Raw genomic sequence first — 70,541 nt, forward strand, 5'->3', positions numbered from 1 at the left:
TAGCGGACCCTGGAGGAGGCCTTCACTAGCTTCTAGTCTGAGAGGCTGATGCCTGTCTTGAGCTGCAGGAGTAAATGTTGACAGATGGTTTCTGTACCGTTTCATATAAATATTTTGCAATATAATTTGAACTGACCATCCACCTTCCTCCAGAAGTTTTTCAAGACTACCAGCTGCCTGCTTCAGCCAGAGTTTAATTTTGCAGTTCCTTTCAAGCCCTTTCATGATACACTCTGGAATTCAGGATCTGTCTCTTTGAATGTGTTTTTTCCAACTTCCTGTTCTAATGGAAGCCTGGTTGTTCCCTAACAGCAGTGCTTCCTCTGCAGTCCCTCAATTGCTAGTTTTTTCTCCCCCAACCCATTTACCTCTTTGTATGGCCATTTCTTCTCTATTCCATCAAAACCCCAGCTATCTTGAAATGTACATCACTAAACTACTGTGTATTGCCCATCCCTGTTCTTGTCATCTGCCAGCTTCCTATGCATTCACATTTATTCACTTTAGTTTTCAGTACCCTGAATATTCCTGAGGAATATGAAGAGGCAAGTATTTTTTAGTCACAGATACCCTGGTTCTTGAGAATTGCTTTGGTGTGGACTAGAAATATATATGTCTCTTTTTAGTTGTGAGAAAAGGTGTGAAATTAAAATCTTATGTAGCCTTGATTAAAGAGAAATATGAAAGACAAAGAATCATGCATAGAGAGGAAAGTGTCTCCCTAGACTTAGAGATATTTTTCATTGATGGTGTGTACTATGTTAGGTCTTACTAGGAACTGAGAAGAAAATTGAAACCAAAAAGAGCTTTAAATAGCTGAGTAATTCCATTGAATATGAATCCCATAAGACTATATTTCATTTCAGCTCTGTATCCTGAGAGACAGACTTGCTTTTTGATTTTCTCCCATTCAATATAAATAAAATAGTATGCTCATATTGTTAGATTGTGTTTAGAAACTAGACTGTCTATAGTTACCTCTGATGTTATAAAACTGGAGTCATAAAACTGTTTTTGCAGAAGATAGTTATAATTCCTCCAATAAATATCTGTTGTTATTTACTTGTTATAAATATCACTGAATTTTTTTCCCTTTGCTTCCTTCCTTTATTGAGAGTGGGAAGAAAACTGTCCAGTTTGCTTTTCTTTTAAGTAGCTGTTTTTAGAAAGAATGATTCTATTGTTTGAGATTCAAACACAACATGAAGCTTGTTATTTTCACACTCATAATAGAGTTGTCCCTCGGTAACTGCAGGGGATTGGTTCCAGGAGCCCCACCCCTATACCAAACTCAAAGGATGCTCAAGTCCCTTATATAAGATGGCACACTATTGCATACAAGCTATGTACATCCTCCTGTATACTTTAAATCATCTTTAGATTACTTATAATGCCTAATATGATGTAAGTGCTATGTAAATAGTTGTAAATACAATGTAAATGATATCTAAATAGTTGCCAGTGTGACAAATTCAAGTTTTGCTTTTTGGAACTTTTTGGAATTTTTTTTGTTTTTAATATTTTTTAACTGTGGTTGGTTAAACACATGGACGCAGAACCCAGAGATACGGAAGGCCAACTCTACATAAACCAGAGCTCTAACCATTAGAAAGTGTCCTTCTGTTATTTCCTTAGAGAACTTGAACAGCCACTTATTGTCCCACCCCCCTCTCTGGCCTCATCTGTGTTTCAAACCTATACTATTATGTGGACGTCATTTGGCTGAATAAAACCAGCATGTTCCCTGAAGTCCATTTCTGCTCCAGAAGGCAGGTTGGTGAGGGGTCAAAAAGGATACGGCAGATTCCTTTCTGGGCAACATAGATACAGGACTTGACTAGGTCACACTCTTTCCACCGACCATTTCAAATTCACGTGGCACAATTTGACATATAAGGGTTGTAGATGCGAAAAAACTATAACCAGTCTCTAAGTCCAGTGAAGTCCAAATCTGGGAATCACAAGAAGTAATATAAGTAATTTCCCAGGCCCAGCAAATCAGCATTTCTGGGACAGGGCATAGGAATCTATATAAAGCAAAACTTTGCAGTGGGGATTTAAGAAAACTCTCCATTAGGAGCCTTGACTCTTTACATGACTATTTGTGGGATGATTGTCCATTTTCCCTCAGAAAAGTCTATAGTCACAAAATTATTGAGACATACCAAAGTTAGTATAATCGTAACAAATTAGCAACCAGTTTACCGAGTGAAAGAAAATGCGGTCACATTTGCAGTGTTGGTTTAACAACAGAGTTGAACAGAGATTCATGTTTTAAAAATTTATAATAGAACAATATGGCAAACAAGATAATCAAAGCCCTTTGGCTATGAAACAACCTAGAAATGCTGGATAAAACTTGAACATCCTTTTACAGGGCTTTCAAGAAAGTGAAATAAATCCTCATAGCCTAGAATGAAGAGGAAGTGGAAGTCAGAAAGATAAGTGGGTGATAAGGCCTTGGGTGCCATGCAGCAGTTTGGAGATCTTGGTCACCAAGGGACTTAGATTTTATCAGCCACAAGGGCAGGATTTGAGTCCTTGGGTTTACAAAGAGGTGGAAAATTGGAACCTAGATTAACAAGAAACCTAGATCTTTACAGGGCTACACCCTCAGTGAAAGCATACATTAGAAAAAAAAGTCAGGAGCAGAGGGAAGACATTAAGGAAGCTTGTGGGGCTTGTCCTGGGCTTTAAATGTAAAATAAAAGTCTCCCTAATAATTTATAGCCATGGATCAATCCTCATGGTATTTTAGGGTTCAAATTTGGTAAACACCAGACCAAGAAAGTAATATAAAATTAGGTATTTACATATCCAAGTACACCTGGAACAGTTATTTAAAAATTAACAATTAAAAAAGTTGAGTTATCTAATTGTTTTAAGTTGAACTTTTTGGGAAGTAAACTCTGGGACAGGATAATATGCAGCAAATTTATTGGAGAGTGTTATTGGGATTAACATCTGTAGAGAGAGGGATGAAAGCAGGATTAGCAGTGGGAGAAGATAGCTGTGTTGCAGTCACAGAGTTACCTGTGTTCCGTTTACTTCAGACTTCAGACTCAGACTGGGATGGCCTTTCAAGATTGCCCAAACTTGAAGTGAGAGGTTTGGGCCGTTAGAGCCCTTCACTGACACAAGTATTGATTGGCACAATATATGAGGAAACATATATATATAACCAAATCACTGCTGTACACCTGAAGCTGACACAACATTTAAAATCAACTATACTTGAATAAAAAAAATTATTTTAATCAAAGTGAGCAGAAGAAATAAAGTAATAGGGTCAGAGTGGAAAACTAGAAAACAGAAAATAAAAATAATAGAAAAAAATTAATGAAACCAAAAGTGGTTCTTTTAGAAAAATCAATAAAATTGATAAACCTCTAGCAAGACTGATCAGGCTAAAAGAAGAGAAGACACAAAATACCAATGTCAGGAATGAAAGAGAAGACACCAATTAGATGAGATTCTACACTACTTAAAGGGATAATTATTATGATGGTTAATTTTATGTTGAATTTGACTGGGCTAAGGGTTGCCCAGAAAGCTGGCAAAACATTATTTCTGGGTGTGTCTGTGAGGTTGTTTTCAGAAGAGATTAGCATTTTAATCTGCAAATCTGGGAGTTAGAAAGGGCTCTGACAGTTTGGTTGACTGGCTGAAACATGGACCAAAAGATGGCCTGTTGTGAATGAATCAGAAATGCCCGCCTTGCCTTGGTTTAATGTACAGGGTGGAATTCAAAGGTTTAGGGAGATTGGATTATTAAAGTGGATTTGTCATTCAAGACCTACTCACCCACACTGGGAGGGTCCAGAAGACAAAACTTTCATCAATACTATGAGAAATAAATTGGCAAAGGGAGTGCTAGCATTCTTGAAGAGCTCCATGATCTCTCTTCTCTGTATGCCTGACTCAGAATTTAGTGTCTAGAAATAATCCCTTCAACGATGTAGTACTAATTCCATTATTTTCCAATACCTGAAAGAGAAGTATTTGCATAATCTCTTGGACTGGGGAGGGCCTCAGTTACATTTTGTTCTGCTGCCCAGACACCTAGCCACTGCTAAGGATGGAAGATTCTAGATTGTCTTAAAAGTATGCTTTTGGGCCTCTCCAAATTAGAGGTGTAAGAGCATCAATCAACATCATAGATAGATATTTGAGAAGAGGCTGGAGGGAGAGGACCGATAGTCTAAGATGGGGCTAAGACCTCAGAATACTGGTCAACTAAAACAGAAATCCTAGTCTGAATGTTAAGGTCGTGTTTCTCATCTTTCTATAAAATCCTACTCTACCAGTGTTGTGGGGCTGTTTCTTTGTTTGTTTTTAAATGCAAATTGGTGTGTGACTGACCTATGACAAAGGATCTGGTATAATTCTTCCCTCCCCAAAATGAAGGGTCAATTTTCCTTCCTGTTAAGTCAAGACAATGAAATTAAACAGGAGAACCACAGAGATAGGAGGATGTGTTGATCTTGCTTCTCAGAGACAAAGTGGTCCACGAGAAGGTGAGGCAGCCTTGAGTGTACGTCTGGTCCCTCTTATTTTTTTTATTTTTATTTTTTAGCCATACCACACCACATGTGGGATCTTAGTTCCCCGACCAGGGATCGAACACATGCCTCCTGCATTGGAAGCGGGGAGTTGTAACCACTGGACCGCCAGGGAAGTCCGAGGTCCCTCTTATTTTTTAGTGTCCTTTTCTTTCCCACAAAAAGGAGGTTGTATTCACATATGAACCTGGATTTAAAACCAGAGATTTTGGCTCCAGAGTCTGGGCCCTTAAAAACTATGGGAATGGTTGAAGGGATGTTTGGAAATAGCAATATTAAGAATAGAACTCAAGTTTCCAAGCTATTTATTGGCATTAAAGTAGGGGCTTATTCAGAAGAATGTTTCAGAGTTGGCATGTTCTATGTTTAAGTGAATTTCTATGGTATCTGGACAGTTTAGGTGCATGTAACCTGTTGCAAAAGAAAGAGCAGAAAGATCTGGGTTCCATTCTTGCCTATGTCCCTAATTAACTGAATATACTGTATAGCCCTAACAAACTCATTTAATTCTTGTTTGCTTTTGAGGTGCATGAAGTCCTAATATTAACTTAATGAACGAATATTACATTATGCCATGTTCTAGATTTTGACCATTACCTCTTTTATCCAACTTTATTGACAACTAAATTGTTTCATAAAGTATTTTCACATAATCCTTTTACTGAATGCTCACAACAATGCTATGAAGTAGGCATTATACCAATATCTGACCAACAGAGAAACTGAGACTTAGAGGCTGACTTAATAATATCACAGAGCTAGTAAGAGAAAGAGCCAGGACTCAAACCTAGGTTTTCTGATTCCAAATCCAGTGTATTTCACCTGTGGGAATTCTGTGTGCTAAGAATGTGTGAGTGTACGTAAAACACAGGCTATGTGTTATATTCCACCAACATCCCAGCTCTCTGGGCCACTTTAAACAGATTCCATATAGTTGCATCTTCTTCAAAGGTAGGGTGTCCCTTTTCTACCACCATCATCCCACAAGATAACCAAGTCTTTCATCTTGGGATGAGGATGAGGAGGCTTCAAATTCCTTGACTGTCAGATGGGCACCAGGCTGAATCTCAGGACACAAACTGAATGATAAAACTGTGGTTCTAGGCTGACCATTGGCAATTAGTGGTCCTCACTGGCAGACAACTCTGGTTACATCCTTCCAGGCCACTGCTTGGTAGGGTGTGGATTATAGGCTCACTGGTCAGTCATCCACAGCCCAATTAGTCATTTTGGCTCCTCTCATTCCTTTCTTCTTCCCCAGCAGAAACACTTGTTCGGCAAGCATGTCTTTCCATCTCCCAAAAGTGTCTATTGACCTGACAGTATAGTCTTTGTACCCTTTGTTTCTAGTCTCACAGTGAATAACCTCTGTCTACTTGGGCAGGCAGGAGAGGAGAAGGGGCCTCAGGTTACAAGCAAAATGATTTAGTGTAGGGGGAGCAGGGGCTACGTTGATTACTATTTCAAAATCTCCCATTCATGCTTTGAGACCTATAAAGTACTATCTCCTGGTTCTCCTTCTACTTGGTTGGCTGCTGCTTCTAAGCCTCCTTTGTTGGGTCTTTACCATCTTTCTGCTTAGCATGGATCACTCCCTGACATATTTTGTCTATCCCCACTAGAAATGTAAGCTTCTAGGGACTTTACCTCTTCATTTATGTCCCTAGTGCCTAAAATAGTGTCTAGCACATGGTTAGTACTTAGTTAATACTTGTTGAATGAATGAAAGAGTAGAGGCTGAAATGTTTAGGCAAGTGTTCAGTGAAAGCCAGGAGAGAACATATATACAGAATAACACCTTGCTCATTCAACAAACGTTCATCTAGCACCTAGTATGGCTTTGTGCTAGGTGCCAAGTATACAAGGGATCCAGACAGACATGGCCCTGGCCCTTGATACAGGAGGGAAAGGGGCAGGACACAAACTCTAGATAAATGAAGATGGAGCGCAGTTGTTGGGATTCAATAAAGACCGGCTAGAACCTGCTTGGTAACCAAGGTAGCTTTGAGAAAAGTCTGGTCATTGACCTTTAGCTCATTATACCTTCATTGTAATACTAAAAATCAAGCCCCCTCAGCCAGACCAGAAAAGGCCAAAAAGTGGGCAGTGGCCCAATTCCTGGGAAATCCCCACCCTTCCCAGAAATAGCAATATTCCTTCTGGTAACAGCAATATTCCTCCCATTCGTTAGCGTATTAAATTACTTAGCCCATAAAAACTACAACCCCATGCCCTGGGCCCGCTCTCACTTTCTGAGACAGTCCACATTTGGCCTGTGGAGTGTGTATCGCTCTAAATAAACTTGCTTTCACTTTTCTTTGGTGAGCTCTTGAATTTTTTCCTGCACAACGCCAAGGACCCTCACTTGGCCGTGGTCCGTCCTAATGTCTCCTGTGGGTCCCAGGACATGACATTTCCCTCTCCTGCAACACACTCTTGGAGCCTCTTTCTGGTCTGTCTCATATAGGGGTTGACGACTCCAGGAGTCCAAACTTAAAATATCTAAGTATCAAAGAGAGAATCAGAGTTCAGTTTCCTTTACACAGACCTAACTTTACCCAGGGTGATGGACAACTGCAACAACTTTCTCATTCCAGAGAGGCAGTGTCTCTTTATCGCAGTTTCAGCTTGATTAATATTTAACACCAGAGCTCCATTATCTCATCATTTGGGCAAGAGATACTCGACAGTAAGCCAGTTCACAAGGGAGTCATTTATAAGCCATGTTATTTACAGTGAGAACTGCTCTAGGTTCAAGAATAGATTGGAAAAGTCACCCACGAAGTCACTCAGACATATGAAGAATTACTCCCCATCAACCTCAGTTGAACTGCAAATTAAAACAAAAAGGTTCAGTTCCTTCAGGAGGCAACAAGCGTCCTGAGGGCCTGAACCGTGTGATTCACCGCTGATCCTTGTGTTCCGGAATACAGCTACACCTACTCTTTGGTTGGGAGGAATGAAGATCCAAGGGTCCAGGAGCTCTGCATTTCTTTGCCTTCACCGGGAAAAACTAGGAACCATAGAGCTATGGCTTCCTAGAGAGCCGGGACTGGGAGGTGGGGTGAGCGACCGGAAGTCCCGGTATCCGCGGGTCAGCCATTATTTTGGGCCCTAGGTGCCGTGGGGTCCAGTTCCCGTGTCATCTCCCGGCGTCCCGGCGCCGAGGCGGCGGTCCCCAAGGCCGGAGCCGCTGCGGGAGCCCCCGGTGAGCGGGGTGGGCTCGGGTCAGGTTGGCACGCGGGGAGGGCGGCCCGGGATGCGGCTTGAGCTCGCCAGGGCAGCGCAGCCTTCGCCGACCCCTCTCCGGCCCTTACCCCCAGCGCGGTCCCTCCGCTCCGTGTTGAGGTGGACGCCTTGGCTGCGGCTTGGGGAAGGTATTGAAGACAGCGCCCCTGAGTCCGTGTGTCTGTGGACCGGCCCTCGAGTTAGTAGAATGTGCTGCCCCTTTGAGAACACCGCCCTCAGTAGTCAGGTTCCCCAGCTCAGGCTTTTCTGCTCTTTTTCCATCTTCTCTGAGACTGATGCTGAGAAACAGCTTGAGACTTCCCTGGAGCAGGGACTCCCAGACTTCTGGGGGCTTTTTTTTTTTTTTTCCCCTTGAGGTATGGACCGGTTCTCATCTTTTAATTTTGTAATATAATGGTATTTAAGAAGCAAACTTAGACAAGCCGTACCACCATTGCTTCAGAGAATGTATTTTCACATTAAGTACTAAGATGGTAAACTCAGCGTAAACGCTGTCTTTTGCAAGAAAGGTCATTGCCAACCTCTGAGTGACTACGTATGGTTGTTTATTTTCGTTTTACAGCTTGCCAGATTAAAGCTTTATAATGAATTGTTGTCATTATTATTATTCTAAACCATTGCTTTGGAAGAGTTATTTGGGTTTCAGAAGTCTTTTCTTAGATGTAGTTATTTTGGACTTTTGGAGTTAGAATCCCTGAGTTCAGAATTTGTTCCCATAACTGAGTGGCCTTGAGTGAATCGCTTAGTTCCTTTGAGGCTTCTTTTGTTCTTTTTAACTTGTGACTCACAAACCTTTTGTGAGAAGCAAACAAAATGCATGTTTAAGGATTTATTATTTGTATCTATCTGCAAAGTAAGAGTAAATAGAATTCTGATAATTTACTGTAGAAAATTATTTAGAAATCCTTCTCCCCCCGCCCCGGGTTTTATTTACTTACAGACTTTATTTTTGAGAGCAGTTTTACGTTCACAGGAAAATTAAGCAGAAAATACAGAAATTTCCCATATACTCCCTGCCCCCGCTCTTGCATAGCGTCCCCCCATATCAACATCCCCCACCACCGGAGGGATGGAGTGGGAGTTTGGGGTTAGCAGATGCAAGCTACTATTTATAGAATGGATAAACAACAAGATTCTCCTGTATAGCACAGGGAACTATATTCAGTATCATGTGCTAAACCGTAATGGAAAGGAATATAAAAAGAGTGTATATTTATGTATAACTGAATCACTTTGCTGTACAGCACAAATTAATACAACATTGCGTAATAACTATACTTCAATCAAAAAAAAAAAAAATCCCCCGCCAGAGTCTCTGGTACCTTTTGTTGCAGTTGGTGAACCTGTATCAGACACATTTTAGTCGCCCAAAGTCCATAGGTTACATAAAGGTTCACTCTCTGTGTTTATATATTCTATGGGTTTGGACAGATTTATAATGATTTGTATAATGTATCCACCATTTTAGTATACAGCATGGTTTCACTGCCCTAAAAATCCTCTGTGTTCTGCCTGCTCATCCCTTCCTTCTCCAACCTGGGCAATCACTGATCATTTTACTGTCTCCATAGTTTTGCCTTTTCCAGAGTGTCATATAGTTGGAATTGTTCACTATATTAGATTTTCAGATTAGCTTCTTTCACTGGGTAGTCCATATTTAAGCTTCCTTTGTATCTTTTCATGGCTTAATAGCTTGTTTCTTTTTAGCACTGAGTAATATTCCATTGTCTGGATGAACCACAGTTTATTCATTCACCTATTGAAGGACATCTTGGTTGATTCTAGGTGTTGACAATTACGAATGAAGCTGCTGTAAACATCCATGTGCAGGTTTTCGTGTGGATGTATGTCTTCAGTTTCTTTGGATGAATACCAAGGAACACAATTGCTAGAATTTATGGTAGGATTATGTTTAGTTTTGTAAGATACTGCCAAACTGTCTTCTATAGTGGCTGTACCATTTTGCATTCCCACCAGCAATGAATGAGAGTTCCTGTTGCTCCACATCTTCACCAGCATTTGGTGTTGCCAGTGTTCTGGATTTTGGCCATTATAATAGGTACGTAAGGTATCTCATTGTTTTAACTTTCATTTCCATGATGACATATGATGTGGAGCATATTTTCGTGCAGTTGTTTGAAATATGTATATCTTCTTTGATGAGGTATTTGTTTAGGTCTTTGAGTCATTTTATCTTTTTTTTTTTTCCCCCTCATCACACAGCTTGTGATATCTTAGTTCCCTGACCAGGGATTGAACCCAGGCCCCTGGCAGTGCAAGCTCTGAGTCCTAACCACTGGATCACCAGGGAATTCCCCCTTGGGCCATATTTTAATTGAGTTGTTTGTTTTCTTATTGTTAAGTTTTAAGAGTTCTTTGTATAAAATATACAAAGGAAGGATAATAGTGTGTGTCTTTTGCAAGTATTTTCTCTCAGTCTTCCGGGTTGTCTTCTCATTCTTGACATTGCCTTTTGCAGAGCAGAATTTTTTAGTTTTGATGAAGTCTAGTTTATTAATTATTTCATTCAAGGATCGTGCCTTTTGTGTGTATCTAAAAAGCTATCACCATACCCAAGATCATCTAGGTTTTCTCCTAGGTTATCTTCCAGGAATTTTATAGTTTTGCATATTATATTTAGGTCTGTGATCCATTTTGAGTTAATTTTTGTGAAAGATGTAAAATCTGTCTAGATTCATTTTTTGCATGTGAATGTCCAGTTGTACCAGCACCATTTGCCAAAAAGACTATATTTGCTCCATTGTATTACCTTGACTCTCTCAGAGATCAGTTGACTATTCGTGTGGGTCTATTTCTGGACTCTCTATTCTGTCCCATTGATTTGTCTACAATTTTGCCAGTACCATGCTGTCTTCATCACTGTAGCTTTTTAGAAAGTTTTGATGTGGGTAGTGTCAGTCCCTCAACTTTGTTCTTCTTCTTAAATATTGTGTTAGTTATTCTGCGTCTTTTGCCTCTCCATGTGAACTTTAGAATCAGTTTGTCAATATCCACAAAATAGCTTGCTGAGATTTTGATTGGAGTTGCATTGAATCTATAGGTAAAGTTGAGAAGTACTGAAACATTGACAATATTGAGTCTTCCTATCTGTGAACATGGGATAGAAATCCTTTTTTTAAATTCCTTTCCATCACCCCTAGATCAGTTACCAAAGAACTGCTCAGTTTTTCTCAATTGTTCTATCCCTACTACTAAATTTAGAACTTTAGTTATTTGTTTAGACTACAGGTTTCCCCTAATGTCTGAAAGTAGGGTTGTTTTTGTTTTTGTTTTAATTTAGGTTGCGCCAGGTCTTAGTTGCAACAGACGGGCTCCTTAGTTGCGGCCTGTGGGCTCCTTAGTTGCGGCAAACAGGTTCGTTAGTTGTGGCATGCAAACTCTTAGTTGCAGCACGCATGTGGGATCTAGTTCCCTGACCAGCGATCGAACCTGTGCCCCCTGCATTGGGAGCATGGAATCTTATCCACTGCACCACCAGGGAAATCCCTGAAAGTAGAGTATTCTTATGAAACCTTTCATAAGCTGAAATGATGTAAAGCAAAGAAGCAGTTCCCTTAGGACGCGTCTTGCTAACAGATGCACAAAGTAAAACTAGATAAAGCACAGATGGTCACAGACACAGGTTAAATCTACAGTGGCTTGATGCTGAGATGCTGAGTGTAATTCCTGTGGAAGGAGCTTGGTTGGCAGTGCCACTCTGGCTACTTGGGATGCCTCTGGCTGCCTCTCAGTAGCCTGTAGCATTGGCTTCTGTTTACCTCTTCACTCTAATTCTACAAAATTACCTCAAAGTTTACTTCCTTCTCTGATTTGCAAAGAACCTTTTTAACAGAGCTATATGTGCTGTCTCTCCCTTGCTTTTGAAATTGCAACTTCTTTATTCCTGGAATGGCTTTCCTAACACTCCAGTGGTCTTTTTTTCTTTACAGCCCAACCCAAAATTACCTTCATGAATTCTTACTGTGCTTATATGTCCTCCTGTTAATTGTACTCACACATTATATTGAAATTATGTTTATATTTTGGCCTCCTCTGCTCCATTATAAGCATGAATTTTAAGGGTCCATGTGTTAAATAAAATTAATGAGGCACTCTTATATGTTACTGATAATACTGTAACTATTACAACCTTAAAAGTTTAAACTATTTGTACCTTTCAGCCAAACAATTTCTTTTCTGGGAATTTTTCCTGAAGAAATAAGCAGAAATGTAACCAAAAATTCATTAGCAAAGATGGTCATTGCAGCTGAATTTGTCATAGGAGAAAATTATAAATAATCTAAACGTCTAACAACAGGGGACTAAAGTATGAATGGGCTGATATACTCTTTCTTTAAAAAAAATAAATTTATTTATTTATTTATTTATTTTTGGCTGCGTTGGGTCCTTGTTGCTGCACGCGGGCTTTCTCCAGCTGCAGCGAGTGGGGGCCACTACTCCCCGCAGTGCTCAGGCCTCTCACTGTGGTGGCCTCCCTTTGTTGTGGAGCACGGGCTCTAGGCACGCGGGCTTCAGTGGTTGTGGCACGCAGGCTCAGTAGTTATGGCTCCCGGCCTCTGGAGCGCAGGCTCAGTAGTTGTGGCACATGGGCTTAGCTGCTCCACGGCATGTGGGATCTTCCCGGACCAGGGCTCAAACCCATGTCCCCTGCATTGGCAGGCAGATTCTTAACCACTGCACCACCAGGAAAGTCCCATGGGCTGATGTACTCTTGAAAATAATGATGAAGAATATTTGATATTGTGTTCACAATACAATGTGTGTGAAATTATGGAGCAGTACAGTTGGATCCAGTTTTGTGATCCAAATTGCCCGTTAGAGAAAGGACTGGAAGAATGTAGTCCAGAACAATAGCAGTGATTGTTCTTTGGTTTTGTATGTGTTTTCTGGTTTTACAGATTTTCCATTTTGTAATAAAGATACATATTATTTCTAAAGAATGCACTATTTCTAGAAAGCAGAAGCCTAAGAACATAGGAAAAGGTGGTAGTTGCAGAAAGATAATGATTAACATTTGAATCCATATACCAGGCACTATTCAAAAGCCTGAAATGTATTTCACATCAAATTCTTACAAGCCCATAAGATAGGAATTGTTGTTGCCCCTATTTTACAGGTTAACAAACTGAGACTTAGAAGTGAGGTAACTTGTTCAAGGTCACACAGGAGTAGCCAGGATGCCCATTGTTAGAATGGTGGATAAAGGATTTATTGTAATTAGGTGGAGGAGAAACTGTGAATAAAGACCAAAGGAGGGACTTCCCTGGCCGTCCAGTGGTTAAGACTCCATGCTTCTAATGCACGGAGCATGGCTTGGATCCCTGGTCGGGGAACTAAGATCCCACAAGCCACGTGGCCAAAAAAAAAAAGACCAAAGGAATTTCATGTTTTTGATACGAGCAATGGTCTGGGTAACATGCGTATTAGTGTCCCTAGAGCCTTGGGCCCGGGCTTCTGTTAGAGGAGGCATGGCCCAGAATCTAGAACTTTGCATTCAGGGAGGTTTCTTCATTAGTGAGAGCTAACTGGGGTCTGGAAAACCTGATTGTTTCTCTGGGTTAACTTTAACAATGATTTCTTGAGGTCTTATAGATGACGTTCTCCAAGCTCTAAGGAAGAAGGCAAGCAAGGATTGAGGGGCCCTAGAGAGGAGCCTTTCTTAAATAACAACAATGACAAGAGAAAATTGGGCCCACAGTGCTCTGAGACAAGAGGGCCTTGTTAAAGGGAAGGATGATACCTGGAAGTGGGGAACCAGCTTCCAAGGGAGCAGCTCCTCTGTTTGGGAGACCTCCCACCTGCACTTTAGACAGTTACGTTACCATGAGACATCTGGACCCCAGGAGGCACTGAGCCGGCTCCGGGAGCTCTGTCGCCGGTGGCTGAGGCCAGAAGCACGCACCAAGGCACAGATCCTTGAGCTGCTGGTGTTGGAGCAGTTCCTGAGCATCCTGCCCGGAGAGATACGGACCTGGGTGCAGATCCATCGCCCCGGGAGTGGTGAGGAGGCAGTGGCCCTGGTAGAGGAGCTGCAGAAAGACCTCGATGGACCAGCACTAAAAGTGAGAAAGGGGAAAGGGGAAGAGTTTGAGGTGGAAGGAGGGAGTAGGCCCAGGACAGAGGGGATAGAGGATGATGCTGTGATTTTCATTAACAATTAATAACACAGTAGCAACCCTAATGCTAATTAAAACAGGTTCATGAGCTGTTCAGACCACAGAATGTCTTTTGAGAGAAATGGATTTATGATTGGGGTCTTTGGGCCAATTCAGAATCAACACAAGACATTGACTCTGCTTTGCCTCCTTGGGTGATGCTTGCTAATGCTGAGTTTGGTTCAAGAATCTGAAGAACGTAATGTTTGTAAGTGTTCCTCTAAACAGAAACATATGTACTGTTTGTATAAGTATGTTTGGAGTGATGTTGTAAGCCTGAAGTATAAAAGGCAGTGGGAAAGCATGAATGAAGCTTTCTAGATCTGGCAAGACCTCCCCATGTTTTCCCCTACTGGGGATTCTGTGAGCCAAGGGATTGGGTTGAGATATTTGCCTCTGATAAGATTTTATATCCTTGGCTATTAAATTGGGATCTTAATATAGTTTCTAGTATGTGTCAGATCTCTTTCTGTCAATCTGGAGCCCACTAGAAACATTTCTATATAAGAAGTCTGGAATATAACTTGGGAGTGGTACCAAGGATGGGCTCATTTGTTTAAATCATAAAAATGAAGAATTTAGAGCTACATATTTCAGTACTAATCACTAATCCATCTTTCTCATTTGAGAGATAAGAAAATGGAGGCAGGAAAAGGTTCACTACATTGTCTTAGGTGAGACACCTAGTTAGCAACAAAAGCAAACGTCTAGACTTGTAGTGTTCCTTCTATTGGAGCAGGAAAGGATACGTAAAGGGGTAAATAAGTAGAAGAGTGTATTGAACCCAGGTGTAATCTAAAACGAGGTCTGAAGCTCTTAATTGCTTGTTACTTCCCATTCCCTCCTTAACCCACACCCAGGTCTGGCTTCTGTTTCCACCGTTGTGTTCAGTCTCCTCTGGGAGAGGTCACCAGTACCATGAGTGGGGCTAGAGGGCAGCTCCATTGTTCTCAAGGCAAAGCTTTACTGCTGTTTTGATGCTCCATACTTGAGGTGGGTCACTCTCATCTCACAGTTCTAGATTACGGGCAGAAAGAGGTCCATGTTAGGTGAGTCCATTTTCTGGAGGTACAAGAAGAGTCAGCTTATTTTGTTCTGCTTGTTCCCAGGTTCCAGTCCTTGTCCAGGATCAGGACACTCTCCAGGAGGGTCTGAGCACTCCAGGAATAGCACTTCCTCATGCACCCACTGGCAGCCACATATCAGCTGAAATTCGCTCAAATCCTCTTACTGACCCAGTGGTGTTCAACTTGCTCCAAGATCCTCAACATGGTAACTTACTGGCTATGACTTTGGACTTTTCTCAGGACTCTTACTGTGGATCATCTCCCTACTCCCAGATAGTTGCTTCCTCTCCTGCCCTTATATGAACCCCTTATGGTACCAAGCTCTTTCCTGTTCTCCCTCTTGTCCTTTCCTGGGTCCCTCTGACCCTTTATCCATTCTTTTTTTTTTTTTTTTTTTTTTTAATTTACTTATTTTTGGCTGCGTTGGATCTTTGTTGCTGTGCGCGGGCTTTCTCTAGTTGCGGCGAGCAGGGACTATTCTTCGTTACAGTGCATGGCCTTTTCATTGTGGTGGCTTCTCTTGTTGCAGAGCATGGGCTCTAGGCACGTGGGCTTCAGTAGTAGCAGCATGCGGGCTCAGTAGTTGTGGCTCACAGACTCTAGAGCGCAGGCTCAGTAGTAGTGGCACATGAGCTTAGTTGCTCCGTGGCATGTGTGATCTTCCGGGACCAGGGCTTGAACCCATGTCCCCTGCATTGGCAGGCAGATTCTTAACCACTGCAGCACCAGGGAAGCCCTTTTTTTTTTTTAATTAAAAAAATTTTTTTTAGTTTGGTTACGCTGGGTCTTATTTGTGGCTCGTGGGGCTCCTTAGTTGTGGCTCGTGGGGCTCCTTAGTTGAGACTCCCCAGCTCCTTAGTTGTGGCATGTGAACTCTTAATTGCAGCATGCATGTGGGATCTAGTTCCCTGACCAGGGATCGAACCCGGGCCCCCTGCATTGGGAGCACGGAGTCTTATCCACTGCGCCACCAGGGAAGTCCCCCTTTATCCATTCTATTGCTATTCTTTGTGCTATTCCAGCCCTGCACGTGGGGATCAGAAAAGATTTGTAGGTCATTTTATAGCCATCGTTGCCTAGTTCTGGGAGCTCTGTGTCTTTCTGAATTCCTTGTTTATAGAAGATAAAGATATTGGACTTGGAGTAGTGGGCAGGAACAACAGTTACCTCATATGCAGCTTTTTCTCCTTCAGATTCTCCTGCCCCTGAAGCTTCTGCCCTTTCCCAGGAAGAGAACCCAAGAAATCAATTAATGGCTCTCATGCTCCTGACAGCCCAGCCCCAGGTAAGATTTGCATCCTCTTTTCTTCCTAAGATCCTATCTTCACTATCTCATTGTGGCTGAAGTATCCTAATTATGGCTGGAGTATCTCTCATCCTTGGGCTTGGGTGTCCAGTCAGCTCCCATCTCTAAATCAAGGTCCATGCTATTGGAAGGCAGACTTCATGTGGGGTCTCCTATGTCTCCCTGATATCCTTTGCCCACCTCATGCCCTCACAACATGTCTTCCCCAGAAGTGAAAGGGACCTTTCAGTAGGGGAGCTTCCTGGGCATGGATAATCTCACACATACCTGTTATTTCAGGAATTGGTGATGTTTGAGGAAGTATCAGTATGCTTCACTTCAGAGGAATGGGCATGTCTGGGCCCAATTCAGAGGGCTTTGTACTGGGATGTGATGCTGGAGAATTATGGAAATGTGACTTCCTTAGGTAAGGACACTTTCTTCCCATAATTCTTACCTTGACTTCATCAGCTTTTTTTTTTTTTAACGTTTTTATTGGAGTATAATTGCTTTACAGTGGTGTGTTAGTTTCTGCTTTATAACAAAGTGAATCAGTTTTACATATACATATGTTCCCATATCTCTTCCCTCTTGTGTCTCCCTCCCCCCCAACTTCATCAGCTTTTGTTTGTTTTTCTTTTCTTTTTTTCTTCCCCCTACAGTGGAAGTGCAGGTTCTTAACCACTGGACCACCAGGAAAGTCCCAGCTTTTGTTTTTCTGATTATGAACATAGTATAGCATACTTATTTTGGAAAACACAGACTATTAGGAGAAAAAAAAATTTTTTTAACCCACTATTTGCAAACAGCTACTATCAGAATTTTGATATATTACCTTTCTGGCTTTTTTTGTGTGTTTGAGGTTTTTTACATTGTTTTGAGAGTGTTTATTTATGAATATATATAGTTTTATAGCTTGTGTTCTTTGCAGTCACCTCACTCTCGTATTATCACAAATTCTTTGCAACAATTATCTGTATTGGCTACGTAATTTGTGTCATAATTTAGTTAGCCATTTCTTTATTTTAAATAATTGCCATAATAATAATCTATCTCTATGCCTAAGGTTTTTTGTGTGTGTGTGTGTGGTACGCGGGCCTCTCACTGTTGTGGCCTCTCCCGTTGCGGAGCCCAGGCTCCAGACGTGCAGGCTCAGCGGCCATGGCTCACGGCCCCAGCCGCTCTGCGGCATGTGGGATCCTTCCGGACCGGGGCATGAACCCATATCCCCTGCATCAGCAGGCGGACTCTCAACCACTGCGCCACCAGGGAAGCCCCTGTTTTTGTTTTTTTTATTTCTCATTTTTTTTAGAAGTAGAGTTACTAGGCCTAAGTGTTTGAATTGTTTTAAGGCTCTTGCTTCATACTGCCAAACTGCTTTCCATAGTGATCTCAGTCCTCTCTGCTCTTACCAGCTGTACGTAAGAACCACTCCTTTGGCTCTGCCTTCATTGCTGCTGAGTAGTCCCATTCTTTTAAATTATTGTTAATATAATTTTTTAAGTTATAATATCTATTCTCAAGTGGATTTCTTTTATTAATAACAGAGTATTTTTTTAAAAACTGTTAGCCATTTATGTTCCCAACAAACATTAAACACCTACCATGTAATGGCAACTATGGAAATGACGTGATTCTGCCCTTAAGTAGCATGATTTGGGAGATGAACATAAAAAGAATAAACAAGGCAGAGTAAAATAATTGGTAATAGAGTGACGTAAGCCTCTTGAGATGGAAATGAAGAAGACAAAGCAACCAGTACCGTTCCTGGGGATTAGGAAAGGCCATGAAGGAAGTAGCTTTGTATTTCGTTGTCTGAGTATCATGCTTTACATTGACAGCTTTATGATACTGAATTTCTATTCAAGAACATTACATATCGTTCCATTTGTTCATACTGCCTTTTTCTGTTTCAGGCCTGTTTTAAATCAGGTAGATCTTACATATTCTGGTTACATTGATTCTTTGAAATAGGAAACTTTTCTGATGTTTTCTAATTGATCATTGTTTGCATACATAAAAATATTTAATTTTTGTATATTAATTTTGTACCCAGCAACCTTAGTAAATTTTTTATTGTTCATAGTAATTTATACTGTATATTTTTACATATATGAGAATATGTCTTTTAGTGTCTCAGCTATGGTGTGGTGCTAAAACATTTTGTAGATTTTATATTTTGATACATATTCCCAAACTGCTTTCTATCAGTGATGTACCAATTTACACTTATACAAAAAGAGTACAAGAGGACCCATTTCCCCTGTATGTGTTTATGATTTGGTCACTGTTTTTTGGGGTTTTTTAAATTTTTTTATTTTGTTTTGGCTGCGTTGGGTCTTTGTTGCTGCACACGGGCTTTCTCTAGTTGCGGCGAGCGGAGGCTGCTCTTCATTGAGGTGCGCGGGCCTCTCATTGCGGTGGCCTCTCCCGTTGCAGAGCATGGGCTCTAGGCACACGGGCTTCATTAGCTATGGCTCATGGGCTCCAGAGCGCAGGCTCAGTTATAGCGCATGGGCCCAGGGCCCAGTTGCTCCGCAGCTTGTGGGATCTTCCAAGACCAGGGCTCGAACCCGTGTGCCCTGTATTAGCAGGCGGACTCTTAACCACTGCACCACCAGGGAAGCCCTGGTCACTGTTTTAAAACTTTGCTAGCTAGATGAAGAATACTATCTTTTGTTTATTTTTCTTTCATTTCTTTGATTATTAGTGTTATCATGTTTATTGGTCATTTTCTGCTTATTCATATCTTTTCTACATATTTTATTTATTAGAACTGCTAACCCTTTGTCACATGTTGCACATTTTCCCATTTGTTTGCCTTTCAGTGGTATTATTATTATCATTATTTTTTAAGTCTTAGAAAATCTTTCATGTAGTCAAACAGCAATATTTTCCTTTGTGGTCTCCTTCTCCATAAAATTATTAGTTTTAAAATCACCTGTATTTTCTTCAGACATTTTCATTGTTTCATTTTTACATTTAAGCTTTAGTCCATCTAAAGTTTATCTTAGAGCTTCCCTGGTGGCGCAGTGGTCGAGAGTCTGCCTGCCGATGCAGGGGACGCGGGTTCGTGCCCCCGTCCGGGAAGATCCCACATGCCACGGAGCGGCTGGGCCCGTGAGCCATGGCCGCTGAGCCTGCGCATCCGGAGCCTGTGCTCCACAACGGAAGAGGCCACAACAGGGAGAGGCCTGTGTACTGCAAAAAAATAAAAAAATAAAAAATAAAATAAATAAAGTTTATCTTGTTTTGCAGAATGATATAGGAATCCAGTTTGTATATGTTTGCTTGGTTTTTTTTTTTTTTTTTTTGAGGTACGCGGGCCTCTTACTGTTGTGGCCTCTCCCGTTGCGGAGCACAGGCTCCGGACGCGCAGGCTCAGCCGCCATGGCTCACGGGCCCAGCTGCTCCGTGGCATGTGGGATCTTCCCGGACCGGGGCACGAACCCGCATCCCCTGCATCGGCAGGCGGACTCTCAACCACTGCGCCACAAGGGAAGCCTGTTTTTTTTTTTTTTTAACCCAAGTGGCTTTCAGTAGTTCTAATGCTATTTACTCAATAATTCATCTTTTCTTTGAAGAACTTTAAAACCTGCTTTATGGGTTAATTGATTAATTTTATGAAAAGCACTCACCATGGATCCATACCTCACGCTGTAAGCCAAAATAAATTCCAGATGGGTGTAGGAGTTAAATTTAAAAAAGAAGAAGAAAATGTAATTCCTTATTTATTCCAACTCTTTTAAGGGAAGAGAAGTTTGAATCAACTTTAATAAGTAAGATATGCTCTAACTGCAATGCTGTTAGGGCTTTGGGCAAGCAGATACCAAGGTGTTTATGCTCTTTGACCTAGTAATTCTGACTTGAGGAGGCTACCTTAAGGAAATGGTTCAGAAAGAGGGAAAATAAGTAATGTGTCTAAAGAATCTAGTCCCCGCGAAGGATTTATAATGTTTAAAAGTTGGGCACGACCAAATTCCCCCAGACAGAGAAAGTACTACACAGCCCATGGTGTTTTGACCTGGGGTAGACTGTGACACTATCATATTTGACAGTTTTGTGCACTCAGTTTCTGTGCATTGATAAGCTGGTAGAAAAGCAGACTCCCAGATAGCTTGCACATACTTCTTCAATATGTAAAAGACGTGTATATGTTCATTTAAGAGATTGGAATAGGATTTGAAGGCAATTATTCAAGAAATATTAAGTATCTCCCACATCAAGCTTAGCCCCTGCCATAAAGTACATTCAAATTGGAGTAAAAGACATTTACACAAATAATTACAATACAGTGTGACAAATGTTATATAATAAAAGTATGCATGAGTGCAGGAGCACATAGGAGCTTGGTTAAATGGAAGAACTGGGAGGGTGGGGGAGGGGTGGGTGGTTTAGGGAAGGATTTACAGAGGGTGAAAAAATGAAATCTCATTGCTGTTTCAATTTGGTTTCATGAGCACCCTCATTACTAGTCAGGTTGAGTATCTTTTCATATGTCATGAACTACCTAGTACTGTTCTTTGCCCATTTAACTTGGAATATTGGTCTCTTTTTTTTTGGCTGCACCGTGTGGCTTGCAGGATCTTAGTTCCCCAACCAGGGATTGAACCTGGGCTCTGGCAGTGAAAGCACCAAGTCCTAACTGGACAACCAGGGAATTCCTGGATGCTATTATTTCTTAATTTCCTGTTTTTTGATTGTTCAGTGCTAATGTACAGAAATACCACTGATTTTTGTATATTGATATTTATCCTACAACCTTGCTGAACTTACTTAGTTCTGATAGTTTTTTGGTAGATTCTTTAGGATTTTCTATATACAAATTTTGCAAACAGAGATAGTTTTATGTCTTCCTTTCCAATCTGGGTGCCTTTTATTTCTTTCTTTTGCCCCGTTGACCTGGCTAGAGCCTCCAGTACTGTTGCATAGAAGTGGCAGGAGCAGACATCCTTTTCTTGTTCCTGCTCCTAGAGGGAAAGCATTCAGTCATTCACCATTAAGTATGATGTTAGCTTTAAATTTTTTGTAGGTGTCCTGTATTAGGTTTTAGGAAGTTCCCTTCTATTCCTACTTTGTTGAGTGTTCTTATCATGAAGGAGTTTTGGACTTTGCCAAATACTTTTTCTGTATCTGTGAGATGATTGTGTGAGTTTTGTCCCTTATACAGTTGATATGGTATATTACATTAATTGATTATCTGATGTTATACCAGCATTTGCATTCCTGTGATAAATCCCACTTGGTCATAGTGTATAATTCTTTTTTATATGTTGCTGGATTCAGTTAGCTAATACTTTGTTGAGGATTCTTATGTCTTTATTCATAAGATATGTTTGTAGTTTTCTCTTTTTTTGTCATATCTTTGCCTGGTTTTGGTATCTAGTTAATACTGGTCTCACAGAATGAGTTGGGAAGTGTTCCCACCTTTCCTATTTATTGGAAGAGTTTGTGAAGAATTGGTGTTCTTTTCATGTTTGGTAGAATTCAGCAGTGATACAGTCTGGGCCTGGGCTTTTCTTTGTGGGTAGTTTTTTGGTTACTGATTTAATTTCTTTACTTATTATAGAACTATTCAGATTTTCTATGTCTTCTTGAGTCAATTTTAGTAGTTTGTGTCTTTCTACGATTTTAGCCATTTCATCTTAAGTTGTTCAATTTATTGGCACAGAATCATTCATGGTATTCCTTTATAATCCTTTTTTTATTTATGTAAGATCAGTGGTAATTCTGGGGGCAGGGGGTGACTTTTGTACTTAGTTTTTAAGGCTGTAGGTTTGGGCAGGTAGCAAATTGGGACGAGGAAGAGCAATTCGGGAAGAGAAAGGGGCAAGGGCAGTGATAGAGAAGCAAGCAAAAACATGACATGTTTGGGCATCTCTATGTAGTTTTCCATGCCTAGAATCTCTGGGCATAAAGGGTACTAACAAGAAGTGAAGCCAGAAAAATAGGCAGATATAGGGTGAAGGCAGCTCTTGGGCTGTTCTAGTCATTTGTGCTTTATCCTATAAGCAGTGAAGAGTTATTTGTTTTGAGCAGGTGAGTGACATGATCAAATATACTTATTGGAAAGATAATTAGCAATGGAGTGGACATGGATTAGAGGAGTGGGCAGTATTGGAGGTAGGGAACCCTGTCTTTTTCTTGCAGCCTTCACCAAAGGTTGCAGAAAGTAACCAGCTTCCTCTCTCATTCTGATATTTTTCCCATACATAGTCTGATTTCTATACTAAAATTTCAGATCATTTAACCAGCTAATTAGCTACTGTATATATAAAAGTTGCTCATTTCTTAACCATTTTCCATCTCAGTTTAACCACTTGCAACACTTATATTCCTTAAAACACTTCTACTTCCTTAAAGAAAGAGAACCTTCCTTTCCACCAGCATCCTGCTTAAATTGTGAAACCAGTCTTGATACAATCACTGTGGACAAGGAAACTGGAGTACTGGTATTGGATAGGCCTAGGACACATGCCCATCCCTACTGCCAAGTGAAGCAGTGTAGTGTGATGGGCAGTCCTGCCCAAAATCCAGAGAGAGGGACAGTTGAGATGAGGTATGAGGACCTGATCTAAGAATGTAGTTCACTTTAACATTTATTGGATGTTTTCCATTTTCACACTCTCATAAACTTAAAGAAGTTCATAATAGAGTAAAATAGTTACTCTCCTTTCCCATGTCTTTTCTCTCTATTTAGGTAGAAGAATAGTGTTTTTATACTCAAATAGAAGATAATGTTACTATTATTTACATAATTTTACTTATTAGATAATTTGGGGAACTAGTTCATAATTTTTCTCACATTTGGATGCTGAAAATAAGTTTCCAAAACATTTAAAATATATATAATTTCACATTTTAAAATATTTGAGAATGTTAGAGTAGAAAGGAGGTTAACTAGTTTAGCCTCATTATTTTATAGATGTTTTCATGGTTTTTAATGTCTATATTTTTTCATTTTGTTCTGTATTTCTTCTCTTTTATATTTAATTAAGCGAGGGAGTCTAACCTAGACCTGATATTTTTGTGAAATGAACTTTAAAATTCTGTTACTCAATTTTGGAAGGAGAATTCTAAGCATTAAGTTGCTTTTTCATGGATTTTTTTTCCCTGTAGGTTAATTGCTTTCAAGTAATTAAAAAGTGTTTATACACTTGACTTCAAAAATTAAAGATTGCCTTTCAAGTTTTTAGGTATATTTTCTTTCTTTTAGAGTTCCCATCTTCCTAGCAAGAAGAAAATAAAAAGACAGCTCTTTATAAGCCAATTGTTTCTTTTTGTCCCGTCCAACTTCTTGAGCCTCAGGTGTGAACCACCTACAAAAGATCCCATGTTCTTTCTCTGGTTCTTCCTTACATCTGTTTTTTCAGAATCCTTTCTATGTTTCCATCTGCTCCCTGAAGGCAAAGAGCTTAGAAGTATCTCAGAATGAATTTTATGTTAATCCATTTACAACATTCTGTCACTAGCATTCTGCTTTGTACCCTCATTTAACAAAAATCTTTTCCTTTTTGTATGCATATAAAAGTTTCCTTCTGGCTTGTTTCAAAGTCATTTGAAGATCTTGTTCTCACTAACACAGGGATACGATAATATTTGCATTTTTAATTCCTTTTACCAGAGTGGGAGACCATGACTGAGAATGAGGAGGTGACATCAAAGTCAAGCCTATCTCAAAGAGCAGATTCTCAGAAAGGAACATCAAAAAGACTTCAAGGAAGTGTTCCCCAGGTTCTTGACTTTGAGGAAGAGTATGAATGGCAAGTTTTAGCAAGTCAGTGGGGAAATGAAACAAGGGAAAGAGATACACTGAAGAAAGTTTCCCTGTGTGAACGAGAAAAGAAGAAAATGACTCCACCAGAAAAACGAGGCCAAAAGTGGAAGGAATTTAGAGAAAGCTTAACTTCAGATTCAGCTTTTTCTGAAAGTTTAATAGGCACTGAAGGAAAGAAGCTTTATAAGTGTGATATATGTTGTAAACATTTCAATAAAATCTCTCATCTTATAAACCATCGGAGGATCCATACTGGGGAGAAACCTCATAAGTGTAAGGAGTGTGGAAAAGGCTTTATTCAGCGCTCAAGCCTTCTAATGCATTTACGGAACCATTCTGGGGAGAAACCTTATAAATGTAATGAATGTGGGAAAGCCTTCTCTCAAAGTGCTTACCTTCTAAACCATCAGAGAATCCACACTGGGGAGAAACCTTATAAATGTAAGGAGTGTGGAAAGGGCTTCTATAGGCACTCAGGCCTTATTATACATCTAAGGCGCCATTCTGGGGAGAGACCTTATAAATGTAATGAGTGTGGCAAAGTTTTCTCTCAAAATGCTTACCTCATTGATCACCAGCGGCTCCACAAAGGAGAAGAACCTTATAAATGTAACAAGTGTCAGAAAGCTTTCATTCTGAAGAAGAGCCTCATTCTGCACCAGAGAATCCACTCTGGGGAAAAACCCTATAAATGTGACGAATGTGGAAAAACCTTTGCCCAGACCACTTACCTTGTTGACCATCAGCGGCTCCACAGCACAGAGAACCCATATAAATGTAAAGAATGTGGAAAAGTTTTCATTCGAAGCAAAAGCCTCCTCTTACACCAGAGAGTTCACACAGAAAAGAAGACCTTTGGTTGTAAAAAATGTGGGAAGATTTTCACTTCTAAGTCAAGCCTCATTGACCATAAGAGGATGCATAGCAGAGAGAAGCCTTATAAATGTACTGAATGTGGGAAAGCCTTTACACAGAGTGCTTACCTTTTTGACCATCAGAGACTCCACAATGGGGAGAAGCCCTACGAATGTAATGAATGTGGGAAAGTTTTCATTCTGAAAAAGAGCCTCATTTTACATCAAAGGTTCCACACAGGAGAGAATCTCTATGAATGTAAAGACTGTGGCAAGGTCTTTGGTTCTAACAGAAACCTCGTTGACCATGAGAGACTCCACAATGGGGAAAAGCCCTATGAATGTCGAGAATGTGGAAAAACCTTCATTATGAGCAAGAGTTTCATGGTCCATCAGAAGCTCCATACACAGGAGAAAGCCTACAAATGTGAAGATTGTGGGAAGGCTTTCAGTTACAATTCAAGCCTGCTCGTACATCGGAGAATCCACACTGGGGAAAAGCCCTTTGAATGCAGTGAGTGTGGTAGAGCTTTCAGCTCTAACAGAAACCTCATTGAACATAAGAGAATCCACAGTGGTGAGAAACCCTATGAGTGTAATGAGTGTGGCAAATGCTTCATTCTGAAGAAAAGCCTCATTGGCCATCAGAGGATTCACACAAGGGAAAAGTCTTATAAATGTAATGACTGTGGGAAAGTCTTCAGTTACCGCTCAAACCTTATAGCCCATCAGAGAATCCACACTGGTGAGAAGCCCTATGCATGTAATGAGTGTGGGAAGGGCTTTACTTACAACAGAAATCTTATTGAACATCAAAGAATTCACAGTGGGGAAAAAACCTATGAATGTCATATATGTAGAAAAGTCCTTACCTCTAGTAGAAATCTTATGGTACATCAAAGAATCCATACTGGAGAGAAACCTTATAAATGTAATGAGTGTGGAAAAGATTTCAGTCAGAATAAAAACCTTGTTGTACATCAGAGAATGCACACTGGGGAAAAACCATATGAGTGTGAGAAGTGTAGAAAATCTTTTACTTCTAAGAGGAATTTAGTTGGCCACCAGAGAATCCACACAGGGGAGAAACCATATGGGTGTAATGATTGTAGTAAAGTTTTTAGGCAAAGAAAAAACCTTACCGTACATCAGAAAATTCATACAGATGAAAAAAACTGTGAATGTGATGAGTCTGAAAAAGAATTCTCTCAGACTTCAAACCTTCATCTTCAACAAAAAATCCATTCTGTGGAGGAATTCTCTTGGCTCCAAAATGCCAATGAGTCCAAGACACAGATTCAGAAAATCTAGTATTATGTGTCAACTGGAATAGAATCCCTGCCTACTTAAGTAACTGTTGGATAAATGGCAGCATATGGTTTTTATAAGGAAAAAAAATCATGATCACCCCTTTATAGACAAGTATGTTGCATGAGGAAGAAAGTTAATCTAGACTTTCAAGACTACAGAAACGTAAGCCAAATTCTAGTTAAATACTCTGTCCCAAACCATTTGTTATGAACCTGGAAAAGGACCTTGGAGCGATCACAGATTCTGAAGAAATTGGGTTATGTTTTATAAGATGTAATGGTGTCATTATAAATGACAGCAAAAATATCTTGGTATTAAAAAGTGTACATTTTTGAAAAGGTCTATATACATTGTACATTTTAAAGATAGTATTACTGCTAGAGAAAGTTTCTACAGACAGTATGATTAAGACATATCAAACATGAAGTTGGGTGGGCAAGAGTCTGCTGTTTGAGGACAACTTAAGTACACTGGATTTGGAATCAGAAAACCTAGGTTTGGGTCCTGGCTCTTTCTCTTACTAGCTCTGTGATGTTAAGTCAGCCTCTAAGTCTCAGTTTCTCTGTCAGTCAAATATTGGTATAATGCCTACTTCATAGCATTGTTGTGAGCATTCAGTAAAAGGATCATGTGAAAGTACGTTATGAAACAATTTAGTTGTCAATAAAGTTGGATAAAAGAACATGATCTAGAACAAAATCTAGAACATGGCATAATGTAACATTTGTTCATTAAGTTAATATTAGGACTTAATGCACCTCAAAAGATTCATTTTTATAGTAAGAGGAAGTATGGTGGATAGCTAACTTTGGAATTTTGTACTTTAAAAAGACCTTTTTAAAACAGCTTTTTAAATGTCTAAGGGAGATAATATATTAGTTTGTTTTAATGGAAAAAATATTGGCTTATTAAATAGTATGTCCAGCTATTAGTATGATGCCAAGAAAAACAATTTATTTTTCAACCTTTGGATTTTAAAACTAATGGACGTAGAGTGTCAAAATGGAAGGACAGTCCTACGTTGCTTTCCTTGTCGACAGGAAAAAATCCTTAACCCCACCCCTTGAGCTGATTATCCCTGCTCCTGTCATTCTGAATTCTAATCAGCATTTCATCATTACTGACATACAAATAGCTTGTTACTTAAGAAACAACATTCTGTCCCAGCACTCAACTTACTACATAAGTTTTTTTACACAGAGCCAAGCCCTTCAAAGCTCTGATTAAACCAATTCAGAATCCACCTCTGAGTGGTCAGGCCCATTTACTCCCAGTGAACCAATCATTCATTCAGTCTGTACCCTTTTGTACATTTGTAAATTTATTTCTTCCTATATTCTTTATTTGATAATTTTATGTTGTAATTCTCAGAACTCCAGTCCTGTCACTGGAGTATAAATACCTTAATATTAGGATTGTGTTTTCTAATACTAGCAGCATTGAAGTGGTGTGTTGATTATAATAAGTGTTATTAATTCAACCCCAAAGTTCCTTGAGGGCTGGCTCCTCATTAGACTGAAAGGACCAAGAGTGAAAACTGGAAGGGGTCCAGGTTAAAAGTCTGAAGACCCTATGAGTCAGATTCTGCCACTCTTCCTTGGACAAATGCCTTCATTTCTTGGAGCCTCGATTTCCTTATCTGTTAAACAGAAGGAAGAATATCTACCTCACCAAGTTGTTATGAGGTAATGAATATGAAGATGCTTTATGTCCATACAGAAGAATCACCCCGGATTACGTAATAATTACACAGGGAAAGATGTACTTTAACAATGAAGAGAGTTGGCATTTACCTCTTAATCAGTTTAACAAAATGTAACATTGCGAAGACTGGGACAACTCACATAATGTGCCTCTCCACATGTAATGCAATAAAGCCAAAAGTATAACCTGAATTTATCAAGCTTCTTAGACCTGATTGCCAGTTTACAGGAAGTACAGGAGGCAGAGGAGCAAGATAAAAGACACCATGAGAAACAAGTTTAAAACATGGGATATTGTGTAAGAAAATTGGGAGAATCCCCTGGCGGTCCAGTCATTAGGACTCCTTGCTTTCACTGCTGAGGGCGCAGGTTTGATCTCTGGTCGGGGAACTAAGATCCCACAAGCCAAGCGGCACGGCCAAAAAAGAAAAACAAAAAGAAAACTGGATTCTTCAAAAAGATACGATGAAAAAGGGAGGGGTGATAATTGTTAATGCTGGGTGAATATTGAGAGTTCATTGTACTGCTTTTGTATATGTATGAAATTTTCCATAATGAAAGGTATAAAAAGTGGAGGAGAGGGTTGTTTTTAAAAGATACTAAAGAGCCATAAGATACTGAGCCAGGAATAGACTCACAGATGCCCAGTGGATTTTTGACAGGTGCAAAAGCAATTCAGTAGAGGAGAGATAGCCTTTCAACAAATGCTGCAGCAATTGGATAGCCATAGGCAAAAAATAAAAATCACAGCAGGAACTAAGACTAAGCAAAGAATTCTTAGACATATCAAAAGCATGCTCCATAAAAGGAAAAAAATAAGTTGAACCTCGTCAAAATTAAAATTTTCTCTCCAAAAGACTCTTTAAAGAGGATGAAAAAGCATTACAGACTGGGAGAAAATGTTTGCAAATCATATATGCAACACAGGATTTGTATCTAGACTAAAGAATTCTCAAAACTCAGCAGTAATAAATAGATCCAATTAGAAAACGGGCAAAAGACATGAACAGATATTTATGGCAAATGAAAAGACGTTCAACAACATTAGCCATTAGGGAAATGCAAGTTAAAAATCTGCACAGGGCTTCCCTGGTGGCGCAGTGGTTGAGAGTCCGCCTGCCGATGCAGGGGACGCGCGTTCGTGCCCCGGTCCGGGAAGATCCCACATGTCGCGGAGCGGCTGGGCCTGTGAGCCATGGCCGCTGGGCCTGCGCGTCCGGAGCCTGTGCTCCGCGGCGGGAGACCACGGCAGTGAGAGGCCCGCGAACCACACACACACAAAAAAATCTGCACAGCTATCAGCTTTTTAAAAAAAGTTTTAACACCAAATGCTGGCAAGGATGCAAAGGAACTGAATCTTTTACATTGCCAGGAATGAGAAATGTTACAGCCACTCTGGGGAATAATTTGGCAGTTTCCTATAAAACCAAACATGCACTTGCCATATACCCAGTATTTGCACTTCTGAGCATTTATCCCAGATAAATGAAAACTCGTGTTCACAAAAAAACTTGTACGTGACTGTTAAAATCAGTTTTATTTGTAATAGTCAAGATCTGACTGGTGGTTAAAACAAACTATATCTATACCATGTAATACTACTCTGCAATAAAATGGAATGACCTATTGATACCTGCAGTGACTCAAGTGTATTCCAAGAGAATTATGCTGAGTGAAAAAAATCCAATCTGAAATGTATGGCCAGATTTATATAATATTCTAAATTGACAAAAGTATACAGATGAAAGTATACAGATACGTGGTTGCCAGAGGTTGGGGATAGTGGGAGGGAGCAGGGGAAGAGGGAGGGGTAGCACTTAGGGAGGCCTTGGTGGTGTTGGAACAGTTGTGTATCTTGATTGTGATGGTGGTTACACAAATCTACACATGATAAAATGACAAAATGTACACACATTGTACCAATATCAATTTCCTGATTTTTTAATATTAGACTATGTAAGATGTACCCATTGGGGGAAACTAGTTGAAGGGTATTATCTTTGCAACTTTCTGTGAATCTGTAAATTCAAAATAAAAAGCAAAACTGAAGAGCCGTACCAAATGCAGTGTGTGAAACTGATTTGGAAAAACAAAATTATGAAATATATATTTTAGGACAGTTGGAAATTTGAAAATGGTTATTAGATGGTTTCACGGAATTATTGTTAATTTTCCTACCTGTAATGATGGTATTGTTAGTTTGGAGATTATTCTTATTACTGAAGGATGCATATTGAAGTATTTGGAATGAAGTGTTTTGATGATTACAACTTAAAAAAATGTCTTTAGTATATAGAGAGGTAAGGCAAACATAGCCAAGTGTTAATTGTTGAGTACAGAAGGAGGATACAGGCATTCGTTGTACCATTCTCTGTACTGTTTGTTATTTCCAGAGCGTTTAGGGCAAAATTATCAGGGCCTTCCACAGATGGATGCTTTGTAGCTTCAGGCTGTCGGGTGCGCGCCTCGGTTAAGTGGCCTTACCCGGCCTAGGGATGCCCCGCGCTCTGAGGCTCAGTTCCCCAATCCACCTGCACTCTTCCTCTAAGCGCTTTTGCCCCCATTACTGGTCGGTAGCGATATTGGACACCCAACGAGAAGACAGCACCTCCGAGATTCCTAGAGAGGCTGGCCTGGCGACTTGGGGAGCCGGAAGCCCGTCCCCAGGCACTTCCTGTCCGGTCATTGTTCTCGCGCCGGTAGGCGCAGGGGTCGCGGCCGCTCGCTTTCTGCTCCAGGGCCCGCGAGCTCCGGCCGGGCTTCTTCTCCGCGCACGGTGAGCGGGGTTGGCGTGGCTTGGGCGCGAACGTCGGTGGTGAGGGAGCGGCCATCCCAGGGGCCGGTAGCCCCGTCCTCCCCTCGGGGATCCCAGCCCTGTCTGTCCGGAGGCGGCTCCGCGCCCCGCCACCTCGGAAACTCGGCTCTCGCCTACTTATGGGGGTGCCTAGCCCGCGGGAGGTTGGACACGGACCGCCCCAGGGGCCAGGGTCGACCCCGCAACAGGGCTGCGTGGGGCCTGGAGAAGGAGGAGATGCGTTGCCACGTTTGGAACTAGGGAAAGGACATTGAAAGGAAACCCTTGTTAGGAGACTTTGCTGTCTAGGGCTGGAGGCCGATTAGAGTTTGATCAGCAATCTGATGACAATACTCAAAGTAGGCAATCTTGCGTATAGATAGGTGAAACGAGTGTTAAGGGCCTTCTTCCCTGGTAGAATTCAGATAGTCATGGAAAGAATAATTCTCCAGAATTAAAGATGTGTTGCAGGACTGAAAATATTGCATTATTGAAGAGATGCAGTGTATACATTAACTTGCCAGTACGTTAATGTAGGATAAAGTATGTGATCACTTCAGTAACAGCAAAAAGGGACTTAATGAAATGTAGCACTTTTTTTCCTAATAAGACATCTAAAGGGGAATAGGAAAATTTCAGTTTCTTCATAATCAACTAAAATGGTAAGGTTATTTTACTCACAAATTTTAAAAAAATCTGTTGGTTTGGCTATGATACAGGGGTACTGTTAAGTTGGTGGTGGTATGATTTGGTGCAGTCCTTTTAGAAAGCAATTTGGGGAACTTCCCTGGTGGTTCAGTGGTTAAAATTCCTCGCTCCCAATGCAGGGGGCCCGGGTTGATCCCTGGTCAGGGAACTAGATCCTGCATGCTGCAACTAAAAGATCCTGCATGTTGCAATGAAGACCCGGCGCAGCCAAATAAATAAATATTTTTAAAAATAAAATAGAAAAGAAAAGAAAGCAATTTGGCAATACATGTCACTCATAAAATCCTTCAATCAGTAATCCCACTATTGTAAAGGAATAACTCAGCAGCAGAAAAAAACTATTTGCATGAAAAGAATCTTAACAATTATTAAGAAAATAAACTGGAAACAAAAGTCCTTTTACTAAAGCAGTGGCTAATAAATAGGGGCTGGGGACTTCCCTGGTGGCGCAGTGGTTAGGGGGCCCGGGTTCGATCCCTGGTCAGGGAACTAGATTCCACATGCATGCTGCAACTAAGAGTTTTCATGACACAACTAAGGAATCAGCGAGCCGCAACTAAGACCTGGCACAACCAAATAAATAAACACTTTAAAATAAATAAATAGGGGCTGTTTAAGTGAATTATAATGTAGCTGTAACTTAAGAGTACCATGGTAGAAGGAGGTGGTGCTATATGTACTTATATTGAAACATCTACCTAAGACTATTGTGAAACATAGAAATTGAGTTCAAAAAGCAAACAGTTCAGGTTGCAGTCTTTTGTTCATGCTGTTGTCCTTGGTGATTTAAAAAAGCCAACCAAGCAAACGAAAAACTTTGCATTGTAATGTCCTTTCTTAAAAAGAAACCATAGTTAAGAAATGTAAGTCATAATTGTCAGTATGGTTGGAGGTTTTTTCCTTAAAAGAAATATCTTAAATTCTTTAATAAACAGCGATTATCTCTTTGGAGATGAACCAGGGGTAATTTTTCTTAATCATTTTATGTATTTTTTAAGTTTTTACCATTAAAACGTATTAACTTTATAATCGGGGGAAATCAATAAATATTATATAAAGGTGTTTGTAATGTGATTATTGTGGGGATAAATCGCTTGTATACAGTACAACTCCTTCCATCCTCTTGAGTAGAGCAGACCCTGTAGCTCTCGTGGCTGCTGCCTCGACACTGGTGACATTGGCTTGTGGGCTTGGTGGCATCCAGGCAGACCTCCTCTACTGCTAACAGTGTTTTCTGATTTCTTAGTAGACATTACTCATCCAGGCCCCGGGAAGAAACTCAAGAAGAAGCTTTTGAGACTTAAAGATTACATGGGGCTTGACTTCTGCTGGGCAGCCCCCAGCTATAGGAGTTCCCCTGCTGAGCAGAGAGGATGACTACAGAATTGAGAGAGGCCATGACCCTGGCCCCTTGGGGCCCAGTGACAGTGAAAAAGGAGGAGGAAGAGGAGGAAACCTTCGTGGGTCAGGCATCCAGCCAACAAGTGCACTCTGAAAACATCAAAGTCTGGGCTCCGGGGGAGTGTCCTCAGACAGGCCTCGATGTATCAGAACAGGAGGAAAAGGTAAACAATGGTCTGGGAGGAAGGAGGAAGGAGGAAGGAGACAGCAGACAGCTAAAGATCTCAAGTGATTTCAGAGGGGACCCTATCCCTCTGCTCCCACATCTGTAGTCTTGTTGTCTGGTGAGGGCTCTGGCCTCTAGTCTTTTGCAGTATAATTGAAACATTATATTATTTTATTGATGTGACACTCTACTTTCTATAACCCAGTGCTTCTCAAACTGTGCTACAGTTTGCAATTACCTGGGGAGCTTCTTATAAAATCATGATACCCACGCCCTACCTCATGTCAGTTAAACCAGTATCTCTGGGGGATGGGACCCAGAACTCTGTATTTAAAAAAAAACTCTTCAGGTGATTCTAGGTAGGATTTGATGACTGTAACCTGTACTTCTCAAACTTTAATATGCATAGGAATCACCAGGATGTGGGGGAGGGGATCTTGTTACAATTCAGATTCTGATTCAGGAGGCCTGGGGTGTGGTCTGAGATTCTGCAGGTCTCACAAGCTCCCAGGTGATGGTGATTCTGCTGATCTGCAGACCACGATTTGAGTTTGTGAGGCTGTATGTTTTCAAACACACACTTTTCCATCACTAGCCAAATGAGGCCTGAGGTTCCCCAAAGCCTCTCTGTAATAATATGATTAGAACCTTGCTTCTTTGATCTTTAGACCTTGGGAAAGTCTACTCTGGAAAATCTCCCCATATGCTCTCTTGTGTTGTGCTCTTACTGGCAAGTTAGGTTTGGGTGCTGAAGTGGACAATGAGATGAAATCAAAGTGTTCAGGAGGAAGGTAGCAGGCTTGCTTCTCTGCCCACCCCATCTTGGGAATTAGGGAAGACTCTGGCTTCCTTTTCCTTTCTTTATCTTTAAATGTTTGGTACTTTTCTTTCTTTTTTTTAAATTTTTTATTTTACGGTCTCCAAGAACAGGTGCTTATATTCTCAACCTCAAAGCTATAATTGTACCATCTCCCAGTGACAGTCTCCTCATAAACCCACCTGTGCCTGCTTGTTTCTAGGGTCAGAACATGTTCTGGGACATGGCTGTTGTCCTGAAACCAACACTGGAGGCGTCTGCTGCTTCAACCCCAGGCAGCTCCTCATTACCAGAGACTCTGGCCAAGAGGGAGCTACTGGAGACTCATGGGAACATGACCTGTCTAGGTGAGGTTCAACCCCAATTCAGAATCTGACCATTGAGGTTTCTCAAAATCTTTTCAGAGACTGGTGGTCTCGTCTCCTAACCTCAGCAACAGAGTATTGAGGTGTTGAAAGTGTCAGGGAGAGCTGGACAGAGGAATACTGAAAGATGCCTATGCATTTGTCACAGGAAGTGGCTTATTTTGCACAGTCTCAAAAAGACACCAGACAAACACAGGTGAACTCCAAATTTACCTTTTAATCACATTTATTGTTCAGCACGTTTCATATTTATTCACCCGTGTAGACACATGTCCTCTTCATATGCTTCGTGTTTATTGTAGCTTGGTGAGCCTGCAAGAGAAGCTGGCTAAGGTAGGAAGGGTCACCTTTTGTGGTGATATTTTGAGGAAATGCCCTGGAGGTGTTCTGTTTTCAAAGATCTTTGTGCAGATTCCAGAGGATTTTGAGCACTTGCATCAGCCATGATGAGGTTTAAAGCTAGGTCTTCACGGAGGCTACTGATGGCTGGCTTATCACCTGGTTCTCTAATCTGGGACTCAGGATGTGTGTGGCTAGCAGTGGCGGCAGCGTGCCTGTGAAGGAGTGACATGTAACTGTGGGTCAACAGTGTGGTAGCCATGAGTCCTGTGTTGTGGAAGCAATCCCTGGATAACTGCCAAGACCCCTCTGGTACTCATATGCTATGAGTATAGGGCTGTGCCTGAATATCCTGAACCTATTCTCCTCCCTAGCCAATTACTCAGGCATTTGCAAGCCAAGTCATTTTCTTAAACCAGTGTTGTAGGGAAGGCTAGGATTGCCACCTTTCATTTTCTTGTCTCTTCTTTAATTCCCCAAACTCTCAGCAGCTTCTGTTTCCCGCTTTCTGCTTTCTGCTCCATTGTCTCTGGAGCATTCCCCTGTGTATCACCTCTTTTCTGTTTCCTTGCTTTATCAGTCAGTCATTTATAGTCTTAACTCCAGCAGCTGCCCCCATCCACCAGGAATGACCACTGTTTTCTTGCTCTGCTATTCCTAGCCAGGACTCACCTTTCTGCCAGCCATTTCTGTTGTAATAGGTAATGGCGAGGGACTTCCCTGGTGGTCCAGCGGTTAAGACTCTGAGCTCCAATGCAGGGGACCCGGGTTCAAACCCTGGTCAGGGAACGAGATCCCACAGGCCACAACTAAGCACCTGCATACCGCAACTAAAGACCCTGCACGCTGCAGCGAAGATCCCACATGCCACAACTAAGACCCGGTGCAGCCAAATAAATAAATATTAAAAAAAAAAAAAAAAAGGTAATAGCGAGATCACTGAGCTCTAGGAATTGAGAGGGAGTCACGAGTGTAGTTGTTGCCCTACCTCTGATAACTCTTTGACCTTGAGCAAATCCTTTCTCTTCTGGACGTCCATTTCCTATTCTGTAAACTGGGGTGCATTCATTCAGTAAATACAAGATTCGTTGGGGGCCTGCTTCCTGGGAGCTGGCAGTGTGATAGGTGCTAGGGATATAGCAGTGAGGAAGAACAGCCTTGCTCTTTTTTAGCTTCCATACAAGTGAAGGAGAACAGTTTCATCTTGATGATAAAATTGTATAATGTACATGAAAGTACTTTGGAAATTTTGATGTTAATGTTTGTGAGTTTTATCTACAGTTTGGTATGTATTCATTAATATTGAATTTATTAAAGTTTATACATTTAAAGCCAAGTTTTTAAGCTTTTAAGCATAACTTATTTTTATGTCCTTTATACATCTAGAAAAATTCAGAATATTTCACAAACAAAAAATGTTTTTACATAAAAACCAGGAAAGGAAGGGTGGAGAGGCAGTAGGGGAAAGAGGTAACAGGGAGAAAGTAAGATAAGAAGGAAGAAAAGGAGATGTAATAACAGTTTTAAACTGCAGGGAGAGAAGTGGAGTAGATTGAGAAATCAGAGCAGTAGTAATAGAAATAACCAGAAAAAGATTAGCCTTTCAGGGTTTTTTTTTGTTGTTGTCGCATTCAGGGCTTTGCTGTATCCAGCGCTCAGGCATTCCCTTTCTCTGACATTGCCCTTCTTTCTGAATGACTGTGATGGCCTTAGCCTGGCAACCAAACTGGGCTGTCCTCCTTGCCCAGTATTGGTTTGTGCCTCACAACATCCCTGTCCCACCCACTCATCTTATTGGCTGGAGAGTTGCCCTGGCCTGTGGCAGTAGGATGTCTTTGGACATTAGATTCCCCTGTGCAGTTACTGCATGACCTGCAGCTCACAGCTGAAGTCACACGCTTCCTGACCGTTATGACTTGACTATCCTATTCTTTTTCTAGGCCAAAAAAATCTGACATATATTTTTTCTGTTTGCTGTTTCAGGTGCTGAAACCAAGAACCCACAGTTATTGGTTCCAAAAACTGAGATATGTGATGAAGCAGAAAAACCTTTCATAATATCAGGAAGAATCCAGAAAGTTGACCCTCCAGGACCTGAGTTAGGAGAAGGCTGTGAAAAAGGGAACATGTTAAAAAGGCAGAGAATAAAGAGGGAAAAGAAAGATTTCAGACAAGTGGCAGTGAAGGACTGTCACATACCTGAAAACTTCAAAGAAGAGGAAGACCAGAAGTGTCACAAATCTGAGGAGAGATATAGCCTTGGTTCTGGCTCTGTTAAAAATCAGAAAAGCCAGCCTGGGCAGAAACCTTTTACATGTAGTGTGTGTGGGAAAGGTTTTAGTCAGAGCGCAAACCTTGTAGTGCATCAGCGAATCCACACTGGAGAGAAACCCTTCGAATGTCATGAGTGTGGGAAGGCCTTCATTCAGAGTGCAAACCTTGTTGTGCATCAGCGAATCCACACTGGACAGAAACCGTATGTTTGTTCAAAGTGTGGGAAAGCCTTCACTCAGAGTTCAAATCTGACTGTACATCAAAAAATCCACTCCTTAGAGAAAACCTTTAAGTGCAGTGAATGCGAGAAAGCCTTCAGTTACAGCTCACAACTTGCCCGGCACCAGAAAGTCCACATTACAGAAAAATGCTATGAATGTAACGAGTGTGGGAAAACATTTACTCGGAGCTCAAACCTCATTGTCCACCAGAGGATCCACACCGGGGAGAAGCCCTTCGCCTGTAATGACTGCGGCAAAGCCTTCACCCAGAGCGCAAATCTTATCGTGCATCAGCGAAGCCATACTGGTGAGAAGCCATACGAGTGCAAAGAGTGCGGAAAAGCCTTTAGTTGTTTTTCACACCTTATTGTGCACCAGCGAATCCACACCGCGGAGAAACCTTACGACTGCAGCGAGTGCGGGAAGGCCTTCAGTCAGCTCTCTTGCCTTATCGTGCACCAGAGGATTCACAGCGGGGACCTTCCTTATGTGTGTAATGAGTGCGGGAAGGCCTTCACCTGCAGCTCGTACCTGCTGATTCATCAGAGGATCCATAATGGGGAGAAGCCGTACACGTGCAGCGAGTGTGGCAAGGCCTTCCGGCAGAGGTCGAGCCTCACCGTGCACCAGAGAACCCACACCGGGGAGAAGCCCTACGAGTGCGCCAAGTGCGGCGCGGCTTTCATCTCCAACTCACACCTCATGCGCCACCACAGAACCCATCTCGTTGAGAGCACATAGAGGACGAGGGAGACCTCCAGGCGCCAGTGAGAACCTCCCGCCCCTGCCCCCGCCCCTCCAAGTCAGACACCTCTTGGCTGTTTTCTCCTCCTTGGTGAAAACGAGGCCTGCTCTGTCCTTAAAAGTAATAGTTTTCAGGAGTGCAGTGCAAAACACAAGAGGGGCATTTCAGAGGCTAATTTAAAGAAAATAAAAACGAAGGCCTCAAGGCAAGGATTTTGTTTTTCACTTGGTGCCCCAAGTGGTCATGGTGTCTGAAGTGGAATGTGGCTTTCTTAGAAATGGATCATACAGAGCTCAGTGATAAAGATCCCTTTGGGGGAAAGGCATTTTTCACTTAACTTTGTTTTTGAAAACTCTGGTAATTTCTTGGGCAATGGGCAGGTTACTGGTGGAGGTCTGCCTGATGGAATTCCGGAGCTTTGAACCTTGTATTCTAATATTTTGGGTTAAGCAGCGACTCATTAAGGAAACCACTTGGGGTAGCGGTTCACCAACAACTCACCTATAAACGTTTATAGGTTTTCCATTCCCTAGGTAATTAAAAAAAAAAAAAAAACCCTACTAACCATCTACTGCTCCTAACATGGATGGAAGTAGGAAACATTCGTTTCCCTCATCATCTGTACCTCATGAACGTTGTTGTGGTAAAGCTCTGGGGACCTCTGACGAGAGTCTCTTCTGACCATTTCCCAGCCTGCATGGCCAAGCACTTGAGGACTGATGGAGACAGCCACAGACGCAGCTGGGCTGTGTCCCCTTGCTAAGGTCAACAGCTCTTCCCATAACTTAACCCCAGTTGCCATTGCATTCCGTTTGAGTGAGACGCTGCTAGCAGCCCCCTTCCCAGATAGAGGCATCAGAGAATAAAGCTTCCCTGGAGGTATGCCCGCTTTGTCTCTGCTCTCATTCTGCTCAGGCCCAAGCAGGGGGCTCAGCTGGGTGTCATTGTCACTTTCTGGATGGTCTTTAGAAGAAATAATGGAGCCCTTCTAATTCTGAGAGGAGCCAAGAGGGAAATGAAAAGAGAGGGAGGAAGCAGAGTGGGATTCCTAAGGTCTTCATTTGTTTTTTTTAGAAGTTCAAAGGTATTGGAATATGCAAACTTAGAAGGATGAAGAAACTGGCTAAGGTAAGATACCTTTGTTACCATTGAGCCTTTACTCCCGGAAAAACAAATTCTACAACTATGCAATAGGTAGAGTTATGTAATAATATTGCCTTGTATTTATATAGAACTTGATTCTTTGTGTACCTTCATGTGTAGAGTCATGATACCCGGCACTTACCTCATACTTTCAGATAGATCATTACCTTAATCCTTGTAACACTGAAAGAGGTGTTTGCCCCCTTTACCTGAGAGAGGTCATTTAACACAAGACCAAGTAACAAGTGACAGCCTGTATTCAGACCCAGGTCCTAAATCCAGGTTCCCTCTGTTCTTCTATGTTTATCCCATGTCTCACCACCTGTAACCCCACCCAGATCTGTGGGAAAGCCTGAGAAAAGGGTATATAGAAAAGGTATATATATATATATATATATATATATATATATATATATATATATATATAGGTGAGGAAACTGAGGTGACAGATTGGGGGGTTTGCCTTAGGCAGTGTGACCAGCAAGCAGCAAATCTAAGGCTAAGGCTGGGGTTTGAGTCTCCTAATTTCTGGGTCTGTCTCCACTCCCGCTCTCAGCAAGCAGGAGTGTTTATCATAAATGCTATACCTGGTGAAAGCAGTTGGGGGCACCTCTCGTGCATAAGTCCACGCATTTATTGTGTCATTTCTACAAGACTAAATATTAGCATCGCGTTTTGTAGTTTACAGAGCACTTTCACATACAGAAGGCATACACAAGAAAGCTTATTAACTTCTTTTTCCCCCCTTGACCACAGTCTTTCATCAGAGCATGTGTGACAACTTCTCCCAGTTTCACTCTAAATCATATAGACACAAATACAAAAACATCAATACAGTTCAAAAGTAAGAATCAAAAATGCCCATGCCCTCACAGACCCTGGTAGTGACTCTTTCTGTCCCCTGTCTGGGAGTGGAAAGACCCAAAGATAACACCGCATGTCTCCGCTGAGATTAGGAACAAGTTAGGTTTTTCCCCCTGCATGATCAGGAGGCTTAGAGAGGGCAAGCAGGTCTGAAGATTTGGGGTAGATCCGTGACCCTGACCCACCAAGAGACCAAAAGTGTACTTTCCTGAAAGGTATCAGCTGGGATTTGTGACCATTAAGATGGTTAAACTGTTTGAGCCACACGTTGTATATTTATCCTCGTAATTGAATACTCAGTCATGACTGATTGTGATCTCCTGGCTAGAGATTTCTATTCATAAGGAGCTCAGAAGAGCTATCCAGGTGATTGTGATATAAAGCCAAGTTTGGGAATCACTGACCCACCGTTTTACAGCAGTGGTTTTTAACCTTGGCTGCATGTTAGAATCATCTAGGACATGTGAAAATTTTTCCATTTTAGGCCTCAGTATTTTTTAAAACTTAGGAGGGGATTGAGCCACTACAGACAAGTAAAACCTGCAGGCCACAAATGTGTGTGATCAAAGGTGGAGGGGAACTCCAATATAAGGATCTGGATGCGCATTGTTCTGTTTCAGCAAAACAGGACAGTAACTACATTGCCTGCTGTCCCTCTAACAACCCTTGGCTGCTGGGACTCTGTGACCTAACTTCCTGTATTTGTATTTTAAGTGAATATACCAAACATTTTATTTATATGAGCAAACCAAGTTCTACGTAACATGCTTTTCTGTTCCTCATTCAACAAAATGACTTTTTACATTTTTGCTTATATTTCATCTCCAGGTCTGGGTTTCCACAAATCTACACCCAGATTCAGGACCCCCGATCCTACACAAATTCTGTGAGCCTAGTAGGTTACTAGACAGATCAGTTCCTTCCCCTCATAACAACTTTCCCTCCCAATTAAATTCCAGCCCTCAAAATAAATTACCTCCCACTTTTTTCTACAGGGTTTCTGATAGGAGAGGAGTGACTACCCTTTGTTGTCAGACTTGGCTTAGGTTTTCCTTTTCCTTGGGGTCATCTCCCTTCTTTCTGGGCTGGTCTTGCCAGAAGTAGATGGGAACTCTGAAGCCCCATTTTCTTAAGTTGCCAAGAGCTATCAGTCTTATAGATCTCAGACAAAGAGTCAGACCTAGTGATGAGTATTAAGGGTAGAGCCAAGAAGCCTGTTTCTACCCTCAAATGAGACCAACAGATGTGTGTTACGTGGAGCACAGGGATGAGGAAGTGAAATCATGTGTAAGTGCTTTGGAGGCTCTGTGGGGAGAGATTCTTCATCAGCACGCATACACACACACCCCTCTCAAACACAATTGGCTGTGAATTCCTCCAGGCTCAGGAAGCTAGTCCTTTTTCTATGCTCTAGATCCCCTCCCTCCCATAGGTGGTCATCCTTCTCCCACTTCTGTCACTTCTCCCGTTGTGTGCCTAACCTTTCTGGGGTCACAGCCCCTTTGAGAATCTGATGGAGGTTGTGGACCCTCTTCAGGAGAAACTCGGATTGCACCCTCAGTTCTGTGCTTATTTGTGGAGGCATATAAATTCGCTGAGGCCAATCCGTGGAGCCTCCAGGGCCTCAAGTCAGACCTGGGGATGCACTACATAATTGCCCTCACATGCTACAAAATGGTGGCTTTTTAAAAAATGAGGTCAGACTACAGAATCTCTGAGGATGTTGCCCAGATACATAACCTTTTCAGTCTTGCTTCTCCTGGCTTCCCTCCCTCAGCAAATGGTGGCATTATGCAGCACCCAGACTGGAAACCCAGGAGGCATTTCTGGCTTCCGATGTATCATGCGTTGATTACAAAAATATTTATTATGCACTCTCTTTGTGGCAAACATGGTGCTAGGTCCTGGGTTGCCAAAGCAAACAAGGTCTACCATACCCCCTTTTCATGTCTCTCATGGGAAAGATGTCTGGATCCCTCAACATGATTTACTGAGCTCTTCCCAGCCTCATCGCTTCACTTCACACGCACCTTTACTGCAGCCTGGAGGCACGTGCTTGCTCTTCTCGTGCCTTTGCTCACACTGTCCTCGGTGCCTGTGATACCTCACCACCACGCCCCACAGCCCCTGTCTGCTTTGCCTAACATTTGGTTTCTTTTAAGATTTGGCTCGGGCCCATCTCTGGGAAACCTCTGACTGCCCTATGGCCAAGAAGTATATTTAGAAGTATTGAAGAGCATGATATTTGTATCCAGAGTTTTACTTTATGCTTAAAAGTGAAAAAAGTCTGGATTCAAAATTGTGTATATAGTACAGTTCTCACATAATGTTGTTATGTACACTATATACTATGAGAAAGTATATAGATAAACATGAAGGAAATATAAGAAAATGTTATAAATGGTTGACTTGTTCAGAGCCATACAAATGGTAAATTGCAGAGCCTGGGCTCAAACCCAGGTCCTAGGGATAATGGAATTATGGGTGATTAAAAGTTTTTTTTTTAAGTAATTTCCATATTTTTTATAAGGAACAAAAATTTTATAATCAGGAAAAATAAATTATTTATTGTAACTACAAATTTAGTTTTATTGTATTAACTGTAAACAGTATCTCAATTCTCCATTTTGTAGAATGGGGGATGCACCCTGCTTCTGTCTCCTCCCCTTGTCCGCCTCTCTGCCTCTGACAATGTCAAGTCTGATAATTCTTGAATTCTGTTCTGAAACCATAGTCTTTATGCTTTGTTTATTGATTTGTTCTGAAAGTTGAAATAAACAGCATGAATGTTATTATGACTGTGTAAATGTTGTTCACTGCAGACCTACGTAGTTTATTGTGATTATATTTCCTTTTTGGAGCAGCATTTAATTTTTACCGAAGTTTCTGGTTGTCTTTCTTTTTCCCTTGTACTGGTTGCTTTTAACATATCCTCAGTTATTTTCAAATTCTCCGTCCAATTAGACACTCTTCTGAGTCCCCCTTTCTCCTGTATATATCCCTCCCAGAGACCTCCAGCCTTCTGCTCTAGTCTGTCCTTGATGTTCTTTTTTTTTTTTTAACTTTTTTTTTTTTTTGGCCATGCCCTGCAGCATGTGGGATGTGGAATCTTAGTTCCCCAACCAGGGATCGAACCCACACCCCCTGCCATGGAAGCACAGAGTCTTAACCACTGGACCAACGGGAAAGTCCCTGTCCTTCATGTTCTGTCTGCGTACTGTCCAGTTGTTACACTGGGCTCCATTGCATCCTAAAATCCACATTTCTTCCTTTCTTCGTTTACACACTCATTTCACTGCAGCACGTCAAGTCACTTGCCAAGAAAGAGTATGTGGAAGGCAAAATTGTTGGGTGCTTATATATCTAAAACAACTGTCTCTGCCCTCACAGTTGATTGGTAGTTTGCCTCTGGAATTCTAGATTGAAAAATTTCCCCCAAAGTTTGTAGGCATTGCTTCCCTGACTTATAACATCCAATGTTGCTAATGAGATGCCTGATTCCAGTCTGATTCTTATTTCTTTGACAATAAATAGAATTTACATTTTTGTGATCTGTTTCCCCACCCCTTTCAAGCTTTTAAAGTCTCCTGTTTATCCTTGATGTACTCAATTCCCTAATGTACTCTGAGATTTTTCAATCTAGCGACTCAGGTACTTCTGCTCTTGGAAATTTTCTCATGTTATTTATGTGACAGTTCTCCGTTTCCATATTTTTTTTTTCTATTCTCACTCTTTCTGGAATTCCTGTCAGTCAAATGTTGGACCTTCTGGATTGATCGTCAACTACTTTCTCTAGTATTTCCATTTCCCTGTGCCATTTTCTGGGAGAGTACCTTGATTATTTTTCAACCTTTCTAGTGAATTTTTTTATTTTTGGCAGTAGTTAATTTCTAAGAGCCTTTTCTTGTTTTCAGTTTGTTCCTTTTTTGTAGCATACTTTTCTCATTTTAGAGATACCTGTCAAATCTGAGTATTGTAATTAGAAGGATTTTCTGAAAAGTTTCTTCTGTCACATGAATTGTCTCACCATCTTCGTTCACCTGCTCTGGGTCCTTTTTTCTCTTTATTTTGTTGACTGTCTTTGGAGACTTTCCTCAAATATATTGTGATTCTTAGTGATACACACACACACAAATACATGCATATATCTGTGTGGTGGGAAGGTGGGTAGTGGGATTGGCTCAGTAAAAGGCTTCCCTCTAGAGTGGTTGGTAATGAGCAAGCTGTTTCCCTGGCGACCTCTAAATGCCAGAATGCAGAGATCTTTGGCTGGGGTGCTTACATTTTCTTAGCAAAAAATCCTCTGATGTTTTTGTCTGGGGTTTGGATGATGTAAGTGCTTCTCTAGAGTGGGAGAGAAGGGTATCAAATGTTATTACATACCTTCAGGTAATACCCTTATTTTTAGCCCCACTTCTCCCTCTCACCTTTCGTTGCACCTTGGGTTTCCAAGTCCCAAGTCAGCTGGGGTTCGGCAAGTACTTCAGCTGCATCCTTCCACTATCTTGCCCTCAACAAGTGTTTCAAGCCGTCGCTCCCTCCACCCAACTTTCTCAGTTACCATTTCATCCATTTTCCATTTTCTAGAAATTTGTTCCCCTTGTCCCATCATTGTTATTTATATATTTTAAACCATTTTAATACATTATTGTTTTAGGGGAAGCTGAACGATTTAAAAAAGAATGTTATATCCTTTGATACAGTAGTACCACTTTTAGAAAGCTATCCTAAAAATGAATATTTTGACAATGGTATATATACTTATCAATGTCCATATTTTACAAAAATGGAAACAACCCAAATGACTAACAACAGTGGAATGATTAAATTACAATGTGATGGAATATTATGCAACCACCAAAAATCATAATTTAAAGAGTATTTAGTGATACGATAAAACGTTCACAATAATATTAAAAAGGCAAAGTATAAAATTCAGTGGTGTGTACAGACAGCCCAGTTTCCTTAAATGTACATGTATAGAAAAGATTGGGAGGAAATAAGTGCATCAGGTATTAACAGTGGTTGAATTTTCCTGCATTGTCCACATTTTCTACAATGAGCCTGAATTACTTTTATGATCAGAAGGGAAAAATTAATAAAAAGACCATGGCTTGTTTGGAGTGGTAAGGCATCCTTGTGGGGTATGGAATGGGTAGTGGGGAACAGCAGAATAAGGGTCTGGGGAAATAAGATGGCCAGTTACCAAGGACCTAATGCCAGGCGAAGGGATTCAGCTGGGGCATATATGTAACCCCAATGTTTGTGACATGCAGTTGTGGCTGGAGTGTGGAGGCTGGGCTGGTGAGGGGAGAAAGGATCCGGGAGACCATATAGACAGCTTTTGTCAGAGTCCGAGAGAGACCCTGGGATTCTGACCCAAGCAGCGGCAGGGGCCAGAGGAGAAGGGACAGAGGGGATGAGCAGGCCACCTTTGGGGCTTGGAAGATCAAGCAGCCAATTCCCAAGCCGGAAATCCAGCCCTCCACACCCTGTAAGACGTGACCTGTGACAGATGGGGCCTGACCCAGGCCCGAGAGGTCCTGGTTTCTTTGTGGGGCTGCCCTGTGTCGCCACGTGTAGAAGGAGGAAACCCAAGTCCTAGCAGGCTACTTGGCTACCCAGGTCCCCCTGCTGGGCCAATAGCAAGGTTGTAACTGCTCTGTTAGTTGAGGGGTTCCTGTGTGCTAGGCACTGTGCTAAATGCCAAATGTTTCCTATCTCATTCTGACCTCACCTGAGGAGGGAAGATCTCTTACCTCCATTTTCAAAGTAAGTAGTCAGAGGATTAGAATAACTGAGGCCAAAGCCCGTTCTCCCTTTTCCCAAGCTACTTTCTCAGTGTGCCTCCATGAACCCCTTTCCTCATCTAAAAGTGCTTTGTTAAATTGGAAGAACAGGGCTTGCCTGGGGTGAAAAGTTCAGTGGTACAAGAGCAGACAATGAAAAAGTCATCTCCCTCCCAGTCCAGAGTACCCTATGTAGGAGCACCCCAGAGATAACCGTTGTCAATTTCCTTGGGGGATCCTTCCAGACATGCATTTACAGTCTTTTGTATTCTCCCTTAGACGCGCACGCGCGCGCGCGCACACACACACACACACACACGAGCTTAGGATTCACTAAGCTTAGTGTGTCTTGGAGATGGTTCAGTGTTACCTTGTAAGATCTACCTCATTCTTCTTTTCCCTGCCGTGTGATAGTTTGTTGTATGGATGTACCATGATTCATGAGCAAGGGTCCTATTGGTGGCCATGTAGGGTCTTTTCTATCTTTTGCTTTTGCAAACAATGCCATGCTGAATATTCCGGCACACTGCCCTTGGTATGTGCACGACTTTGTCTGCAGGATATATTGATAAAGGGTAGGTACTTTTGATATTTTGATAGAAATTTCAAATGCAGTTCCCAGTACAGTATGTGTATGAAAATGCCCACTTCCCTGAATCCTCTATAGAACTATTGTTTGTCTTTTCTGATCTGATAGATGAAAAATGCTCTCATGTTTTCATTTGCACTCAATTATGAGTGAAACTGAATATCATGTCTTGTGTTTAAAAGCCAGGTGTATTTCTTTTTTGTGTGAATTGCTTGCTCATGTTCTTAACAAGTTTTTCTGTTGGGTTGTTGATCCTCCTAGCAATTTATTTCTACCAGTTCTGTAGTAAAGAAGTTACTCTTCTCATCTGCCAGATGTGGTGCAAACATTTTCCCCAGTTTACAGTTAGTCCTTTTACTTTAGTTTTTGCTGTTCGGATATTTAGGATTTAATGTCAAATCAAAGACTTGCCCTCTTCAAGATTATACATTGTCCCATGATGTCGCCTAGTCTTTGAGATAGGTCCGTTTGAAATCCATTTTGTAGTAAGGACCGAGTTGGGTCCTGGCTCCGCAGCCCTCCCCTTTTCCTCGGAGTCCAGCAGGGGCAACTGAGCGGGGGCACCACGAAGATGGAGGCACCTCCCTGCTTCCTGGAGCTGTGGGGCAGCAGCCGGCAGCCGAGTGCTCCCACCCCGGCCGTTTCACTGAGCCGCTCTCAGGTCGCCGAGGGTCCGCGGTCTGGGAGAGACAGGCTCATGCCCGGGTGAGCCGTGGGTGGAGGCCCAGGGGAGGGGCAGCTGCCGGAGAAAGAGGGGATAGCCGGAAGGGGCGGGGTGGGCCAGGCTTGCTGGGGATGGAGGAGAGGGCGGGTTCCGCAGTCCCGGGCGAGGGAGAGAGAGGACGCGGCTGCAGTCTGGCGCTGCGGGTGGTGGTGGTGGGGGGTGTATTGTGAAAGCGGAGGAGGGGCTGCAGCCTGAGGTCAGCTTAAGGGGAGGAGGAAGGCTGCCACGGGGGTGGGGAGTGGGGAGTGGGGGGAGTGGGCATGGGGCCGGGCCCGTGCGGGGAGAATATGCGGTGGGGATGGGCAAGAGCAGAGACGTGGAGGAGAGAGTGCCTTGGCGGGGAAAGGGGTCGGACAGGGTGGGAGGGCGAGGGGCAGGGCGTTGGAAGAGGAGGGGCTCCTACCAGCTCAAGGGCGGCTTCCTCCAAGACCCTGGGATCCCGGTCCTGCTGAGCTCATTTCGCTGGCCTCGGGCCGGTGGACACGAAGGAGACGTGCCGCTGCGGACGGGATTATTTCCCCAAACCTCTTGTTGGGGAAGAGAGCATTCTAGACTGGCCCTGCCCCTCATTTACCTCCAACCCAGGACAAATCCCTAACCTCTCCGAACGTAAGTCCTCTCTTCCACTCCAGGTAGGAGGCTGGGATGAAATGAGTTTGAAATGGCTCTGTAACCGTTAAAAAGCTGCCTGGTTGCAGAGACCTGCCATATTCCTGCTGGAGGACAGGGTAGGCATGGATAAAGGAAGCCAAGCTTTACCTGACTGGGAAAACATTTTTACTTTCGCAGTTCAACATGGGGTGCAGTTCCTGCTGACTGCCTCACCCATAGACATCAATGGCAGGAGCCGCCGAGCAGCTGTTCCTTTTTGTCCCCTGGTGGCGGTGGGCCCTCATCTGGGCAGGGACTGGGGACCGCAAAGGCCTTAGCCAAGCTCAGTCCTGCCCCTGGAGCTGGGCTGGATTCCCCCATCACTGCTGCTGGAAGTTACACCAAATCTACCTGAAGCTTGAGACTAAGAAACAGAGGCCTTGCAGAGGCCTTGGCTGTTGAGAGGACAGGAAACAGGTCAGGGAGGGGAGATGTAAAGTCATAACTCAGGTCCCAAAAGGTAGAATCTGTTTAGACGAGAGTCCAAGGAACCACTGTGCTGAGGAAGGAGCCAGGTGCTTCTGTGACCCCTGAGGCCAGAAGAAGCCATGAGGGTATGTCTCAGGAAGTAAGAGTCTCTGGCAGGGTCTGGACTGAGGCAAGAGCAGAATGGATGAGCCCTGGTCCCAGAGAGCTATGGATGCTAGAGTGGCTTCCAGTGCCCGGGGTGGTTTGGAGCACCTGTCCTTCCTTCCAGCCTGCTGGGCACCACTGGGCCTTTGGAACAACGGGTGCCCACTGTCGTGAGCTGTGTTCACAGGAGACCTGGTCCCAAAGCTGGCCCTGCCTCCTTCAAGAGCCAGTGACCCTCCCAGGATGGGCCAGCTCTGTGCTGAACAGTGTTTACTTCCCCTTCAGGTGACACTCCCTGAGCCCGAGGAAGTCACAGTCAGGAATACATCAGGGTTTCTTCTTTGCCATCAGAGAGTTGAGTGAGAATGCGATGCACGCGAGTGAGGACAAGCCCCGTGAGCCTGACAGAGGAGAAGCCCCGGCAGTGGCTCTAGCCTTGGGAACACCACCGGCAGGGCTGAGCGGAGCTCCCATTTGGAGCCTGGTGGACCATCGCTGGCCGTGAGAGGTGGGGAGACAGGCTGGCCCTAGAAGAGGGTGAGAAAAGGACCAGGGGTTGTTGGGGCAGGGGTGGGACTCACCTTCTGGCCTTCTCATAAGCCATTCTTGGTTCCCCCGTGGGTCCTGGACCTTTAGGTGTATTAGCCCAGATGCACTGGGCTCATTTCTTTCTTATTAACCCAGTGTCAAAGTGGCCAGCTCGTACGGAGTGCTGAGTGCCAGGCAGCCCTGAGGGTCCTTTGAGGACCTGCTCTGCCTCTGACTTGTTGGGTCATCTCTGGGAAGCCACAGACTCCTCACCAGCCCAGCCAGCTTCCCAGTCAATTTCCTCACCTGCCCAGCCAGTGTCACAGGGTGGTGAGCTTCAAGGAGACGGGGCCAGGACGAGGCTGTGAACTGTCAGACATGTCACATTGCTGTGATCATTAGTCAGGCTGAGCTCCCTGTCCAAGAAGAGAAGGTGTACTCTTTGGGAGGGATGCTTTTGTGACTGTATGGGGCCCACATCCCCTCCTGGAGATGACTCTTCAGCATATGCCTCTTTTTTTTTTTGGCTGTGCTGGGTCTTCATTACTGCATGCGGGCTTTCTCTAGTTGCAGCAAGTGGGGGCTACTCTTCGTTACGGTGAGCGAGCTTCTCATTGCGGTGGCTTCTCTTGTTGCGGAGCACGGACTCTAGGCACACGGGCTTCAGTAGTTGTGGCACTCAGGCTCAGTAGTTGTGGCTCGTGGGCTCTAGAGTGCAGGCTCAGTAGCAGTAGTTGTGGCACATGGGCTTAGTTGCTCTGCGGCATGTGGGATCTTCCTGGACCAGGGCTCAAACCTGTGTCCCCTGCATTGGCAGGTGGATTCTTAACCACTGCGCCACCAGGGAAGTCCCTCCTCTTGGCAGATTTGAGGGCAGGGATTATGCCTAGCCAGCACTGTGTCCTCACGGAGACCTGCACCAATGCACCAGGTTAGGAAGGCTGTAGGCATCGTAGGATTCAGCTGTGGCCCTGCAAAAACTCATAGCCTCGTTGGGAAGATAAAATGGACAGATGGGAAAGAGAAAGCTAATTCACAAAAAAATGTGAAGTCATTTGTCAAAGCAGTGGGGATGGATAGCCGAGGTGGTTGAGGAGACAGGAGGGGGGCAGTCACTGGGAGCTTGGGGAGGGGCAGACCAAGACTCCCTGAGGCAGGTGCGACCTGAGCCAGTTCCAGATGATGGATGGCTGGGTGGCTGGGTGGATGGGCAGTTGTGGTGAGTAGAAGGACAAGTATTGACTGCTCCAGGCCATGAGGAAGACGAGAGAAAAGAAACAGGCAAGAAATCTTTTTTAGGGAGCATGAATATGACCAGAAAGTTCAGGGAAGCCGAGAAGGGGGTTAGGGAATGGGAGATAAGACCACAGTGAGGGCTCAGGCTGGACTGAGGTAGACCCTGGCCACCTCTACCCTCCAAACTGTTCTTTGCTCTTCGAGAATGTGTTCAAAAACAGTTTGACCAGGTATCACTCTTTCCCGGTGTTGGGCTTGAGTCTTCCCTCCCTGGCTCTCCCAGTCCCAAAGGGAGGAAACTGGACTGCTCCACTAAGGAGCTTCCTTGGCGTTATTTTTTGTTTGTTTTTGTTTTTTTTTTATAAATTTATTTTATTTATCTATTTTTGGTTGCATTGGGTCTCCTTTGCTGTGCAGGGGCTTTCTCTAGTTGTGGTGAGCGGGGGCTACTCTTCACTGCGGTGCACGGGCTTCTCATTGCGGTGGCTTCTCTTCTTGTGGAGCACGGGCTTTAGGCGCGCGCGCTTCAGTAGTTGTGGTGCACGGGCTTGGTTGCTCCGCGGCATGTGGGATCTTCGTGGACCAGGGCTCAAACCCATGTCCCCTGCATTGGCAGGTGGATTCTTAACCACTGCGCCAACAAGGAAGCCCTTCCTTGGCGTTTTGACGCTCCCCTGCTTCTGCAGCCCTCCTGGAAGCAAAGGCCGAGTTCCCTCTCCTGGACCTCCTTGAGTGGGTCTTCTTTCCTTTTCTATTTCCTGTAGATGTGGGGTGAAAAGGGGCAGAGTGTGTCTATCCCCACCGATTTGGAGGGTCGGCCACTCTGTTCTCTCTTCCCACCTAGACTAAGCTTGTAGGCTGTGAGGCTGGGGATCCACACCTCTGTGCACCACCTCCCTGCCCCACTGCCAATCCCAGTGCCTGGCTTTGCCCACAGCAAGCCCTTGACCCTGCCTACCTCGTAGCTCCCTGCTCCCCTGCCCCACCTGATTGCATGGACTCCTCAATTCCCTCTCAGGAGTTTTCGTCCTGCCTCTCTCTTGCTGGCAAGGGGGATGTGCTCAAGCTCCTTGACTCCTAGGACCCCACAGTCTACATCCAAGCCCTTCTCTGACCTTCACTTGCTGCTTTGGCCAGTTCCCAAGACATCCCGTGTGTCCCCTCCTGTTTTGGCAGTCTTTATTTTTATTTTTATTTTTTTTGCGGTACGCGGGCCTCTCACTGCTGTGGCCTCCCCCGTTGCGGAGCACAGGCTCAGCGGCCATGGCTCACGGACCCAGGTGCTCCGCGGCAGGTGGGATCTTCCCGGACCGGGGCACGAACCCGCGTCCCCTGCATTGGCAGGCGGACTCTCAACCACTGCACCACCAGGGAAGCCCTGGCAGTCTTTACGTCTGCAGGCATGGCCCGCCCTGGGCACAACATTTCTAGTGACAGAGCCATCTCTGCCTCTTCCCCAGAATGCAAGCTTTCCTTTACTGCCCTTTCTTTTTTTTTTTCTTCCTCTGCCCATACTCTGAAACCATGGTGCGTGTATAGAAAAATTATGAATTTAAATACTGTACTCCCTCACTCCTGATGTTTCAGGAAGCTCACTGGTGTAACACTTGTATCCTCTCTCTGACCCCACACTCACTCTTGCCCTAGGACAAAAAGGGATTGGATTTGATTGATGACTTTGGAAAAGAAGTGGACTGTGTGAAAGCCAGCCCTCCTCCTTCCTCACCCTTAGGGTCCAGTTTTTCCACAGAGACCATGTGTCTGCCCTGTTCCTCTTTGCTGCAGGTGTTACAGGGGCAAACCCATGGTAGCCCAGCACTGTGTCCCTGGGTGCTTAATGCTGTCTAATCCTGGGATTCGGTGTTAGTAACCTCACTTGCCAGCAACTATAAGCCACATTCAACAATATCAGCTTTTCAGTAATAAAGATAATATATTGGTCTTTGCATATCTTATTTGTCAATTGAGCAGAGAATTTTACTAATAGCTAACACTTACCTAGCTAACACTTTATGGACATTAAATTTTTTAATTCTAAAAACATCATGAAATAGGTACTAGCATTAACCTATTCTACAGATAGGAAAACTGAGGCACAGAGAGGTCAAGTAACTGCTTGTGACAGAGGCAGGATTTCACCTCAGCAGTCTGGCCCCAGAGACCACACTTGGCCCCAGTGCTACGTTGATTCTTTACTTTTATTTATTTATTTATTTAGGCCATGCCCCATGGCTTGCAGGATCTTAGTTCCCCAAATCCAGGCCCTCAACAATGAAAGCACGGACTCCTAACCACTGGACCACCAAGGAATTCCCCCATGTTACTTTAAAGGGAGAAGTCATTTATTGGGTTTCCTCAAATCCCAATATAGTCTCTTTTACCTGTCTAGAATATAAAGCTGATTCTCTTTTTCTTTTTGCTATATATTATTTGTTTTTATCTTCTATGCCTTGCTCAGATAGTGAGACTAAAGTTGAAAAGGAGGATTTGACTCTAGAGCAAACTGAAAGGAGAATTCTTTGTTAAGACTCCAGAGCGAGATTCCAGAGGTTTGTGCATTGGGGAAGCCAGAGAAGAGGGGAGCAGGACAGCAGGGCATTCTGAACAGCCTGCAGACAAGTAAGTGAGGAGAGACTTGTTAATGAACTTTTTTCAATGGCAGTTTTTAATCCAAAGGGAATTCAATTCAGGAATATATTGATTTAATGTATGTAGAGTCTTTATATGACTGATGCTACAGATAGACTTGTGGTTAGATGGGTGCCTTTACTCTGTTCTTTTCACCTCTTTTCAAGTACCTCTCTTGTGAATGAGTGTGTGTTTTCGTTTTATTCTGAAAAAGGAGAAGGCCCATGAAAGGCCAGTTATTGATATATCTTTATCCCAGAGGGAGTGTTATTCTACTTCCTTGCATGGTGCATTTCCAGTCTTGTTCCCTTTTTATCAGGGGGTATATGAAAGTTAAAAAAAAAACAAAACACTTCTTGCCCCCAGCAAAAATCTCTCCACGTGTACTGAGTGTGGCAAACCCTTCAGCCAGAGCTCCACTCTCATGGTCCACCAGAGAATGCACACGGGAGAAGTCATGTGGGTGCAGGGAGTGTGGGAAGGCCGTCACGCGCAGCTCCCACCTGAGCCTGAACCAGAGGGTGCACACTGGGGTGAAGCCCTGCGTGTGCCCTGAGTGCCGCAAGGCCTTCAGCTGAAGCCCTTGCCTCCTGGTGCACCTGCAGAGCCACACGGGCAAGAAGACCTATTGCCGCACCCAGTGCAGGAAGGCCTTCGGCCAGAGCTCCCATCTCGTCTGCCACCAGACTACTCACGCCCAGAAGAAACACCAGGCCGGCCTCCCTGGTCAGAGCCCAGTGTTGAGGTCAAGGTTCATAATCAGGAGCTATTTTTAGCAGATGGAATGTACTACTTACTCCCTTGCTGAGATGGCCCATTCTTTTTTTTTTTTTTTAATAAAAAAATTTATTTATTTTATTGGCTGCCTCGGGTCTTTGTTGCTACGCACGGGCTTTTCTCTAGTTGTGGCGATCGGGTGCTACTCTTCGTTGTGGTGCACGGGCTTCTCACTGGGTGGCTTCTCGTTGCAGAGCACCAGCTCTAGGCAAGTGGGCTTCAGTAGTTGTGGCACGTGGTCTCAGGAGTTGTGGGCTCGCGGGCTCTAGAGCACAGGCTCAGTAGTTTTAGCGCACGGGCTTAGTTGCTCCCTGGCATGTGGTATCTTCCCCGACCAGGGCTTGAACCCACATCCCCTGCATTGGCAGGCCGATTCTTAACCACTACGCCACCACGGAAGCCCGAGATGGCCCATTCTGACTCCCACTTAGCACTCTTTCCAACCCTAACGCCCCCATCTACAGTTTTCCCCAGGCATCAGGTGGTCACTGTGTTCCGGGTGAAGGCAGTCTTTCATGGGACATCAGGCACGCCACTGGGCTTGGAGGGAAACCAGGCCGCGGGCCACGACCGCCTTCTATGAGGCCCCTATCGAGAGGCTCCTTCCAATTCCTAGAGAGGCAAGCGAGGGCTGCGCTTCGGGGTCGCTGATGACGCACTACCGGCCGCGCTGCTGTTCTTCCGGTCCGGGCGGGTGAGCCTGCGCCCTGGGTTTCCGTGTACCTCCGGGACCGTGGTCGCCGCCCCGCTGGGAGCCGCCGGACATCACGGTGAGCGGGCGGGGCCCAAGGGAGGGGAAGGCAGCGGCTCCGGGTGCGTCTCGGCTGTGGCGGCGGCCCAGGTTTATGTAGCAAGCCCTCCCGGGCCTCGTTCTCCACGGATTGCTGCCTGCACGGCGGCTCCGAACTCCCGGTGGCCCGGCCCGGCTTGCAGCTTCAACACTGCACTCACCAGGGCCTGGCACAGAGGACGCGCCTAAGAAGATGGTGGAGTGAATAAATGAATGAATGAATGATGATTGAGTGATGGATAAATGATCAAGACCTAGGACCCGTGTTCGTAAATGAAATCCTGGGGCCAGAGTTCTCGGTCTGGATACCAGCTACTTCCCCCAACCAGTCCTGCAGCTCAAATTTTTTAAGGGACCGATTTAACAGCAGAAGGCAAATAGTGTAAAGCGCACCAGCTAGGGAGTCTCAAGACCTGGGTTATAATTACCCACGATAGAGCCGATTTCTTGATCTTTATAAAGTTGGACTATCACTGCCTTCTTTTCTCTCTAAAGCTCAGTTGATAGCATGTACGTGATAGCACGTATGGGAATGTTAACGTCTAACAACAAAAATATACTATCCATTACTTGCCAAATATTACACAGGGTTTAGAGGCGGGGCTACAGCGTGAGTGGCCTCGGAGCCCGCCAAATGGGAAGACGCTGCCACTGTAGTGCTGGAAGATATATATGTGAGCAGATTTCTGTGGTAATGTTTTAAAACACATTTATTTGGCACTTAACGTGTACCAGGCACTGTTTTAAGCAGTTGTGCTAATTTATTTAGCCTTCACAGCAACGTATTATCTAGTTTTTAGTGAGGAAATTGAGGTACGAGAGAATAGGTAACTTATCCGAGGACACATTGCTACTGAATGACCCAAGGCTGCAGAAGAGATAGATCCAGTGTGCTGCTGCAGGCCTAGAAGAATACGTTACTTGGAGCCAACAGGCAAATCAAGAAGGGCTTCAGAGAAGAGTACATTTAAGTGTGGTCTTATTGAAGGAATTGTAGTTTCAAATTCTTGGAAAACCCCACCTGGCTTCCCCAGAATCCTTCTAGAGGGATAGGGAAGTGGCAGCAGGGAGAAAGCTTACAAGGCATGAGGAGGAAGCCAGATCCCTCTTAGTTTAGCAAGATGAGGATGGAGATATATATGTCCGTTCACCATAATACCCGTTTCCCCCAAATCTGGATTCAGATAGATCCTTTCAGATCTTAAAATCACCAACAGATTATTCCACATTATGTATTTGTGGAAGCACCTATAAATCCTATTCTGGGCAACTTAGAGGCCAGGGGGACAGCAGACTGTGGCTCATGGGCTAAATTTTGGTCTACCACCTGTTTTTGTTAAAAAAAAAACTTATTGAAACACAACCAAGATCACTTGTTTACATATTGTCTAGTTCTGTTTTCAAACTACAAAGGCAAGGTTTGCTAACTTTTGGCGTAGACAAACAGCTCAGATGATCCACGACTGGAGGACAGTGGTTGTCACCAACCTGTCCTTCTCAAACATAATAATGCCTAACCCCTGTTGAGTGCCTGATACGTGGCAGATATCTTTATAAATGCTTTACGTGAATTAATTAACTCATTTAGGGAATTCTCTGGTGGTCCAGTGGTTAGGACTCCGAGCTTTCACTGCTGAGGGCCTGGGTTCAATCTCTGGGGTCGGGGAACTAAGATCTCACAAGCTGTGCGGCGCAGCCAAAAAAAAAAAAAAATTATTTAGTCAGGGGTTTCACAGAACGTTGGAGCTGGAAGGACTCGTGGATATTATCTAATTTGTCACCTTTTTCAGATAAATAGCCTGCTCATGTGGGCTATGGCAGAGCAAAGTTTCCTGAGTCCCAGCCCAGTCCAGTTTGCCACTTTGATCTTATTTTGAAAGGGAAACCAATACCATATCCATTAGGTGTGGCATTAAAAAGAAAGTTTTTTTGGGGGGAGGGTGCTTAAACCCCTGAGTGAGATCTCTCATTTTTAAATGTTTTACTGACTATAAAAGTAATTCATGTTTATTGCAGGAAAAATGAAATATGTAAAAGGATATAAAAGACAAAATAAAGTAACCCATTAAATGACCTAGAGATCAGTTGTTGACATTTTAGTGGGTTTTCCTCTGTCCTTTTTCTTTTTTTTTTTTTTTGCGGTATGCGGGCCTTTCACTGTTGTGGCCTCTCCCGTTGCGGAGCACAGGCTCCGGACGCGCAGGCTTAGCGGCCATGGCTCACGGGCCCAGCCGCTCCGTGGCATGTGGGATCTTCCCAGACCAGGGCCCGAACCTGTGTCCCTTGCATCGGCAGAAAGACTCTCAACCACTGCACCACCAGGGAAGCCCTCCTCTGTCCTTTTTTATGTGTGTGTTTTGTATATATCTGTGTAGTAATAATAGTTTCTGTTTATTGAATGCTTACTTTAGTACTGGTATATATGGGCATATGTTTTGTTTTAGTGTTTTGTAGTCTCCTGTTTTAACATATTGTATTTTCTCATGAATATTCTTTGAAAACATAACTCTTAATAGTTTCATAATCTATCATATTGATATGCCATCAATGTTTACTTGCCTGTATTTTGTACAGTTATAGTAACAATGGGATCTTTGTACATAAATCTCTGTGCTTATCTCTGATTATATTTTTTTCACTTGTTTTCTCTGATTACAGAGTTATTTACTTATTTCTACAGGAAAACTTTCAAACATTGCAAAAAGAAAGGCCTTAAAATAAAAATTTACCATAATCTTATTCCTCAAGATGATCATGGCTAACAAATTGATAGATATTCTGAGAGATTTAAGTTTTTTTTAAAAAAGGCAAAATATAGATAATTGAGGAAATTTGGAAAATAGAAGAGAAAATCATTCATAATTTATATCACCATGGTGGTAATTACTTTTCCTTCTTGATCTTATTCATATGTATATTTTAACATACATATATGATGTTAGATTGTATTTGAAATTTTAATATCTTGTGTTTTTTTTCACATTTGCCTGTAAGTATTTTTCCACATTGTCACATATTTTCATTTTCAATTATCTGATGTCTGTTTAATTTCCACCAAGTGGAAGTACCATATTTTGCTAAATTGCTAAGCCTCAGTGTCCATCAACAGAAAAAGTGTGTTTTCCAACAACATTTCAGGGGATTTTTTTTTTTTTTACAGGTAACAAAAGAATTCAGTTTGGTTTTTTTTCTCTCACTCTGGGAGGTTCCTTCTCTATGAAGAAGTTCTAACAGTAGCATTACTAGGTTAAATAATATAGGCATTTTTATTACATACTGATGACTGAGGATCTTCTGAGATCCATTGCAGGTGTTGTATGTAGTACAGATTGAGAATTTTGTTCTGACTTTCTGTACCTACAAAAAGGTGATCTTGCTGTCCCAACTGCCACTCAGCCTACAACTTTAAGACCTAATATATTGGGTTGGCCAAAAAGTTCATTCGCGTTTTTCCGTACCATCTTACGAACGAACTTTTTGGCCATCCCAGTATATTGCCAGTTAGCTCTAGAAAGATGGTACCAGTTTACATTCCCACCAGTGGTGTGTGAGAAGCTCTCTTTCCCTGCACCTTTGCCAGTTTTGAGTTTTAGCATTAAAGAGAGAGTTTCCAACTTGATATAAAAATTGATTTTTCATTCTTTCAGTTCCCATTTCTTTGATTACCAGTGAGGTGAAACTTTGTTTTGGTATGTCTATTGGCCTTTTGTAATTCTTGGTGTATTTGTTGTACTTTGCATTTTTCTATCAGTTCATCTTTTTTCTTTACTCGTTAATAGGAAGTCTTTTATCTATCAGGTCTATCTACTCCTTGATGTATAAATCAAAAATACATTTTTTAACCCTTTACTGGGTTTTGGTTTATTTTGGTATGTGGTGTGAGGTAGGAATCTCACTAAGTGTTTTTTCCAGATACTTAAGCAACAATCCTAACATAAATTTTGAGTAATCAATTTTTTTATGATTAGAAATGCCAATTTTTATCATATATTAAATTAGTTTACTTATTTCTCTTAGGGATTAGGAATCTCTAAAATCAAAAGCCAGAGTTAAACCTCCTTATAAATGTGTAAACTCCCTGTTGAGGTTTCCTAGCTACACTCTTTTGATGATTTTATCTGTTACCCCCAGAATTTCAATTACCTTCTTTATGACAAAAACTCTAAATACAAGTTTTCAGCCCACACCTCTGTCCTCTGTTCCATATATGTATGCCTGATATTTCAAACTGAATGTATCTTTTTCCTCCTCAAACCAGTGTTACCACTCTCACTAAAGGTCACTGTCATCTCTCAAGCCCCAAACCAGCAAATTGTCATTAACTTCTCCTTCTCCCTCACATCTCGCTCCAGTAGTCATCCTGTCCTGTTGCTTTTGTCTCTTAGTCATCCAAGTCCCCTTATTGGACTGCTGAAACAACCTCCCAAGGGGTCCTCCAGCCTTCACCTTGCCTCCTACCTTCCACCCCTTGTACACACTTTGCTCTGTGGGCAAAAGGATAAGTTGTGTTTGTGTGTGTGTGTTTAATATAAGATCTAATCATGTCACATATTTTTCAAACCTTTTCCAATACTTTTTATGGCTTTTTGCTCACTTTAGGGTAAATTCCTTAAAGTGGTTTGCAGGGTTGTATTTGCTTGCCTCGGATTTCATGTCTTATTTCTAGTGCCTAATACTTTGGCCTTACTAGATCTCTTTCATTCTTCTGAAGTATGGGGCTTGATTTCTTTTGTATATTCTGTTTCATCTCTCTAGTATCTTCTTTTCCCTCTTCACCTGTCTAATTCTTATTTATCTCTTCTTCAGGGAGGCTTTCTTTCCCAGATTAGATTAGGTCCCCTCTGCTCTGCATTCTACAGGACCCAATATTTCTCCTTTTATAATTCCCTTATTTGTAACTACTGGTGTTAATGTCTTTGTTGAGCTGTGACGTAAGCTCTGGGTAGGCAGGGGCATTTCTGACTTTTTCTCCACTGTCTAGCTCTGATTATAGCCAAACCCCACACTACTTCATGAGTCTCCGTAGGATTCTGCAGTGGGTCCACTTTATGTCCCTGCTATGGAAGAGGATCAGGAAATCCCAGATAGGATCCTCTTAAACCTCTAAAACTCAACACCGAGGCACAGACCTTGATGGGAAGTCCCCAGGGCCAGCCTTATTCTATACTTCACCAGACATCCTATTCTTCCATGCCTTCTGAGCTCTTGATTATGGTAAACCATCTCTCTGCCTTCTGTTTTTCTTGAAATAATGCTTCCAATTCTACTCCTCACTTCAGGGTTATACAGAGAGACATTTTTGGATGAATAGTTATGATTTTGACCTTCCAAAAACCAGAAACTCTCTCTACTATTTTTGCAACTCTTTGTAAATCAAAAATTATTTCACAGAGTGTTTTTGTTTTTTCAACTGCAGCCTACACTCTTATACTGAGCTATGCCTGAAGAAAAGATTTTGAATTGATAAGACATCTTGAAGAAAGGACAATCAGCATATCTCTAGGTTGTATCAAATAGAAATCCCTAATTACTATCCAGCTCCTTGACATATAGGGGAGGTGGGTGGATCAGACTTAATGCATTAGCCTTGCTGTGAAGCCGTTTCCCAACATAACGTTTGACCATATTAATTGACTTTTCATATAGATTATTGTATAGTGGAAAGAGTGCACTAATTGACATGGATATTCCTATTCACTTCATAGTTATTTTTATCTTTATAAATAACGTTCTGATTTATTTCTCAAGTACTTGAGTGTTTGCTAATATGTCAGTCTGTCTGGCTGCCACTTCTTGGACAGCTGACAAATGGAGTTTGTTAACCTAGAAAGCTGGAAGCCACCCCTGACTCTTGGTGATTCAGGCACATTGCTGTCCTGACAGGTTTTGTGTGAGTTACCAGATAGTATCCTTAGGCAACAGCTCTATCTCATTTTTCTGTTTACTGGGACAGTGATATCCCCTCCCCCACCTTTTTTTCCTCTATGAGCAGGGCTCCCAGTTTTTCAACCTTGAAGTCTTTTACAATCAAAGCAAAGAGAAGATTTGTGGATGTTGAATATGCAAGGAGCTGAAGAGAGAGAGATTGAAAGAGAGATTTGTCCAGGTGAGTAAGCAAGGGATCACCAGTGGAAGAAACAGGAGGGCTTTGGAAATTTTACAAGAGAAACTGAATGAAGCTCAGGAGAGCAAATTACCCTCTCTTTTAAGAATGCTGGGGTGAATGTGAGTGAACATCTATTGAGTGAGCATCTCTTGAGGCCAGCTTTTCCCTGGTACTCACTTGATCTCATTTCCACTATTTTGCACTTTTACATTCTTCCACTCTCCACTCTTTGAATACAAACCATCCATGTTTCTTGTCTTGCCCTAATCTTAGTCTGTTATTGTTTGTTTTTTTCCCTTTATCTCCCTGGTCTCTGATTCTGTCACTTCCTTGGTCTCTGCAGCTACTCATTTTTCATTAATGGTGATCACCTTACCCTGATGCAGATCTCTTTCACCAGTTGTAACTCTGAATTACTTGCCCCACTTGCTCTTTTTTTTGGCTGCATTGGGTCTTTGTTGCTGCACGTGGGCTTTTTCTAGTTGCAGCAGGCAGGGGCTACTCTTCGTTGCAGTGCATGGACTCTAAGTGTGCGGGCTTCAGTAGTTGTGGCTTGCAGGCTCAGTAGTTGTGGCACACGGGCTTAGTTGCTATGCGGCATGTGGGATCTTCCCAGACCAGGGCTTGAACTCGTGTCCCCTGCATTGGCAGGCAGATTCTTAACCACTGTGCCACCGGGGAAGTCCTACCCCCACTGGCTCTTATTGGCCATTACTCATAGGCCATTACTGAGACCTGTCAAAGTTAGGTCCCTATAAGTTCAGGGGCTTGCACTCTGCCTTGCACAAGAGATACTCACTGTGGTGGTTTTTTTCAGGTTGGGTGAACAAGCCTGCTCCAGAGCAGGATGGCTCTGAAATTGATTTGCCAGGGATAGCAACAAAGAGATCCCAAGAGTATGAATACCAGGATTCTACATTTGAAGAAAAATATGTATGTGAGAGCATGAAGGAAAACCCTCCCAGAGAGGTTCCTGGACCATGCCTTTTCCAAGAAGGTTTTGGGGGAATAGCTTTCATCCACAAGGAAGCACCTCCAGAAATGATTAGACAAGAATATAATTTTGAGAGAAGCCTGCTTTTGACCTCAAGCCTTGTTACACATCTCAGGGTTTCTACAGAAGAGAGCCTACATCAGTGGGAGACAAGTAACATATACACCAATGAGATTTCAGACCAAAGTAAATGTCCGATCTTCTCTACACAGAAAAAATCTTGGAAATGTAGTGAATGTGGAAAAACTTTTAATCAGAGTTCATCCTTTACCCAGCATCAGAGAACTCATACGAGACCCTACACATGTGAGGAATGTGGGAAAACTTTTAGTCGTAGCTCATTCCTTGTTCGACATCAAAGAATTCACACCGGAGTGAAACCATATGGATGTGAGCAATGTGGGAAAACATTTCGATGTCGATCATTTCTTACTCAGCATCAGAGAATCCACACTGGAGAGAAACCGTATAAATGTAATGACTGTGGGAATTCCTTCCGCAATCATTCACATCTCACTGAACACCAGAGAATTCACACTGGAGAGAAACCTTATAAATGTAGTAGATGTGGGAAGGCATTCAGTCAGAACACACACCTCATTCATCATCAGAGAATTCACACTGGTGAGAAACCTTATTTATGCAATGAATGTGGCTCTTCTTTTCGCAAACACTCAAACCTTACACAGCATCAGAGAATTCACACTGGGGAAAAACCTTATAAATGTGATGAATGTGGGAAGACTTTCCATACAAAGGCAAACCTCTCTCAGCATCAGAGAATTCATACTGGAGAGAAACCCTATAAATGTAAGGAATGTGGGAAAGCGTTTTGTCAGAGCCCATCCCTTATTAAACACCAGCGAATTCATACTGGAGAGAAACCCTATAAGTGTAAGGAATGTGGCAAAGCTTTTGCTCAGAGCACCCCACTCACTAAACATCAGCGAATTCATACAGGGGAAAGACCCTACAAATGCAGTGAGTGTGGTAAAGCTTTCATTCAGAGCATTTGCCTTATTCGGCATCAGAGAAGCCACACCGGAGAAAAACCCTATAAATGCAATGAATGTGGGAAGGGCTTTAACCAGAATACCTGCCTCACTCAGCATATGAGAATTCATACTGGAGAGAAGCCCTATAAATGTCAAGAATGTGGGAAAGCCTTTGCTCACAACACGTCTCTTACTGAACATCATAGAACTCACACTGGTGAGAAGCTCTATAAGTGTAGTGAGTGTGAGAAAACCTTCCGCAAGTATGCACACCTTAGTGAACATTACAGGATTCACACTGGTGAGAAGCCTTATGAGTGCTTTGAATGTGGAAAATTCTTCAGACATAGTTCAGTCCTTTTCAGACATCAGAAACTTCACAGTGGTGAATAAACCTGGCATTCAGGTTATGACAGTTTCTCTAGAGACAGTGACTAGGAATCTGGCTGGGGAAGAGGGACAGGAAGAGTTCCTAGAGGAAAGGATAAAGGAGCCTTGGGTACTGCACTCAGGAGGGTGTTTTGAGAAATGGAGGTGGGAGCTTGGAGAATGCAGAGCCTACTCCAGGTGGGCATCTGGGAATACAGGGTAGGAAAGAAGCTCCTACTTTTCAGAGAAATCCTTGCCCTTTGCCATTCCTTTGTCTCCATGGCATTCTCATACCTGGAGGTGCCATTTAAGTTAGCACTGTGTTTCCCTTACAACACCCCTGCTTCACCTTCCCAACTTGTCACCTGTGTTCACTGGTCATAGGCTGAGGCGCTTTTCCAAATTGATTGTTGGTGTGAAAGTGGCAGCAACTCTGAGGTAGTGCTGAGTAGCCTGCAGATGCCTGAGGCCGCTCTGACCGTGCCACCGTGGGGAGGCTGCCCATCTGTGGAAGTGTTCCCGTGAAGGGGAGATAGAAACAAGTGAAAATAGAATCCTTAGTCATTCATCTATTCAGCAAATAAGGGGATATATGGCAAGAGCTGGGCTGATTGCTACAGAAAAGTTGGTGAAGAAGGCTTTTATCAGGGTGAGGGAGAGCTTCCTGATCCTTTCAAGCTGGAGGGTGACTTGGGGCTAAGAAGGAAATAAGAGATCAAGAGAGACTTCTCTTGAATGATGTCAGTTTGTGGGAAGGAAGTCAGATCTGCTCAGAGGATCACAGAGAGGAAGACCTAACCTCTTTCCCAGAGGAATATTCTCTTACCCAGAAAGAAAATGGTTTGTGCTAGGCTGCTAGTGCTAAGAAGCCTCAGAGCAGGAAGCCTGCCTGTGACTGAGCAAGCTACCCACATATCCCTGTCCTAGACTAGGGCGTACACCTGTCTCTCGTAAGTTTGGCTGGGGCACTAGTGCACAGGGACCAGGCGAGAGGGGCCCACTAGGATTAACAAAATGGGACTTGGTTTGTTAGCCTTTAGAGAGGAGAAAGCATTAGTGATGAAGTGGTCACCGTAGTGGGGATGGCTAGGTTTTGTGTAATGGCATTGGTGGCTCTAACCATGGATTCATTAGATCTCAGATATTTCTGTTTTTATTGGCCCTCTTTTTCCAGGATATTTATCATTCCCTGCAGATTAGGAGTATCTAGGGAAACATCTCTCGTGGGATAAATGTGGAAAGAATTCTAGAGAGAATTACCTCTTTTCAAATCCCTGAAAATTGAGGTAACATGGTTTGCCATGACTGTGATGGTATTTTATTCTTTTGAGAGAAAGGAAGGGCATGTTTCCCCTTTATTTCCCCATTCTTTTTCATGTTCTTAACTGCTACCCAGAGATTCAGCTCTGGAAGATTAAGTGAGGATAGCCTTTGACTAGTATTTGAAATCGTTTCTATGCTCTGAAGCTTACATAGTTTTAAAAATATGACTATTAAAAAACTAAAGTAAGTTAATTCTGGAATGGTTATTTGGAACTCAGCATCGATTTTTTTTTTCCAGAGCAAGTGTCTTACAAGCATTGGTTTGAGCAATTAATTACCAATAATGGGAATGTGGCAGAAATAACATACTTTTCCCTCTCCAGCTATAAAGATTATGTTCTCAAACCTGCCATAGGACAATTCATAATTGAGTAAATTAATATGGGCAAAAGTAACCCTATGAAAACTTTACATTTTATGCTCATGGAAAAAAAATATAGTCTACTGAAAGCAAATGTCAATGTATTTTTTTTCTAAATGAAGAAAACCCACTAAACTCATTGCTAGCATGTAGTAAATGTTCAATAAATATTTATTTGTTGAATTAATATATTTTAGTCAAACTTTGCCCACCAAAAACTTTAGGAACTTCCTGATATTTAGAGTACTATTTATTTGCTACCATCTTTGGAGTCTTGAGTGGAGATTAGAGAGGAAAGGGAGAATTTTCTTGAGGAAGAAATGGGAAAACCTTAGGGGTGAAAGATGCCTAAGTTGCTGTTAGAAAGATTTTCTAAAATGGAATGGAGAGAATGGATTAAATGGAGTTTTTAATCCTCAGGTTAAGAGCGTCCGGTACCATTTTTACTTCCTGGGGAAGCAGGAAGGAAAAGAACGTATCATCTTTACTCTCATCCTATATTCTCACCCTTGCAATATTTGCTCCTGATTTTCTCTCAGTTGCTGGCTCACCATATACCTAGCCACTCCAGCTTGGCCCCAAGTCTAGGAATTGTCCTCTTCCTCAGCCTTCCCTCGTCATATCCAATCAACCACTATATCCTGTTGACATTACCTCCTAAGTCTGGAAGCCATCTCTACTGCTGCTGCTTTATTCCAGCTCCCTGGTTTATTTCCTAGGCGATTTTTGTTTTCCCAACCAGTCTTGCAGTTTCTTGCCCCACTAGGCCATCTTTCACATTTCTTCTGGGTGGTCTTTGCAAGACACAACTGTGGCAGCTCTATTGTTCTCTCTCTGAATAAAGTGCTAGCCTCAACGGGCATCTGAGGCTCCTCATCTGGCCCAGGCCTCCTTTGCCATTCTCAGAGGACATTCCTTGCATGTTCTGTTCCATAGTGCAAGTTCCTGTGACTCCTCATCATCTCTGGACTCTACTTTGGCACCTTTGCACATACTGTTTCTATGGCCTATTTGCCTTCCTTGCTTCTGCTTGCCTGGGAGGCTCCCATTTGTCACTTATGAATGTGCTCAGGCAACATCTCTTCAAAGCTGTTTCTGACCTCACATTTTTGTATTATTTCTGTGTTTTGTAACTTCATCATTTCATGTATCATGTTAGGTTGTAATGGCTAGTTTACAAATCTTTCTCTTTCCACTGAACTGTCAGCTCCATCAGGGCAGGAGCCATGTGAAATTTATTCGTCTTTGTATCCTCAGTCTCTGGCATTTCGTAGGTACTCAATATTTGTTGAGCTCAACTAAAATCAAGTCAGACATTTCTCCATGCCCACCTGCAGGTCATGACTTAGGTCCACAGTTAGCAGCAGAAAGGAGGTATACATGAGTATACCTGAGCAGAAAGGTGAATACATGAATGTGTCATGAAGCGTTTGCCAGAAGCAAGAATTCTGCACCTTCCTCCAAGGTACAGAGTGTGTGGCCCACTCTGATACTTTTTCTTATGAGATCCTACAGAGAGGATCTCATAAGAAAAAGTAATATGTAGCAAAGAATTTGGTTTTGTTACAAATTAGGCATTTAAATGTCCCATCATAGTTTAACAAAGTGCTTTAGATATACTGATGTCAGGGTCAACAGGAAGAGGAAAATCCATGCAGCTGTAGAAGCACAGCTCTGTCAACTGGAATATCCATGAAATAAGAGAGACAGGAGCTGAGCAGTGATGCTGGCCTGGCAGGAGAGCAGTTGAGCTGGAAACCCCAACATGGAAGCTTATGGCTTTCCTTGGGCTCTGGAATGATAAAAAATTAGAATGTGTTGCTTTTGTTCCGTGTGCCGAAATGTAATTTGTGACTTCAGAAGGACATGGGATGAGGCCACATGAGATCCTCAAAACGACATAAGGGAAAGCAGAAAGATGGTTGGACTTGCCCAAGGTCACACATCTAGTCTCAGGTAAAACTGAAACTCCAGTGTCCTTGCTTTCCCCTCAGATTTCTCTTTACTGGTTGTAACTGCTCCATGACGCCTCTTTACTTGTGTCTGTTAGGCCCTACTCCTGAGAATGGGAGAAGCTCACTTTAGATCAAGAAGCTTTTTGGCCCACAGAATAAGACCTTACTGCATGTAAGTGAGGGTGAGAAATAAGTTGATTTTACATTTTGACCCCATCTTTCCACATAATGCAGAAGTCTAGTCTTGACCCGGGGTAGCTCTAGTTTCACTCTTGCAGCTGCTGTCTAGAGCAGGGCTAGGATCATTTTAGCTTTGTGGAATTTTTTTTATTTTTATTTTATTTTTTTGCGGTACGCAGGCCTCTCACTGTTGTGGCCTCTCCCGTTGCGGAGCACAGGCTTCCGGACGCACAGGCTCAGTGGCCACGGCTCATGGGCCCAGCCGCTCCATGGCATGTGGGATCTTCCCAGACCAGGGCACGAACCCCTGTCCCCTGCATCGGCAGGTGGACTCTCAACCACTGTGCCACCAGGGAAGCCCTGTGGAATATTTTTGGTGTCCATTCCTCCAATCCATTTTCCACCTCTCATTGAAAAATCTCAACCCAAATTGCAGTTAAGCCCCAGATTCCTGTTTCTAACCTGCTCTGCCTAGGGTACCCCACTCCAGGGTTAGTTTCCACCCAGCAGAGCCTGCTGATTTAGAGATTCTTTGAAGCCTAAAACTTAGGGGGGAAATGAGTAGGCCTAGGCTCTGTGGCATGTGGGATGTTAGGGCTATGGAGGAAGAACCTGCTATCTGATTCAAAAGAAGTGCTGAGACTGTGACATTGGGTAAAAGGAAAGGCAAGCCCAACATTGTTCCCTGGCATGTCAGCTAACAGTTCTACAAAGGGTCCCCTTTTAGCTGAAGATAGTTAGTGATGGTTTCAGTCTGGCATCTCCACTCCTGTTTTCAGCATCCTAAATGGATTCCATTTTGGGAAAACAGTCCATCTGGAAATTTGAGCAGGTAACTTCTTTGCTGCATCTCATTCATTTTTTAATTGTTTACTGAGAGCCTACTCACACTAGGGATATGATGGTAAGCAGAGAGCCCTATTTTCCTGAGCTTGCAGATCAGTGGGAATGCCTGGAAGTAGGTCAGGTGCCATATTGCCCATGCCTTCATCCCTGGGATACATTTGTCAGGATGAGACCTTATGTGCAAATATTCCTTAATGAGGATAAGCAGGATCTAAAGTTTCCCAAAAGGGGGGCAGGGGTGCTACCTGGAAGGCTTGAAACGTCCTGGAAGCCAATTCAGTCAATGAGGGACTGGAGCTGGGATTTGGGGAACATGATAGGACGTACATTTATTGAGCATTTTTCAAGTACCAGAAATTCTTGGTAATTTACACGAATTAGCCTCATTTAATCCTCACAACCCTATGAAATTTGGTATCATTAAGGAGTGCGCACAGAGGGGTAAAGTAACGCCCAAGTTCACACACTGAGAATCTGAGCTCTTGTCTTTTGGCTGATTGTTGAACAAAGATCCGGAAGGGTGTTTGCGGTTCCTCTGAGGAAGCCAATTATCCGGCAGGTGAGAATGTGTATAAGTGTGTTCTATAAGCTTTGGGAAAACCTTTAGAAGACCTCCAAAGGACCGTGACCTGCAGAAGAGTTTTTAGGAAGATCAATGTGGTCGAATTGCTGGGTGAATTAACCTGGAGTAAGAACTCCCTGTGGCGTCCCCCAGTCTCACTTGCGGTCAGCCTCCTTATGCTGGGAAGAGGTGTACTGATGGATTTGCCACTGTTTCTGAGCCGGGGAGGAAGCCCCCTGCCCTCCTAGGGAGGAGACAGCTGCAGTTGCTGGCGTGGCGCGGACTGGTGACGTCGTGGCGGCCCAGAGCGCCCAGGAAGAGCTGTGCGGGGGGCCCAGGAGCGCGCAGTCGACAGAGGGTGGAGAGGTGTGGCCGGCGGCGTCGTGGGGAGCGCGTGGTGAGCGGAGTCGGCTGTACCCGGCTGCGGCTGGTTCCAGGAGAAACCCCGCCGGCCGCAGCGCCTCTTCCTTCCGGCCGAGCAGGGCCCTTTGGACCGGAGGCCCGGGGACCGGGGCCGGCTCCCCTGAAGAGGGAGGGGCGAAGGCTGTTCCAGAGCCCTGGTCTGGGAGTCGGGAGGCCGGGGTTGCATTTGCATGTACTTGAGCCAGCGAACCCCTAAGTTCCGTTTTCTGTGTTCCAGAAGCGAATACTATTCCTCGCTTTGCCACTTCACAGAGTTGTACGGGTTGAATAAGTATATGTGCAAGTTATCTCTTTCTTTTCATTAAGTTTATATTCCTCTCTAATAGCAACAGGATAGGTGCTGTACGAAGACATCAATAATAATTTAACAGCAAGTACTATTTATTGAATGCTTATCAGTCAGTTTTCTTCTAAATACGTTCCATGTGTTAACTCATTTATACATCATCACCCTATGAAGTAGTTATTATCAGCTCCATTTAACATTTGTTAAAAATGGAGTACAGAAAGATAGAGTAACTTACCCAATTTCACTTAGTTAATAAAGGGTGGCACAGGGATTCAAACCCAGAGACCACTAGCCCCGAGCCCATGCTATATTTGTTTTCAAGTTTGGTAGAGGAAAATGGGATGTAATCAGAGTATTAAACACAAGAGTGGAAGAAGCTATAGTAGACCTGTGAAATTTTTCCAGAATGTTGAGGAAGTGCCTTGGAAGCGTGAAGAAAACTTTTCCTCAAGGAAGAAATGTGGTGGTTCATACTTGACCTGAATATTAAAATTGTTTAGAAGAGTAACTTAATCTAATTAGAAGTTTGAAGATAATTAGTTGTTTAGTGTCAAGAGGTGCTAGTGGATTGGGATGGATTAGACTGGAAACCAGGTCACCGCCTTTTGATATGGTGGTCTTTCTATTCAGAGGGGTTCTTAAAACCTTTCCTTTAAGGAGGGGTTCTTAACATCTTCCAACAGACACCCCCTGTCTTTTGTTGGAGATTTTGCTTCACACCGAGGCAGTCTTATTTTCCTGAAATTCATAGATAGGCCTCTGATTGTGGGAGACTAAGTGCTGGGGTGTTGCCCTGCTATTGACTCAGCCTATTCTTAACAAGAGGGCATCTCACTGCTGGACACATAGTAGCTGCTCAGTTAGTACTTTTCACAGAAATTAATAACCAGCTTCAATCAAAGAGGGACTGGAAGGGCTTGATTTGAGGTTCTTGCTCTTTTCTATCTGTTTTTAGAGTCAAAGAATCACAAAATGTTGGTACTAGAGGAAGCTTTAGATAACTAGTTTTTCATTTCACAGATTTAAAAAGTCACAGTTGAAATTGAGTGACTTGCTTCAGGTCATTAAGCAAGTTAGGGGCAGAGCAGAGACTAGAACCCAGACCTCTTGACTGAGTCCACTGCTTGTCTCACTGCCTTCTGTAGCCCCATAGTCTTTGATTTCTGAAGTCAGTGACTTCTCCATTAGGTTTTGGGGGGGGTGCCTTTGGGCTCCAGTCTTATCTCTGGTGGAGGAATTTTTACCCCAGGATGCCTGGTCCTTAAGAGCACCTGCCCTCTTTCTTTGTGCATTGTCACATCTCACTGACTTTTTTTTTTTTTTTTTTTTTTTTTTTTTTGAGGTACACGGGCCTCTCACTGTTGTGGCCTCTCCCGTTGCGGAGCACAGGCTCCAGACGCGCAGGCTCAGCGGCCATGGCTCACAGGCCCAGCCGCTCCGCGTCATGAGGGATCTTCCCAGACCGGGGCCCAAACCCATGTCCCCTTCATCGGCAGGTGGACTCTCAACCACTGCGCCACCAGGGAAGCCCTCACTGACTTTTTGTCATTGGTGATACATGCCTATGAGAACAAGGACATTCATTCAGACTTAAAATAGTCATTTGGTTAGGGATGGGCTCTTCCTGGATTCCCTTGAATCCAGAGTATGAAGGAAGTAGGCTGACAATTTATGGGTGCTCTTTCTCTTCCCTCTGTGCCTCAAATTCCTGCTCTTCCTCATGAGAAGAGTCCCCAAGAGACAAACCATAGTCACTTGTATTCCTAACAGCTTGTCTCTGGGTAAGTGAAATCTAACTAGAGAGCCCAGGATGGGGCTGCTCAGTAGGCACACCTAAGGTGGGACCCAGCAGTGACCACTATACCTAGACCCTGCAGACTGAAAACACAGAACCACCCAGAAATGGGACCATCTTACTCAAATCAGATTTAGAGTGGCTTATTGTGAAAGAACGCTATGTAGTAATTGGTTATAGGATAGATCAGAGTGTGCAGTAATTTTTTTTATATAAATTTATTTATTTATTTATTTA

General features: G+C 43.0%; 3 protein-coding genes across 9 annotated transcripts; all 3 read left to right on the plus strand.

Annotated features, from left to right (window-relative positions):
• Window positions 1-7,560: 7,560 nt before the first annotated feature.
• On the plus strand, window positions 7,561-30,034 carry ZNF197 (zinc finger protein 197). 4 transcript variants are annotated; one of them, XM_082639844.1, is made up of 7 exons: window positions 7,561-7,770; window positions 9,789-9,870; window positions 13,416-13,894; window positions 15,097-15,259; window positions 16,248-16,339; window positions 16,640-16,766; window positions 23,964-30,034. In XM_082639844.1, exons 3-7 carry the CDS (start codon window positions 13,505-13,507, stop codon window positions 26,279-26,281), a joined length of 3,090 nt encoding a protein of 1,029 aa, XP_082495970.1. In that variant the 5' UTR covers window positions 7,561-7,770; window positions 9,789-9,870; window positions 13,416-13,504; the 3' UTR covers window positions 26,282-30,034. The 4 variants fall into 4 exon arrangements, with proteins under 4 accessions (XP_082495970.1, XP_082495972.1, XP_082495971.1 ...); XM_082639846.1 differs by having other exon boundaries at window positions 13,425-13,894; XM_082639845.1 differs by lacking the exon at window positions 9,789-9,870.
• Window positions 30,035-30,670: 636 nt separating this feature from the next.
• Window positions 30,671-42,549, plus strand: ZNF35 (zinc finger protein 35). 3 transcript variants are annotated; one of them, XM_082639852.1, is made up of 5 exons: window positions 30,671-30,760; window positions 32,733-33,051; window positions 34,073-34,217; window positions 36,558-37,836; window positions 38,889-42,549. In XM_082639852.1, exons 2-4 carry the CDS (start codon window positions 32,860-32,862, stop codon window positions 37,808-37,810), a joined length of 1,590 nt encoding a protein of 529 aa, XP_082495978.1. In that variant the 5' UTR covers window positions 30,671-30,760; window positions 32,733-32,859; the 3' UTR covers window positions 37,811-37,836; window positions 38,889-42,549. The 3 variants fall into 3 exon arrangements, with proteins under 3 accessions (XP_082495978.1, XP_082495976.1, XP_082495977.1); XM_082639850.1 differs by having other exon boundaries at window positions 36,558-42,549; XM_082639851.1 differs by having other exon boundaries at window positions 32,736-33,051; window positions 36,558-42,549.
• Window positions 42,550-54,011: 11,462 nt separating this feature from the next.
• Window positions 54,012-64,379, plus strand: ZNF502 (zinc finger protein 502). 2 transcript variants are annotated; one of them, XM_082639849.1, is made up of 3 exons: window positions 54,012-54,086; window positions 60,099-60,212; window positions 61,030-64,379. In XM_082639849.1, exons 2-3 carry the CDS (start codon window positions 60,158-60,160, stop codon window positions 62,592-62,594), a joined length of 1,620 nt encoding a protein of 539 aa, XP_082495975.1. In that variant the 5' UTR covers window positions 54,012-54,086; window positions 60,099-60,157; the 3' UTR covers window positions 62,595-64,379. The 2 variants fall into 2 exon arrangements, with proteins under 2 accessions (XP_082495975.1, XP_082495974.1); XM_082639848.1 differs by lacking the exon at window positions 54,012-54,086 and adding an exon at window positions 58,875-59,609.
• The last annotated feature ends 6,162 nt before the right edge of the window (window positions 64,380-70,541 follow it).

Source organism: Mesoplodon mirus (genome assembly GCF_964341445.2).
Source record: "Mesoplodon mirus genome assembly, chromosome: 12".
NCBI lineage: Eukaryota > Metazoa > Chordata > Mammalia > Artiodactyla > Ziphiidae > Mesoplodon > Mesoplodon mirus.

Excerpts from the sequence above, each read along its gene's own strand:
- ZNF35 (XM_082639850.1), top strand. The coding sequence starts at position 32,860 with ATGACTACAGAATTGAGAGAGGCCATGACCCTGGCCCCTTGGGGCCCA. Across the intron at positions 33,052-34,072 it reads TATCAGAACAGGAGGAAAAG|GGTCAGAACATGTTCTGGGA; the intron begins GTAAACAATGGT and ends GCTTGTTTCTAG. Across the intron at positions 34,218-36,557 it reads TGGGAACATGACCTGTCTAG|GTGCTGAAACCAAGAACCCA; the intron begins GTGAGGTTCAAC and ends TTGCTGTTTCAG.
- ZNF502 (XM_082639849.1), top strand. The coding sequence starts at position 60,158 with ATGTTGAATATGCAAGGAGCTGAAGAGAGAGAGATTGAAAGAGAGATT. Across the intron at positions 60,213-61,029 it reads TGAAAGAGAGATTTGTCCAG|GTTGGGTGAACAAGCCTGCT; the intron begins GTGAGTAAGCAA and ends GGTTTTTTTCAG.
- ZNF197 (XM_082639844.1), top strand. The coding sequence starts at position 13,505 with ATGACAAGAGAAAATTGGGCCCACAGTGCTCTGAGACAAGAGGGCCTT. Across the intron at positions 16,340-16,639 it reads TCCTGACAGCCCAGCCCCAG|GAATTGGTGATGTTTGAGGA; the intron begins GTAAGATTTGCA and ends CTGTTATTTCAG. Across the intron at positions 16,767-23,963 it reads TGGAAATGTGACTTCCTTAG|AGTGGGAGACCATGACTGAG; the intron begins GTAAGGACACTT and ends TCCTTTTACCAG.